This window comes from Hevea brasiliensis, chromosome 7 (genome assembly GCF_030052815.1).
Source record: "Hevea brasiliensis isolate MT/VB/25A 57/8 chromosome 7, ASM3005281v1, whole genome shotgun sequence".
Classification (NCBI taxonomy): domain Eukaryota; kingdom Viridiplantae; phylum Streptophyta; class Magnoliopsida; order Malpighiales; family Euphorbiaceae; genus Hevea; species Hevea brasiliensis.
Window position 1 is genome coordinate 18,823,626 of NC_079499.1, and position 72,089 is coordinate 18,895,714.

Below are 72,089 nucleotides of genomic sequence, written 5' to 3' on the forward strand. Positions count from 1 at the left end.
TTCTCATTTTTTTTTCTTATTCCCTTTCTTTGTTAGCCACAATTTTACCCTATTTGACCTTATTACAACCCTTAAAAGACTTAATGATTCTTTGAAAAATACTTGTTACATTAGTGAAATTAGATCTTTTATGCTTGCATATGGGTTTGGCGGTACAATCTTCCATACATTAGTCAGCATCTATTTGAGACACATTAGCTATCTATTTCTTTTAGGTTTATTTAGGCATAATTGACTCTTGTAGCTAGTTGGTATTTGTTGCATGAGTTGATTGGTTAACTCTTAGCTATTCTGTAATTATTTAGAGTGATTACTTCATTCTTTGTGCTTTGCTAGTGGGAATTTGGAATGTTGGTGGCTAGAGATAAGTTGGTAGTTTGGATTAGTAATTTTTGTGTTCTCAAAGACTGATTCCATTCCCTTCTAAGTGGGTTTTAATGAAATTTTGCTTGGGGACAAGCAAGAGTTTGAGTATGGGAAAATTTGATGCATGCATTTCATATCATTGTTTAGGTGTAATTTTGCAACTAATTTACCATTGTTTATAGCTTTTATAGTAGATATTAGCCTTTATTTAGTTAATTTTAAATTTTTACGCTTCTTAGTTTAATTTATAGAATTATTTATCTTGCAGGTTAAAATTTGGAGAATTTCGGTGATAATTTGATCATAGCAGCCATTTAGAAAAAATCAGAGCTAAAATGCAAAGTTTTAAAGAAAAAAAATTTTGAAGTTGAGTTTTAAAGAAACAGAAAGTTGCACAACTTATTACACAACTTGTGTAGGTTGTGTCGCAGGTTGTGTCGCAATCAGAAATGAAGTTTTTCTCAGGCCGAAAGTTACACAAGCAAGGACACAACCTCGTTTCGCCTGTATTGATGCACCTAATGAATTTTAGAATTATCCAGGAAGTTACATAAGTTGTAACACAAGGCACAACACAACCGATTTAGCTTGTGTCATTTTAATGAAAAATGCTGACGTGGCACTTCTTGTCCTGAAAGATATAAAATCATCTTTTTCTCTTTCTTACCCTAAGGGGAAAAGAGAGAGAATTTGCTAGAAAGAAAAGGAGAGAGAAGGGCATCCTTGGATCATTCTTGCAGCAGCTGAATAGGATGTGTCACACCTTATCCCTACATAAGGCATGATATGATCCTATAATATATCTAGTGAATTATCAAACTTCGCCTATCGATAACCCATTAAATATATTACAAGGGATTTTAAACACATTCAATTCATTTTTTTTTAAATTTAAAGTAATAATAGATAATTATTAAAAAGCTTTTAAATGAAGTTTATATCATAAACTGTAATTTTAATTAATTTGAAATTTCTAAAATTTTATAGAAATTTTGGCAGAGTATCTGCTAAAATTTGAGAAAATAGTTCTTCAAAACCTATTAAAAATACTTTCTATAAATATATTGTCCATAACTCCACTTAATCACCACAATTCAATCTCATCAATCTCAACCATGAGGAAAGTAATTCACTATTTTATAGAATTCAAAAAGAAACTTAATTATTGCATTTATAGGAATAACAAGGTTTATATTACAAAAATTTACATTAACCAAAATAAAATCTCAACTTTTTATACAACTGCTCAACATTCACATACCAATACATACAGATCATTTTACATCAAAAGAAAGTTTACAAAGGGTATAATCAATATACTCGGAAACAGATCCAAAATAATACTCCCACTACTGCCATAAGCAGCTCACTCTGCTGCTTTATCTATCTCCTTATCTGCGACAGCATAAACAAGCTATCACTGAGTATTATACTCAGTAGTGCATAATTTAAAAATTTAAAGCTCAATTCAAATCATAATTTACCAAACTTAATCAATTACAATGTCAAACACATATAAAATATTATAGTATTTCTAAGACGAAAGAATCCTTAACAAAAGCAAATTTTATTCCAATAATCATAAAACACAATTTTCTGAAAACCACACAGTTTAGAACATGACACAATTATCCAATTCATCCCAATAACCAAAGGCTAATGGAGAATACAAGGGTTAGCTAGCAAATATGAGTACTCATTCAATTCGTCCTCAACTGGCACACACCTGAAAACTTTAGCCAGAGAGGAAAAATAAGTCCAATTCATCTCACTAGGCAAGCTAATGAGGAATACAAAACACATAGTCATGACAACTGTGGTTTCAAACCATATTCGAATAATTTCCCATTCATCAAATATATTTCATTCAAAATAATTACTCCAAAAAGGTTTAGCAATACTTAATATCTCAATTTAAGATTCCCAAGGCAATAAGAGTCATAAATCATTCACACAACTTATTCAAATTAATTTCATTATGAAAAACAAAGAAATAGTATTAGTTGTGCATAAACCTCTTTATCTTCTTCTTACTTAGTTCAACTTCTCCTTGTCCTTTGAGGTTTCTTTCTCCACTAAAAATACACAATGAAGATGTCTTAATATTTAATTCAATTACCACTAATAGCTAATTAATTAAATGTCTAATGTATGCCTAAGTTACTTAAGCAATTTCAAAGAGTTTGGGTCATAGACAAATTTATGCCCTGACTTTGAAACCCAATTTCAACCTAGTTCTAGTCCTCATTTAATGATATGATCTTAACGAAAGTTATTCCTTTACATGTTAAGTTTTGTTTCCAATTTGAATTACTTAATTTGGAGATGTGTAGCTCTAGTCATGGTCAATGTACCATTTGGGTATCAAGTGGCTAATCTGACCAGGTGCAGAAATTTCCAGAATTGGAATTCCTAACTTGTCCTAGCAATTTCTCGAAGTTGCATTTAGTTTTGAGTTCTGGTCAAAACATCAAAGTTGTAGTTTTAGGTCTTATAGAAATTTTGGCTTTGGTTTCACTGTATTTTCAGTTTGTGGACCAAGTTATGGCATTTTTGCCAAAACTGGTCGGATGGCTATTTGTCCAGAATTTTAGGTTAGTTTTGGTTCTGGTCAGATTTGTTAACCTAACTTGTTCTAGCAAATTGGTTGGGTTAGAGTCAAAATTAGGCTCTATGTTCTTCATGAAAAATGTGCTCCTATGTCTAACCTTTCAAATGGTTCAAAAATCAGGTCATTCTGACCTTCTTACAGTGAGTTATGGTCATTTGAACATTTATTATTCATTTGATCATTTTTCTAGGTCCAGCATTAGGTCTCCCGAATTCAAGCAATTTTTAGGTCATGTTAGGTTTTGTTTTTAGGTAGGGTCTCTACATGAAAAATGTGGCTTTAGGTTTTAAGTTTCATCTCCAATTAGCCTCACACCAATTGCAGCTGCCTAGCTCTACTTATGGTTACATAATCACACTAGACTCAAGGTCCAGAATTTCTAGCACATCAAACACACTTCCCATCTCATTAATTCATTTCAATCACAACTTCAATTCACAATCAAAGCTCATCAATTGGTCAATATTTGACCTTAACAACATTAATTTACATCATAGCATAATTTCCCCAAATTGATTCAAAACCCTAAATGGTTATCTTCTCCATCTTTTACAATTTATGCAATTCATGAAAGCTTAACTCAACAATTATATACATATCCTTAATCAAGCTAGAATCCATGTTTAATCAAATTAAAACTCGTCAAAACCTTAGTACTCCATGGCTGGCCGAATTTCCCTCTTTCCCAAACAACAATATTTCTTTCATTTTTCATTTTATTTTCATTTATTTAACATTATTCCTATGAGTATGTGCTACTTTAGATGAAGAGAGAGAGACTTACCTCTATGAAGCTTCTTCCACTCTTCAAGTCTTTCAATTTTCCTTGAAATTCTTCTTCCTAATCTTCTTAACAATGCCAAATTAAAGGTTTTTGGTGAGGTAACTATAAAAATTAGGGGTTAATTTTAAGGTTTGAAGAGTTAAGTGTAAGCATTAATGGTGGAATTTGAGAGGAAGGGAAAGAGAGAGCAAGGTCTACAATTATGGATGGAAGAAAATGAGTATTTTTTTTATTTTTAATTTACCTATTATCTTATTTATTTCCATCCATAAATAATTTAATTTTGTAACACCCTCACTGTAGTAATTCCACACATTCTACTGTTCCGGTGATCGGTGTTGGTCTGGACAGCTAGAACGTCTGGAAAAAAAAAAAAAACTTAAACTAAAGTGAGGAACTATAATTAACTCAAATATTAATAAGAAAAATTTAGAAAAAAAAAATTTAGAAATAAAATACAACCAAGTTAAATGAGCCGGTGCCCTAGCGATGGGTAACCCAGTGGGAAGTTGCGGTTCTAGCAACTAGGAGCCCTAGACCCTGGAGAAAATTCATAAAATAATTTTTGAGACTCCAGAGAAGAGTCAATGAGGGTTCTATGGCATTAGAATGCCAAGAAAAGGTTTAGAAAAATTTTTCAATCGGTACAGACAATTTTAGTCTGTTAAGCCAAACGGAGGGCATTTTGGTGATTTCGTCTTCAGAGATAATTTTTGACCGACTTGTCCAGTTAAGTAAATAATTATTATGATAAAAAATATGAATAAATATTGCTAAAAATTGAATTGAAAATGAGTAGAAAAGAAAATGAAATAAAATATAAATTATGGCATCATTATTGTGTCATTAAAAGTCCTCCACCAATCATATTGTAACACACACCTTATAAACTAATTAAAAAGGGATAAAATGAGTTAAAATAAAAAACAACAATCTGCTGCCCTTCTTCTTCAACCAGCTGAAACTCTCTCCCTCTCTATTCTCCATGGATGCTTTTACTTCTCTCTAAAAGTTCCTTGTAAACACACCATAAAATCACTTGTTGATTTCACAAAAATTGCTCCTTGCAACTAGAACAAGCCTAAGCGACAAAAGAAAAGGAGAGAAAGATTTTTCTTCAAGCTTGGGTTGACACACACAAAGGTTAGTGCTTTAACTTATAGTTATTTCTGTGTTTTATGAAAGAAATTAGTAAATCCTACAACTAGGTGCCATAGGAAATTATAGATGAGTGAAAACGGAATCATGCATATATGCGTGAACAGTAAATTTTAAAAATTCATAACTGGAGTTAGGGATCTCAGATCAGGGTGATTTTTATGTCAAAAGAAACCTTAAGGAATGTTCTAAAACTTTGTAGTTTTATGGCAGACCTGATTCTAATGTTAGGTTAGGGTTTGAGGACAAAATATTTTATTGCTCAGATGTGGACTCTGTTCTACTGATTTCCTGCAACAGGATAGCCACCTTCAATAAATCATAACTAGAGCCACAAAACTCGAAATGATGTGATTCTTGAGTCCTTGAAATGCTTATTGAATGCTCTAAAACCTTGTAGTTATGACCAAGAGCTAATTGTGGCAGCTGCTGGTTGATATTTTTGCATTTCCTTACTACTATCCTGCATGTACTGGATTCTGGACAGGTTGCACCTTTTTAACTAGTTCTGCAATTTCCGATCTGATTTTGATGTGATTCCAATTGGAGATTGAGTTAAACATATGAAGGTTGATTTCTGGAAAATATGGTCTTGAAATCTTGTTTCTATAAATTATGGTGATTATTTTTGCACCCTATTTCTGCATGCTGATTGTGCACTGAGTGCACTATTCATTATAGTAACATATATATTGCATGAGCTAGAAATTTTAGAGGAAAAATGATTAAGCATGCTTTGATTTAATGAAGTTACATGTAGAAATTAATAAGGTGGAGGCCCATTTCTGGTCTAGAAATGAGTGACATGAGGAAATTGAGTGAATAGGCTGCCCTTGGTGACCTGCAGGACTGGGCATGAGTCCAGTAGGTTTGGGCAGCCATAACTTGAATTGTAGAGGTTCAATTGGTGCAAGGCCAATTGGACATGAAACTAGACACATAATGGCACAACTTTGGTGAAGAAACCATGCCCATAAAACCAAACCAAGTGGACCAAAAGCTTGCCCAAATCTGGGTGACCTGCAGTCTGTTTCTGCAGAATGACCAAATGAAGAGTGATTGTTCATTTGGCCATAACTCAATGTAGAAAGGTCCAATTGACCTGAAATTTTCATGAAGAAACCTATCCCAAATTATGACCAGAACCTATCCAACAAGGGAGTTGCAGTCACTGTTCACTGCACTGTAGATATGGTCAGTCCAGAAAAATTCCAATCCGGCCAGTAGTGGTTTTTGGACCATAACTTGAGCTAAAAAACTCCAAATGGAGTGATTCAAAAAAGGAAATTCAACTAGACAAAATAAGGAACAACTTTCATGTTAATCATTTTGCCAAATTCCCACTGCAAAATTGACCAATGGAACAGTAAACACAAGGCATGAAAACTGAAAATTCTGCCCAATTAACATTAAGCTTGGAAATGGTATTGGCAACCAGTACCAACAAATTTTGAATGCAAAATGTGGTATCTTTGAGAACTTAGGTTCAATAAATTTATTATGTAATAAAAAGTCAACAATTTGAGTGAATAGTAATATGAATAGTAATACAAAGACACAAAGTATAATAACTAAATTAGTAAAGGAAATTAAGGTATGAAATTTGGAATCCATGAAACATTCATGGATTACTTGAAATAGAAATAGTAATTCACCCAAATGATTTAATGAACATTTAAGTTATGTGAGTATATAGTTAAGATTTATTCCCATTACTAGTAGGTCTAATAAAACATAAATAATACCACTTGAATATGAAATGACATTAACTTAGATGGATTGTTGAGTATAAATGAGATGAGGTTCACATTAGGATTTATGTTTCCATTACAAATAAGATAATAACACCTTGTATGAGTTATGAATTCATATAAATATTGTAATGAATAAATGAATCACATGAAAATATAAATGGAACATTAGTTTTCTTTATAAGAGAAAAGGAAAAATGTTTTGAGTACAATGGTATATGAACACCATTGTTGTAAATTGTGATTAATATGAATGATGTAAGGAATGTATGAATATTATGATGAATGTATAAATTATGAAATTTATCCTGAAATAATAAAGTCATAAAACACAATATATTAATATTTAATGATATTATGTGCCCTTGTATTGCCTAAACATGTGTGTCAGATTGGATAGTTTGGCATGCCAATGGGGTATTGTTTTAGCAGTACTGCGAAAGGCTTTATGCCTGTATTCATGGCTTTGTGCCCGTATTCATGGCTTTATGCCCACATTCATGGCATTATGCCAACATTCATGGCTTTTATGCCCGATTATGTGTTATCATGACTTTTTAGCCATACTGACTGCATACGTGGTTGACGTTCCGCGTCCCATGGTATGACGGCCCGAGGCACCACGGTGTCCAGTGCCAACGATCCATTATCCAGTTTAGTCAGCCTGTTGTAGGTTACTTGGGCAGTGTAATTTATTGAAATAAATTAAGACTATTAGTAATTAAAAATATTGGAATTATGAAATGATCCAAACCACATAAAAATTGTTAAGTAAAATGATAAAAGAGTTGCAAAAATAGGTATAACTTAACTAAATATTTTAAATGTACCTTCTATTACCATATGAATATAAACTGAGTATTTTTATTAATTTTATATATTGTACATTATCACTGTGAATTTCGGAATTAAACGCTTCCAAAGAGGAACAAATTAGAACAAAAGATAATTAATATTAGACACATTGTATTAAATTAAATTGATTCTTAAATATTCAAATTATGATTCGTTCTTTCTTTATTTGTATATTTTATTTTCTTGTTCTATTATTGCACCACTAAGCAGCAATGCTTAGCGCGATGGATTTGTTTCCTCGCGCAGGTACTTTGACTAAGATTTTTGGAGTCCAGATCTGCAAAAGTGTCTGAAGTATTCAAGGTTGTCACCTCCTCAGCAATGCATGTAGATAGGGCCCATATAGAACATATTTTATATTTTGTATAAATTGCTTAGATATTGTATTGTAATGTATATTATGAACAGGTAATTAATAGGAATGCAATGTAAATTAATAAATTAGCTTTTCATATGTAATTAATTTATATATCATGTAAATTATGAAATTTTGCAATTATTTTGTAAATTAAGGAAATTTGAAAATTTTGCTTATGTAATTTGAGAATGTTTATATATGAATTGAGTATGAATAGAAATGTATAGAAATGATTATGAAATTGAAATGTATGGATGAGATTTGAAATATGAGAAAATTATGAGAATGATTGATGAGATAATTATGATTAGCATGGATAAGATTTTATTCTGAAAATATTGTTGAATTTCAAACAGGTGAATATTGAACTATGCCAAACGATAATAAAATAGGGGAAACTCCGCTGGTTTCTCCGTCGAAAAAAAAAATTGATATTAAATTAAACGAATTCAAAATTATTAAAAAAATAAAGTAAGATAAGTTAGAGTGCTCCGGCACTGATTGTAGCACGCCTTACTCGGCTACACTGTAGTCGGGTGAGGGGTGTTACAAATTTAATTATAATTTTAAATTAGGTCATGCTTACACCTTGATGATGTCATAAAGCACTTTAGAATTTGAATTTTTCTTTTCTTTTTCCTTTCTTCCACTATATCTCTTCACTTTTAATCTATTTTTCAATATTTTGATTTTACACATTTTAATAGATATTTAAGTCAAAAATCACCTCTAATGGTGAATTGACCAAAATGCCCATCGTCGGTTCAATCCATTTTTCTAATAGTGCTTGGTAACTCTTTGAATGTTGATTCAATTATTTGAACTTATTTTCTTTTTATTTCTGTGGTTTTCTCATTCCCAATAGTTTCGCAATTATTCCTTGGCCTAGGGTGTCATGGGGTTCTATATGAATTTATGGTAGCAACTGAGCTCACAGTTGCTTCCTGGGTCGGTCACTCATCGCAGGGACCTCGGCTCATTTAACCGATTAGGCTTTGTTTCTCTTATTTTCATTTCACCTTCATGTGATTTGTATTAATTTTTATTTATTCTGGATGACTTAGATATAGTTTTAAACATCCTGACTATCCGGACAGACACTAGTCATCGAAACAGTAGAATGTATAGACTACTTGGCATGGGGGTGTTATAGGATGTCTTCTCCAATGTTCCAACAGCAGATTCTTCACCATTTTCACTAATTCTTTCTTTTCCTTAGCTTAGATTTTCATTTCTTCTTCATTTCTCTACTTGGATTTGTCTTGAAACTATAATTTGTAAGTAGAACTTTGAGATTCTAGAGATGGGTATGTAAATATTGCCTTGTAATGTGGTTTTTGAATTGATTTAGCAATTTAAATGAGATTTGTTGCATTTTTTATTTATTACTTGTGAGCTTATGGTATTGCTTGATGAAAGACCCTCATTAAGTTAAGTCTTAACCTTTACAGATGGACTGAAAAGTGAATGTTTGGAATAGATAATTTTGTAATGAACTTGGTTTTCTTGGTGTTAGAAATAAGCTAAGAAGATTAAGAGGAGTTTAAAAATCAATTAGAGCATTAAATGAGTTTTTATCAGGTTTGAAATACCGTGAAAACAGAGTTTGATTTGATGAAAATCAACTTTAAAATGCTTGAGAAAGGTTTCAAAGAAATAAGAATTGATTTCCTTCAAAATTGCAAATATCATGTGTTTGGCTAAATTAGGAATAAACCACATACAAGCAGTATTGAAAAGCCCTATCTCTAGAATCACTTTAATTTTTATTGAAGTTAGATTTAAATCATCCTAAACCTGTAATTTGCAATTTCAATTTAAATTTTAGTCATCGAGTTTAATTAGTTTAATTAATTGTTTGATTTAGCTTAAATTTCTCAAATATCAATTTTATTTTTAAAATTTCATTCCAATATCTTTGACTTTTGGCATTTTAATTGGCTTATTTCTTTAATTCCAATCAAAGCACAATTTTCTGTGGGAACGATATTTTTAATTCTATACTATAGTGAACCTTGCACTTGTGAAAGCTATTTTACAACACATCACACGTCACTGATAATGGTAAGGATTGATCTGTCTGTGATATTTAAATTTGCCTTCAGTAACCTCAAGAACTATATCTATGTATCACGTGTCTCATACTGCACCATAGCCCATGCAATTGGAAACATGCTATTACTTGTATCCCATGTAATGCCTCGAATTTATAAACCATATTCAGTATATTTCAGTAAGAAACCAAATACTGAATATGTTATATAAATTGGATTAAATGAGGGGTTAAATTAAAAATTTGAAAAAGATACTTATGGACTTTATTGTAAAATTAATGAAGTTTGGGGGGGGGGGGGGGAAATTAAAATTTTTCAACTTAGCATCTAATTGAGTTTAATTAAGATCATTAAATATGATTAATTAAGTTAATTAATCACCAATTAAAAAGTGAAATTTTGGACCAATGGTAAAGAGACATATGTTAAGAGAGGAAAAATATCTATAGCACATAAAAACAAAATTGTCTTCTTCTTCCTGATACTTCAGCCGACCATCTCTCTCTCCTTTTCCTCCATTTTCTTTCATCCTAGCTCCAATACAAACCCTAAATCATGAACCTGAGATGCTATTTTATGATGGAATTGAAGGAATTGAAGAACAAGCTATGAAATCAAAGTGAAAGTGAATAGAGAATTCAAGATTGGTGAGCTGATTCAAGGGGGCAGAATTGCTAGGGTGGAACCAAGGCTAAACACTAAACTGGCTTTGTGGATTTTTTTGATGAAAAGTGGTTGCTATTGAGAGTAATTTGCTAGAACTAAGTTGAAGTAAGTACTTGTCTAAGCTTATTAGCAAAATTGTTACTTTATACATCCTTGAATGGTGGCTGCCAGGATTAGTGAATCCAGTGAGCAGTCTATACTAATTTGGCTATAAGTTGAGTTATAGAGCTCTAATTGAGATGTAGTTTGTACCAAAATTTTCTTAAGACATAGACCTACAATTTCTATGTTTTGACCGGAACCTAATTCTTAGAGCAAAGTGGTTGAAATTTTAGAGTAAACTGGAATTACAAAACTGAAATTCCTAAGATTCCAGCAAACCAGTCCTGTGACCTTTGTGTAGTAAATAGGGCATATCTCCCTCCGGGAAACTCCAATTGAGGTGATACAAGATGTTTTGAAAACTTAAGACATAGGCTTAAAATTTTGCTTTAGAGACCTGTACAAATTTTGGGTGTAAAGTACTTGAATGTTAAGCGCAATCCTGAACTGGAAATCTTGAAAACTGGAATTTCCAAGACAACGCAATCCTGAACAGTAGTTGATAATTTAGCTATAATTCATGATATAGGCCTCCAAATTAGGTGATTCTTAAACCATTGGAAACTTAAAACATGTAGGAGCATTTCTTATGAAGACTACTTTGATGGAATTTATCTATAAAATGGTTAAATTGGCCTATGAACAGGAACCGTAAATTCTGATTGTAGCCAGACCTAGTCAGGTAGAAACTGGACGGTATGTGGAAAAATAAGCATAACTTAAGATCTAGACCTTAAAATGGGGTGATTCTTAATTTAAATGAAAGGTAAGACACCATAAGAGCAAATTCTATCTTTAGGGTGCCCAAAGAATTGATAGAAAATAGGGTACCAAATAGGTATCCCTCCTGAAATGATAACTAAACTTTTTGAACACTTTGTAATAAAGGGTTATAAATGAATTTCTACATGTCTAAATGCTGATCAAATTGATTCCTAATAAAAGTTAAGATCTAAATTGACATGTTTTATGAAAGAAATTGATCTTGAAAATGCCTTTATCTAGGTTTAATTGTGATTGCAAAATGAGTTGAGAAATCTACCTTATTGGAGAGTGATGTGATTAATTCTAAATGCTATGGAATAAGATTCTACTACTTTGCCAAATGAAATGATAAGCTATATAATTATGTTCTTGTTGGGAATATGCAAATGATTATTTGATGATAAGAATTAATGTTATGAGAGTCACTACTTTGCTTAAATGAAATGACATGTTACATGGTTATGTCCTTATTCTGAATATGTAAACAATTATGTTATGATGAAAAATGATGTTAAAATGATGAATGACAATCCTTTATGGATGTAAGAAATTCCACCTAGCTTAAAAGTTGAAACAGGATAGTTTGGCATGCCAAATAGGGAAGTAAGTTAGTAGATCTGCAAAACGAATTGAACCTATATCTTTGATGATTTAAAGACGGCATCTGAAAAATTGTGTCACAATATATGTACTGATTCTAAAAAGGGCACATAAGACGACACCTGAGAGAAAGTGTTGCCGTGGTGAAAAAGACACGTAAGATAATATCCGAAAGAAGATGTTGCAGTAGTAAAGAGGAAATATAAAATGACATCTGAAAGAAGGTATCACATTAAAATCCAAGTATCCGGAATAAGGAAAGTCATACTAGAAAGGAATTAGGCTATTAAATGGAAATAATAAAATGACCAATAGTTATGTCAAAGGAGTTGCTCATTGGTTTGTAAATTTGGACCTTACTTTGGTTAATGAATAACTTGATTTTATATGCATATTTCATAAGCAAAATTAGTTGATTTCAATTAAATAGTTACAATGGGAGGCTTTATACATTTTTACAAAGTTGTTATAAATTGGTACTTGATACTAATTATTCTAATTAGTTGTTAAATGCCTATAGCATGTATAGTTACAGACGACTATTAATTAGCCGTCTTAAGCTAGACTTGCACCACTAAGCTATATACTTAGCACGATGGGTTTTTACCTCACGCAAGTACTGAAGTCGAGGGTTCATAAAGAGTAGATTATTAAAGTCTGCATCAGAGGAGCGACATTTTGTTAAGAGATTAATTAGGATTGGTTTTCTTTATTTGTAAATGATTCATTTTGTATAAGTTGTATAAGTAACTAATGACGAAAAGTTGTGTCTAATGAAATGACATGTTATGTAAAGTTTATATTTTGCTTAAATCACTTTTGGAACAATGTTTATGTGATGAGTATGGAATAATCATATATAAATTAAGATATAGATCTTATTATAAGTTGTGAAAATTACAGGTAACGCTCCCGATTCAGTTGTTATGCTGCTGAATCGAGGGTTATTACATCCCATCCTATTGCTGATATCAACTCTCCTTTATAGATTATCTTTAAAAAACAACCATATAGACTAATAATTGGTCGGCATTCACCTAGCCAGCCTTTCTTCAATGCATTAAAACAAATAAAAAACTGATTAAATCTCTTAGTATCTTATTCAGAAGCCAGTTGGACAATTGTGCCAAGGTTAGACAACCTCAAATCCTCTGCATTATCCCACAATTAGCCATATTCAAGTCTATAATTACTAGCCAACTCCCTAGCAATTAGTCTTGTTAACTTTCTTGCACATAGTCACACCAATATTAACCTTTAGATTTCCTTTAACCCTATTTTTAAGGTCTTTAAATGTCATTCCTATATGGTTTTAAATTGTGGTCTTGTAATAATTGACTAAAAATTTTGTTATCACAATCTTATTCTGCTAGACCCTGAAACATTTGTGTTGGGATTGTATGTTTTAATCTTAAAGTCCTAACTTCCTACATCCAAACTAGCCATTACAGTCCAAGGGCACCCCTTCATACACACTGCTCTCACCTTAGTTGGTTCATTCTTTGAAAAGTGTACTTTTACTCCCTTATTGACTGTCTACTTTATAATTGCATCCTTGAATTCAACATTCTTTGCAAAAACCATTCCTAAAACAAAGGATGGCCGATCACATTTTGGATCATACACCACTCTGTTAGAGGTTCTCCTTCGAATTTCCACCTCACCATCACCATTACACTTTTTTTCAACACTACCCTCATTGTGAAGGGCATAATAGTTAGTGTCATTCCTAGCAAGCTCATTTATTCTTTCGTCTTCATGGGTAACTTTTGTTTCATCATTGCCTACTTCCACTTGTTCTTCATCTGTTTCACTTTCTTCACCAACCTCATCATTGAAATCACTTCCATCATCAACATTATCTTCTAGCACTTTATGATTTATTTTGTCCCTAACACTTAGTAATTCTTCATTTAAAGGGTCTACTTCATAGTTTTCATGAATAATAAATCCATCGTTAATATCAACCTCATCTAAGTCAGGAGAATGGATAACATTATCGTCACTAATATTCTCATTGCTTTGTCCACCTCCTCTGTCTTCTAATTCTTCCCTTCTACCAATATGAATATCCTCAATAGGTGCCTTACTAGGGTTGTTAGGTTGAACCATTCAATTAACAGTGCTTGATTAGCCCCATCATTGAGTACCTCATGAATGCCATGTTCTAGATAAAATCTATAAAATCATTTTTCACCATATAGGCTTAAAATGTCAAAGATAACCTTATCATCATCAACTACTCTTAACCCTTCTTCCAAATCATACCCTAGCTTTGCCAAATAAATGGTTACTCTATCTTTGTAGGATAAATAATCTATCATTTTCTGAAGCCTCCTACAATGAAGTCTATTAGTGTCACTTACAGGAAACATCTCAAGTTTCCAATTTGTGTATCTCAGTTTTGGGTCCTTAATAAAATAGCCTCCATGGTACATTCTCACATTCAGAGGTACTGTCATTTTCACTACACATTGAAAGCACAAAATTTAAAATTAAACAAAAATAAAATGCAAATCAAATTTGTTAAAAAAAAAAAGAAAATCAAACAACAAATGTAAACAACATATGTTTGCAACACTAAAGTTCACCTAAATTCAATAATATAAAAAAATGATTTCAATCCAGTGCTTGTAATCATTAAAACCAAAATGGCACAACAGATAAACCATTCAATTAACAGTGCTTGATTAGCCCCATCATTGAGTACCTCATGAATGCCATGTTCTAGATAAAATCTATAAAATCATTTTTCACCATATAGGCTTAAAATGTCAAAGATAACCTTATCATCATCAACTACTCTTAACCCTTCTTCCAAATCATACCCTAGCTTTGCCAAATAAATGGTTACTCTATCTTTGTAGGATAAATAATCTATCATTTTCTGAAGCCTCCTACAATGAAGTCTATTAGTGTCACTTACAGGAAACATCTCAAGTTTCCAATTTGTGTATCTCAGTTTTGGGTCCTTAATAAAATAGCCTCCATGGTACATTCTCACATTCAGAGGTACTGTCATTTTCACTACACATTGAAAGCACAAAATTTAAAATTAAACAAAAATAAAATGCAAATCAAATTTGTTAAAAAAAAAAAGAAAATCAAACAACAAATGTAAACAACATATGTTTGCAACACTAAAGTTCACCTAAATTCAATAATATAAAAAAATGATTTCAATCCAGTGCTTGTAATCATTAAAACCAAAATGGCACAACAGATAATAACATGAATATAAAAGGCACATTTAAAAAGGAATAGCATATCGAGACATGAATAAAAGAATGTCTTCGAAAATAGCATGTCCCTTTCATATGATTGACAAATTAAAGCTTATAAATAATTGTGAATTTTACTAAAGGTCAATCAATATCTAAGTGTTCCCTTATACTTGTTGGAAAAGAATTCATAAATTATGTTATAGATAAGACAAGATTAAATTCAAACTACAAGTCAATTGGGTAATCACTAATCAATGAGAAATTAAAGATTGTTTACAATAAAGAACAGCTGGTGAAACATTGAGAGGATGGTGAATAACTTTGTTTTATTTATAATACACAACAAATTATTGTTTATATATGAAAGATTATACTATTTGCATGATTGTGTATATTAAAAATGATCGTTGAACTGATAAGTAAGGGGCCACAAAACATGGGTTAGTGCACAATACATGAAGAAGGTGAATTGATGTAGCATTGAAGCCCTCCCTTTGTTTTTATTTTTCAAGTTTCAATAGTTAATAAGAATTGAATTGCCAAGCACATTAAAAAGCAAGTGAGTGATGTTATGTGTAGATAAAAAAGCAATAACCAAATTGGATGTTGTTATATGTTATAGTTTTTTGCTATTTTTTTTATAACAAGTAATAATTTGATACAAAGTTAGAGAAAAATTCCTCCAAATTAGTTCAGAACATAAGCCTACACCATTTCTAAATAATGGACAAACCAATAGAAACATACAAGCTGAAATGGATGGTAAAGAACCATATAAAATTAAAAATTCACACCACAGACCAAAAACCCTAAACCAAACTTGTTCATATTAATATGAGACCATTGATACAATCAATTAGCTACTTGGGATTGGTCAATCTTAAGATGAAATCCCATAGTTTTTTATTTTTTTGGCCAATTATGCATCTTTAGCCTTAGAATTTAGTCTAGCTAGGTTACTGTCCATAAAATATTTGCTAGTTAGCCCTTAAACTTGTGAAGACAGTGCTACACAGCATGTAGTTGCTGCTCCATGCTGAATATTTTTATGCATATATTTAACAATAAGAGACACAGTGTCATTGACAATGCTGTGATAGCGTAATATATTTGTACTAATTGATTCAAGATGAAATAAATTAGCAGTTATATTTACTCCATCTATGCCCTAATTTTTTTAATAGATTCTCATTTTCAAAATCACAAATTTACACTTTTCTTGCCTGAATCTGCTATCTAGATCAGCTAAAAAAATTAAAAAAAAAAAATAGAGAAGGAAAGATTACCTTGTTTCAATGACATCAGCGATAGAGAGATTGAAAGACACGCCAAACACACCATCAGTCTATTCTAACAAAAAATCTTCAACCAAACTCCATTTGCAATATTCACTAGCTCAATCCATTGAAAGATATTCAATCAATTTCAAAAGGGAGATGCTAACAACGATGAGGAAAAGCAGAATTGATTTTTAACTGTGTATTGGGGATTTGGGATTTCAAAGAGTAAAGTAACTTGGGTTTTGCTTGTTTTTATTTGTTTTCTTCCTTATAATAAGAGCACATGTAAACTAACTCTCGCCTAATTATAGATCATGTATTTCTTTTTGAATCATGTATTTTTTGAATCATACCCTTCAATGAAACACGCGCATCATATATGACACAAAAGAGCTTAATTTAGTTATGCGTTGCCATCATATCCAAATTGGGGTGGATTTGACCTTTTTCCAAAAATTAAATTTCATTACCCAATACAAGGGTAAAAATTAATATTTATGTAAGATAACGCAATAAAAAATACAATTTTTCCTCGGACAATTCTGTAAATTTTGGCCAAAATTGACTGCTAGGCCATAAAAGAAAAGTGCTGAGCTTGTTTCCTCCATTGAGCAAATCCATCCATCCTGAATCACGTTTCCTCTTATTCAGTGATCCGGAAGCCGAATACTTTCCAACTCTTGCCAGTTGCGGTTTAGCAGTATCAGGACCCACCTGTCCTTGAGCTTGACCATTCTCTACATATCTCCATAACTATCAAGGTATTTTTCGCTTGCCAGGCTATGAAATCTTCTGCTTTTCTTTCCCTTTCTATTTTCTTCAACTCACAATCTACAGCTTCTTTTTAAAGTGCAGGAATCTTTTCTATTTGCGTTCTTATAGCGCCACCAAATGGGGATTGGTTTCTCCCGCTATTCTTAGTTATAGTTTCGCTTCGTTAATCACTTGAAAGATCCATTTTCTTTGATTTAATATTTGGGTTTTTGGAAAATGGTTGAACGGAAGCTCTTTAAAACGAAGTTATGTGTATTGTATCAAAAGGGTCGTTGTCATCGCCAGAATTGCTCCTTCGCCCATGGAAGTGTTGAGCTTCGACAATTTTTGGGTTCTTCTAACGGTAATTTAGCTCCTTTTTGCGTCCTTCAAATACCCTGGTTGATAATTTTTTATTTTTTATTTTATGGAAATACTGGATATATCCTCTGCCGCTACAATTGGCAATGAAAGCAGTTTTATATCTCTGCAATTCCTCGCTTGAGTTTTGTTTGGTTTGTTAATCTTTCTTCCTCAGTTGTTTTTATTTTCAATATATTTCCCATGATTTTGGAATTTTATGAGTTTTGAAGGTGAGAAATGATTGTCGCAATTAATGCGGGTTTGGACATGAATTAATTTATTTGATTTTGTGTATGCAATGGACTAACCATATATTTCCTTGTTAATTATTTGTAAAACATGTCTGCAATATAGTTCCACATTGAATGTTTTGGGGGTCTGTTCATTCAAATGAAGATCACTTCTTGCTACATTTTTCTGATCCAGAGGTGTCTTTAGGATCCATCTGCCTCCGTTAGTGCTGTTATTTTTGTTATTATCAGAGCATTTGATGCAACAAAGATATTGCTGTTTCTCTATTTTTTTAAATTAATTTTTTTATTATTTTTCTTTTTTCTGATTTTTTTTTTTTGCTAAGTCTATTTGTTAGTTTTCTTCTATCTGAAATTTTATTTGGATAGATACTTGCTTTTGCCAAATTATTTTGGACGAGTGAGTGAAATGTCCAGATACATGTGATCTATGAAATGTGTATGAGGAGATTCAGTGATTTATTGATGTAGTGACTGGAGATGCAATCCAAATGCCTTCTGGATATATGAGTTGCATTATATCTGCAGTGTGGCTTTCTAATTTATGAAAGAAGATATCGACTCACGGGGTTCATTCTTTTGATAATGCTGGTTTTGGTATATATCGTGGTGATCTTTATCCTTATCTATCTTACTATACCTGCCAAGCTCCAACTATTTGATGAAGGATCAGTAGTAGGTTTCATGGACTTCATGTTCTTTGGTGATATTGAGATCACTGGGAGGTTTGTTGAAATCCTCAAATGTTATCACTAATATATTCAACAATATATACTGATGGAGGCCATGTGTCCACATTGTTTACACTTCTTCTCCTTGAATGACATTGTGGAGGAATTTCTTAAAAGAAGGAATTACGCAGTTTTTATGCGAGTTATTTCCCGAAGAAACCAATTCTTTTTGCATATTATTTCTCAATATGGCTCCAGGGAGAAATCTTTAGTATTCAATTGTATTGCTTGTCTTACTGATCAACAAGAAGATGGAGTATATCAACTATTCTTATCCCATTCTACTTTGATATTCAAATGGTTCTTCCAGTGTTATATGGTGAAGTTTCTGTTTCTGTTCATTACATGAGGGGATAGTTTCATGGTCCCTTTGGAATTGGCAAGCAGGCACTATTACTGTTCATTGTTATGTTACTCTTGTTGTTCCATGTGATGGTAAGCTTAGCCTCATTGCCATTTATGGGTTCTATGCCTGCAGCTATAGGAAGATATATAGAAAGTTAATGACCAATCTGCTGTACTGGAAATTCTTTTCCTTCTTAATGCAGGTAAGCGGGACCATCGAGGTGGTGACTTGAGGGATAAGCTTGACAAGAGGCTTTCTCCACAGCGTAGAATTTCTCCAGGAAGAAATACAAGAAGCCGGCATACATTTCATGGTCAGAAATTGCATCCTTATATCTTAGCCACATATTTTACTCATGTAGTCACTTTCTCTGTTATCATTTCTTGTCTATGGATTAACTGAATTGTGCACTTGTCCTCCTTGGTTATATGTACTTTTCTTCTCTTTAAGTTTTGGATGCATTAACACAAACATTCAAGGACAGTTAGAATCCAATTTAAGGTCCAGTTTAATTTTATTCTGAACTTGTAATTATCCCTTATTTTTTACTCTCTCTTTCTCTGTATTTGACTATTTGTTTCAGGATCTAGCCCTTCCAGGTCCATTGAGAAAAACAGGTATGTTCAAATGAATATTTTGATGTTACCAATTTATTTGAGGTTCTTTTGGTATTTCCTTTCTCAACACATTTGCGTTGTGGTGATGCATGAATTTATTTGAGGTTCTTTTGGTATTTCTTTCCCAACACATTTGTGTTGTGGTGATGTATGATACTATCATCCATTCTTTTTGAACTGCAAAGGTGCATGTTCCTAACCCTGGCCGCGAACCAGTTTGGGCCCATAACCATCCTGGAACACCACCCCCCCCCCCCCCCCCCCTCTTCCGCGCTGAACTGTACCAGAACCAGCAGTCCTGGTCGATTCCTAACCAGAATTAAAAAAAAAAAAGAAATTAACATAATTAGAGGAAATTGGTCAAACTCTGAGGAAAATTTTTTGATTAATTATAATAGTAGCATAATTGATGGAAATTTTACTAAACTTTTCTTTTTTTAGAAAATTATTAAAAAAAATTCAAATAAAATATGCAGATTTCCCCTTAATTATTTCATTAAAAATTTTAAGTTAATTGTTTAATTTCTTCTACATTGTTAAAAAGATTTTCAAATCTATGTAAAATTTTTATTTCTATTTTTAAATAAAGGCGACTGAATTGGATCCAGGCGTGAACCAGCCTCCAGAGGACCAATCCCAGTTCTTTTTCATGAACCAGAATCATTGGTTCCTGGTCTGGTGGTTCATGAACCATGACCACGCCTTGGTGTTTCTAGATCTTAACTGAAAAACCTTGTGAGAGTTGTGTTCTGTGCAGTTGAATTGGAACCAGGCCTGAACCAACTTCCATAGGTCCAATCCAAGTTCTCCTCCCTCATGAACTAGAACCGTTGGTTTCTGGCGGTTCATGAACCATGACGAGGCCTAGGTGTTTCTAGATCTTCAGTGAAAGGCCTCGTGAGAGTTGTTTTTGTGAAATAGAAATTGAAAATATTTTAATTACTACGCCAATCCTTCCAAGTTCGTTAGAAGCTGACCAGTTCGATGCTGGAAAAGCTATATCTCTCTGACTATGGTAGAGACATTTTCTTATAGGCACATTAACATTTAAATTTTTAAAAGAAAAAAAAATTTAAAGGAAGCCCTTGGTGGGCTTGACAAGCAATGCCAACTATTTTATCAAAACTATCTGATGGCACAAACAGCCTGGCCTGGGAGCCTTCTCCATCATATTGGCTTGGGTGTGTGTTAACTAGTTAATGCTTCCATAGGATCAAATTTGTTATTAGGCTGTGTGGATGATAAAGAATACTTTTTTTTTGGTGGTTTTCTTGATCTGGACACTCAATTTTAGAGGTCAGCTTTGGAAACATGATGTGATTGGTTTAGTATGGCGAGCCAATTGTTTTCCGAATGTGAAAATAAGTTTGAGAATAAGAAAGTTTCAGGTGTTTTTTGAAGCAAATTTGGCAATTCAATAAGCATTTATTCTCTACATGTAAATATAAATCATTGATTTTTCTTTTTTTTTTTGTTTTTATCTCCATGTTGTACACACATTTGGGTACTAAAATAACGGTCCTTTTCTCTTACAGTGACAGAAAACGCAGGAAAAAACAGCATTTTGATGGTCAAAGTGATTTATCCAGAAGTCTGAAAAGTTCAGATGGGGCAGAAGATCGGGTTAAAAGAAGAAAAACCACATCAACTGATTCTATATTTTTTCTTAAGAAGCAGGTTAGAAGAGTTTTGTGTGCTTAATTCTTAATGTTTTACTTCTATTCTTCAGTTATTTTATTTGGAAAATGTGCAGCTAATAGAAGCACAGTCAGAGATTGACGTGCTTGATCAACAGAAATCTCAATTAAAGGTCAGTTGGTCTAATTAGTCATTATTTTTGTTATGACTCTGAGTGCACTTCTTTTTTCCATTTAGTTTGTTTGGTTTTATATTTTTTGACCTATCAATTAGTTATTTATGTTGGAATTACTAGGTTATATGATTCTATATCTTTATTTTTTGTCATGTCATCATCTGTTTCAAATGGTTTTGAGGTGTATATTATTTTGTTGTTTTATATCTAACTTTGGCATTAATTCTCTTGTTTTCATGTGGAGCCAATGCTTATATTTTGTTGTTTGATGCTTTTATTTTTGAAGACCTTAGTAGAAGAGAAAGTTGAAGAAGCCAATATTCTAACTTCCAGAGTTCTGGAGCTTGATTTTCAATTGTCGAAAGAAAAAGAGGAATATAGAAGGTAGTCATGAATGTGATAACATAATTTTCCCTTTTTTTGTCCATTGGTATGTAATCTGTTTAGTATTCTCTGCAGATGGGAGTTTTTCTTTATATATATATATATATAAACCCCTTCACTCTTTGTTGTTGAAATTTCTAGGAATGTTTCAAAAATCAAGAAGTTTGTCAAGACATATAAGCGGTATGTGCGGGTTCAAGAGGATTTGAAAAAGTAAGTTCTTGTTGTGATATTTCACTAGTTCCTACATATATTTTGTCTGTTTTGATAATTTTTGTCATTGTCAGTTTCTCTAATTTAGCAGCATGTTGGCGTTGAGTGTTTTTCATAATTCTGTTTATTCATGGAAATGCATAGGTCACAAGTTCGTCTTCAGAGGTTGGGAGATCACCTTGGCTCTGACACTACCATAAATGGTGGAAATGAAGAGGATTCAAGCATCAATATTGTCAGTGATGGAGAGGCTCCTGGTTATCATACTGTCTGCCCACCGAATGAGGTGCATAATAATCATTTCCCTGGCAAGAAAGGTCTGCTTGTTAAATGTGATACTGTTGAAGAATCAACAAAAGGTGATAATTTCTTCGATATGCTTCTGGAATTTTGGAACGTTCAGCATTTGATCAGTCCCTACATTTTGAGTTTTCTTTCTTTGTAATAAATTAAATCAAGGTTGAGAAGCCAACAATATGATTCCACAAGCACCCTACAAAAATCATAAATTGTAGATAAGTTTCATTGCTATTTGCGCTGCTGGGGTGTGCAGAATTTGATTTAAACTGAAAACATAAAACTGAACTGACAATTCTTATTTTGGGTTTTGTAGTTGATCAGTTCAGTTCTATTTTATAGTCTATAGAATAAATATTAGATTATATCAGTTTGGTTTGGTATTAACACTGAGAAAACTGAGGAAATCAAACCGAACTAAATTAAATATAAATTATGTAAAATTGTATCTTAGAAATGTGTGTGTGCATTTTTTTTCTTTTTTTTTTTTCCAATTAAACAAAGAGGGCCCGACACCCTAATTGTCTCTCCCCTTCTTACATCGGACTTACCTTCACCTTCCTTGCTCCTCACTTCCTCATCTCCTCATTCCTGTCTCCTTGTTACTCATAGACCAAACCCAACCGCAACACCATCCACCACAACCCCCACCCCCCCCCCCACAAACCAAAAAAACAAAAAAAAAAGGCCAGCCCTGCATTTGCTCCTTGCCTCTCTTTATCTTGGACAATTGCCCCTATGTCTCTAGTCTCTATCCTGCACTACCAACTTCTCACCCGGCTTCCATATGCCAGCCTCTCGTTAACTGAGACAACCATTGGTCATCTTCTTTCCCATGGCTCTCTTTGTCACATGAATGGACTCTTGACCACCCCTTGCATTTGCCTCTAACTTGTTGCTTCTCACCACTGTCTCCTTTGTCTCTCTCTATGTCTCTGGTATCTGCCACTCTCAGCCTCATCTCAAGTCTCTAAGACAATTAGTCTCTAAACTTTATTCTTAAAATTTTCTTCTCAATTTGTCCTTTATGCAAACTACTCTTTCGCATTTGCTTGTGTTTCAGTGTTTTGAGAAGTAATTTGCTTGTTTATTGCTGTTTTGTGTTGTAATTTTCTTGTGATTTACTAATTGTTTTTCTAATCTGGGTAGTTGTTCGGTATACGTTGTTTTTTTTTCAATGTTCAAGGATGAGAATATGAGCATTGAATATCAAACGAAGGATTATTATTATTACATTGGTGAAGACCAGCAATGTTCTTGCCATTTGTTAATTGTTTTAATGCTGAGAAACTGACAAACTGGATCGAATAGGTTTGATTTCCTCTCCTACTAATTTGATCATTTTGGTTTTGGTGGTTGTGAGACCAAACTTAACCAAATTGACTGGTGCACATCCCTAGTAGTTAAGCTAGCACTTAAGAGACTACCTTGGCCCAGAGTGAGATAGAACTTATATCACATCTGCATATTTATCAATATATTGGTGCCCCCTTCTTAACATAGAGTTGGAAGGCTATCTATGTAACTGAAGAAAGGTTGTAAAACTGCTTTTTCCATTTTGTGAGGAAATGCTTTTAGCCGCTGCGCAGCCCCCCCCCCCCCCCCCCCCCAAAACTGGGTTTCTTGTCTTCCAAATTTGGTTTCTTCTTGGAATAATTGAGCTTTATTTAATGATATAATCTTCCAATAACCTTCAATGTGAGAAGTTGCTATGTTTTAAGATGAGGTAATTAGTAACATGATTTGCCTCGTCTTTCAACTTGGTAAAGATCCTTGAGGTAGCATATGTGAAACCTCATGTTCATTAGTTGCATTCCAAAATTCCAAAATTTTCATGCTAGTGCATCTTTCCATGGTTATTTGTCATTTGAATTCTTAAGATATTTTGAAAAACATGTATGGTGAAGAAATCAATTAGAAATCAAGGAGAAACAAATTTAGTATGAATGCGTTATCAAAGTTTTTATATTATTATTAATAAATGAAATTATATATATTTAACAAAATTATTATTTATAATTTATTGTTAAAACCATTTAGTTAGTTCTCTCTCATACATGCAAAATACATTTATATATGATGACTAAAAAAATTTTTTGTGCTATGATTTTATAAGTTAATAGGCTAAAGTGAACAATTAGAGACAATTTTGTTATAGAAAAAAATTGTTCCAAATTCCTATATTCTTCATAGTTTATTTTTTTTGGTATATTTTCTTAATTTATAATGTTAGTTTATTAAGTAAAATGTATTTTATTATAAATAAAGTCACTTTAAATTATTCTAAAAGAATAATGTGTGTGGTGATTAAGATAAATTTAATTATTTAATAGTTAAAAACAATTAAAATAAGATAAAATTTTAAAATTAAATATTGAAAAAGAAAAAAAACTTAACATAGAACTTGAGAGGGTTCAACCAATCAAGAAAGGGGGAAAAACATATTATAAGTTTTATGGTATTGTTATTGGAATAGTAACTCAAAGTTGAGTTTTTGATATATGGGTTAGATTGTTTGTACAATTTTTAATATGTATTTTCTTGATATGTGAGATTAATTCAGTTATGTTTTAATTGTACTTTTTTTAATGACATTAGTGTAAAATATTTTAAATTTATATTTAACTGCAAAAGAAAATAAAAAAAAAAAGTAATTTGGCATTGGTAAAAAGAAAAAACTGTCATGCCTTTAGAATTAAAAAAAAAAAAAATTGTAATGGTCCAAAAATAGCATGACACCAATTCTGTTGCAAAGAAATACATACTCTTTGATACGAAGAAAATGATTTGTTTTGTAGTTATTGAGGGTAGAATGTCTTATCATAAAAAATAAGGGATAAAATAGTCTAAATGCTATTACTAGAACAATAAATCTTTGTTGTGTTTTAGTAAATAAAATAATGTAATTGTGCAAGAAGGGGAAAAAAAAAGCTTTAGTTTTGTTCTCTATTTCTTCTTCATTGGTATAGAGGGAAAAAAAATAGAAGATGCTTTAGGGCAGAAGAAGCTTTTTCTCAATGATAAAGTTTTGGATATTAAACATTTTGAATTTTGGTTTGGCAGAATGTAGTTGTGGAATGTTGAAATTAGGATCATAGGAAAGATAGGAGAAAATAATAAGAGAAGGATTTACATGGTTAAACATCTGAGAGCCTACATCCACAGATATAAAACCTTAAAAGGGTTACTTTTCATTCACTTATATGTTTACATAGTACATAAGACTTTATATTTATAATCAAAGATACAAGATATATATGACATCATATTAATATGCCATAAGTTACTCCTTTATATAAGCTTTAAATCAAGCCATTAATTTGTTAATCAGTTACATGATTTTCTCATAGTCATGTGCATAGTTACCTACGGGAACGGGAACATGATACTCTTTTTAGTTATATATTGGGTACTTTCGGAGTAGGTTTAATCGGTTAGCTCTTTCGGGACGTAGTACGTTTAAATAATATCTTGAGCTCGTTGAGTGAAAATTAATAATCTTTTTTATTGCTTACAATTTGTTACTTTGTATTTTTTTAATTTAATTTTAAAAATTCTAAAAGTTCAATATCTAATAGGTTTAATAATTACAATAGACAAAAAGAAAAATTTAATGATACATTTCATTCTTAAAAATATTAATATGATTAAACAGATTAATTTTAAAAAAGTAACATAGAAATTTTAAAAAAAATTAACATGCCACGGTGATAAAAGAATAATATTTAATGAGTATATATCTTTATTAACATTATAAATATTAAAGTGGCACTATAAATAACTACATAGTTATTTTTTTATATGTGCCAGCTATAATTTTTTTTTTTATTTTTTTTATTTTTATTGGGTAAAATGTGCTAGGTGTAGTTTAAATGTTTAATAATTAGATCAGTCATTTATAGACTTCTCTCTTTACATTTATTTTTCTTGGTTTTGACGTCTTCTTTTGCTGTTCATGTTGTTCTGGGCTTCTCCTCTCTGGATCTTGCCATCTTTAACTATAATTTTTTTATGATTTGCTATTCTTCATCTTCTTCTTGGCTTCTTCCTCCTCTTCTTCTTCTTAAATCCTCACAATCTTTTCCTGTAATTTTTGAGGATTTATGGTTCACTCATTTTGGCGACTCCGATCGCGCACCCTAGCGAATTGGGACACAAACATCTTGCAAATTAGGACGCACAAATCATATCGTGGAGCTCAGGAGGTTTTAGTGAGTCTGGTAACTATGGTCATGTGATTATTCAATATGAGACATATCCCACGAGTTAAGGGAAAATCTTATCAATTCCAACACTCTCCCCTTGATGAGATTTTTGCTAAAGTTATGGATCTATCATCAAGCTTGCTTCCTTTTCTTTTCTTCCTTTTTTTTTTTTTTTAAAAAGTTGGTTGCACCGTCTCCGGCAATGGGCTTCTAGCAATGACCTCATTGGCAGTTGGTGCTTTGGTCTAGGTGGGTGGTGAGACTTGAATGATATCTTGCTATGGTGGTCTAAATATGTGTACTTCTCGATCCATTTCTTTTCTAGAAACTTAGGAGAAAAATAGAAAAAAGAATTTTAGAGAAGGGACTAAATTCCTAGGCTCTGATCTATGCAGAAGGAGAATTTGAGAGAAAAATAGCTTTGGGACTCAAAACCTTAAGCTATGATGAAGAAAAAGAATATGAGAGAAAAATAGCTTTGGGACTCAAACCCTAGGCTTTGATACCATGTTGAAATTTAGAATGATAAAAAAGATGGGAGAAAATAATATCAGAAGGATCTACATGCATTGGCTACCGAGAGCTTATGTTCACAGACGCAATCTCAAAAGGGCTACATTTCATTCACTTTTGTGTTTACATAATACATAATATTTCATATTTATAATGGAAGATACAAGATATATATGGCATCCTATTAATAACCATAAATCTCTCCTTTACATAAACTTTAATCAAGCCATTGATTTTGCTAATCAATTACATGATTTTCTCTTAATCATGAGATTCTTTAATATGAGACATATCCCATGAATTAAGAAAAAATCTCATCAATTCCAACATGGAGGATAGACTTATAAGGAATAAATATAAATTCATTAGTAGGAAAGTAGAAATGACACTAGTTGAGGAAAAGTTGAGAAAAGGCAAATTGAGATAGTTTAGATATGTGCATCATAGACCAATAAATGCACAAGTATGGAAGGTTGAACACATTGAAGTTGTTGGTGAAAAGAAAGCAAGGGGTAGGTCTAAGATGTGGGAGGAAGTAGTAAGAAATGATCTAGCATTCTGAGATGTTTTTGAAGATGCAGCCCAAAACTAACTGGAAGGAAATGGATTCACATAGCTGAACTCAATTAGTGTGGGCTTAAGGCTATAGTTGAGTTGAGCGAGCAATGTTTCGATATACAAGCATTTTTGCACTCCTTTGACTTTTGGTCTTGCAAGTGATTTTTTTTACTTCATACAGTTTGGCAACTCCTAGCTGCCCTTTAATGTTATTTCTTTTTGCCTTGTCAGATAACTGTTTTTATTTTTTTTAAAAGGTCTTAGATTCAATACAAGGCATATTTGGGATCTTATCAGTCTTTTCTAGCTATAGTTGAGTTAAATGTTTATATTTGTTTAAGTTATATTGTGGCGGTTCAGTCTTTTCTTTGTTTTCTTTTCTGAAATAAGCTTACTGCATCTTCAAGGTCATATTAGTCACAAATCATAGACTTTTGAATTTCCAATCTTTGCCTATTCTTGAATCAAGCAATAAGGAGCTTTCCATCTTATTTAACATCTACTGCATGGTTAGCTCATTATACTTACTTGCGTGCTTAATTATTCTCAAATTTCCTTGGTATCGATTGTTCTCAACTGGGTTAAAGTATATAAAGTTTTTTAAGATCCTGGGTATTCGTAGAAAAATTTATCTTTGCAATAGCATATTCATCTTCTCCCTTTCCTTAGCCAAAGTACCTCTTCCTTTGTGAGAACATTGTGAAGCATTACAGAACCTGAAACAAGGGACAGATAGCAAGTGTGATTACAGTTTGAGAAATTCTAGATTTAAGTACTTAATGGGTGGATAACAGAGTTACATTTTAGGTATTGGAATACTGTGATGGTACTTATTTGAGTACTAAATAATAAATTGATCCCTAATTTTTTTAATTTGTGAAGATAATCATATAAATCCAAGTAGTGTCAAAAGAGAGCAAAACATATATTACAGAATGAGCGTACACAAAAAAAAAAAAAAAAAAAAAACCCTCAAAATTATATTCTACCTGCAATTTGTTTCATCAAAAAATAAGAAAAAAATGTAGTCATAATTATGGCTAATTGGCTATCGCACTCAATAAAACCCTTGACAAATACATATCAATGTTTCCTAAAAAAGAATACCTTCACTTGAAATCATACCTAAGTTTCCTGAGCCATCACACCTATGAAGGCAATTGTGTCATAGGTATTTCAAAATTTTCTGAAAATCTCTATCATTTACTAAATTAAAATTTGATAGATTATGTGTAATATTGATGTTCAACAATCCTAATCCTAATTAGACTTTGGACTCCCAATAGAAACTTAGAAACTTTATTATTTTGACTAGAAAAGGCCAAATACAATCACTTTGTGAAAAGTAATAAGAGGCTAAACTTGAAAAAGATCTATGGCTACTAAACTATTACTTGTTAATAGCATTGGCACTAACGAATGCTTGTAAGATACATAACTAATAGTTAAATAACATGAATGTGAAACTTATGAATGACTAGAAAGACTTCGTCAATGGGATCTTCCTTTTACTTTATTCTACTATTTTCTAAATCATGTAGATAATTGGTCATTACATTATGCTATGGTTTGGCATTGTGTCATTAGAGATTCACTTCAATGCTTGGTCATCACTTCTAAATTCTGCTTCATAATGGCCCTTGCCATTCCTTGGCTAACATCTTTGCAATTTTAGCAAATTTGACCCATGGTGGAGGATATCATATTGAGACTACAAGACTGGGGAAGCTTTCTCAATTGAATGCATGCAAGGAAGTTGAGATGGTGGAGAGTGGGAATGATGGTCATCAGCCTACAACAAATGGAAGCAAACAAAAGAGAGGACATAATGTTTCTGCAAGCATGCCCTCTGCAGATAAGGTTCTCTCTCTCTTTTTCTACCCCCTCCTTTTTTTTTTTTTCCTTTTTCTATGAGAGATCTTGTTTTGCTATCAAGTGGTGGTGCGGTTTTCATCAATTTGTGGTACAAATAGCAAGCTTTCTTTGTGTTTTGCATATATATTTTCATCATGAGTTCATGACATCAAGACCTTCACTGTTAAAAATATAAGATTACCTTGGTAAAGCAACAAGTGAGAACTGTTGCCAGGAGTATAGGAAGGCACAAGTTGTGGTTCACATTTTAAATGTCTTATAATATTATTAACACATCACAAAGTTTGTTTGGAAATGCAATGTGGTGTCAACAAATCTAGAGTTGGTTGTTCTAAAACTCTTGTAATATTGCAGCACCACTATGTCCTAATGTTTGGTAGGTTATAACTGCACCTTTTCTTCTTTGTTCACCCCCACCCACCAACACCCCCCCTCTGCGCGCGCGCACACGTGCTCTCCGCTCCTCCTTATAGGGGCAATTATTATGTTTGCTTAGTTGGACTTATGATGTAGAACAAGAAAACAATGTTGTTTGTTTCTTCACATCTTTGGAAATATTAGAATGGATAAAATAAATGAAAATAACAATTGAAAGGCTTTTTAATTCACTAGGAATTCGAGAGTTTGATCTTCTACTTGCCCTAAGATTCATCAAGATTGGCGTGCTCATTCTCATCACCTTTAGCTTCTCTCTCTAGAATAGGTTATACGAACGTATCCAACTCAACCTTATCTTCTTGTTTTTCAAGATCTGAAGGCTCAACAATCAAAGCTTTTGATTCAAGCTGCTCTTTATCTTCAATTTTAGGTTCAAGTTGCTTTGCTTATTTGTGTTTAAGTTCTTGCCTATCTTTAACAACTTTTGATGTTTCATCAAGCTAAGCTTTCAATTTAACAATGCTTCATATCGCAGATCAAACTCTGCTTTCATTTGAAACAGTTATTCTTTCTTCCATGCTTCTAGTTCTCTCCATAATTCATAAAATTTGTTTGATAACTTGATATTTATATAACATACTTTGTAATATAAGTCATGTTCACCACCATTTCTGTCTATCCAATGACATGCATATACTTGTTTTGGAGTCTTTCAATGTCAATCCACAACATAGTGTCAAAAAACGCAATTTCAAAGCTCTTACTAGCCTTAAATACTCATTTTTACCCAAAATGGATGTCAAAATCAAAATTGTGTTAAAATTAGGAAGGGTCCTACCAAAATTTTGTTGATGTGGCGTTGACTTGGCCTTGTTGTGGATGTGATATTGAAGTGGTGGCTAAGAGGCACTTGAGCCGGCCAATGACGTGGTGCTACTTGGGTGTAGAATCTTGTGAAATCAAGCACACGGTGGTAATGTGAAATCAAATGAAGTCTGGTTGATCTTTACCTAATTCATTGTGTTTAGGCTATTGGTGGATGTGGTTTCAATAGCAGTAGTGTTATTAAAGGCGCGCCTTAGGCTCAAGGCTCGCAAGGCTCCAACCCTAAGGCCTCTATAGGAGAAAGTTAGGTGATCTTTTAACAGGCGCTTGCCTTATGCACCTGGGCATGCGCCTTGTTCTAGGCTCAAGGCTCTAAAAAGAGTCACCTTATTTATTTCCATCTCTAACACCATTAGACTTGGAATTTGTTGATCTACTTGAATTTGGTGTTGAAGCATCAAAAAGTTGTCAAAATTAGGGTTGTCGATGATAAAGAGACACCAAAATCTTACCAAACCCCCATAACCAAGATTGCACATTGTCCGCATTTCCATTTTCAACATTTGTGCTCCTTTTATCCCCCACCTCATGCCTTGTTTTCAATCTTCTCTCATTATCTCTCTCTCATGTTGATTGCTTGTTGGACTCTTATCTGTTTCTGATTTATCTAAAATTGTCATGTTTTGTTTTAAACACTACCTAAAAATGCTGCTTGGGTCCTTTATTTCATGATTGTTTTGAGAGCGCTACCCCCCCCCCCCTCCCTTCAAAAAGACACTAACATGCTATTTAGATCATCTATATTTTGATTATTTGCTGCTGTTTCTAAAAAAAATGAACCACTAACATGTTATTTAGGTCTTCTGTTTCTATGTTATCTAAAATTGCTTCCTTCTCACCCCCTTTTTTTAACAACACTAACAATGCAATTTGAGTTTGTTTGTGGATATAAAAAAATCTGGAGTTTGTTTATGAATGTCCAAAATTTATATTTATTTTATTTTCTAACAAGTTCTTATAGTGTTATCTTAAAAAGGAAAAAAAATATTATGAATGGTGAAGTCTATATTCATTTTTGTATTTTTCTATGCTTATTAATACTTTATATATTGGTTATTTTGACAAGTTTGATTAAATAGGGTTATGTCTATGATTATTTGATTTTGACTTTAATTTTAATTTTTTAAGCCTCACCTCATCTAGGTGTGCATTTATTGCTATGCAAATTTTTTTGAAAATTTTGCAAAGTTCACGAAATGAATAAATATTCGCAAACATAACTAAAACAAAGATATGCAACTAAATAATGAACATAAATATATCAAATAAAGATATTAAATCCATCATTTTTATACATCATTAGTATTATCAATCAATTTAAAACCAAAATAACTAAGTAGATAGTATTAATCAATTTATACTCAAAATATTATTGGGGCCTAAAACTTTCTTTGATATTATTTTTTAATTATTTACATATTTACCTAAAAGTGATTCAAAAGATAGCTAAACATTAGAAAAAATAAACAATAACTCACCCTTTACTCCTTTACTTCAATACACCTTGTCTATTTGATAATCTATGCTCTTGAGCTCAAAATTTTGTAGAGAAATGAAGGATTTCACTTGAGGTGGTTGTGGAGAAAATTGAGAGAGTTGACCAAAAATAACTTAGTTGCTTAGAAAGAAAATGAAAAGGTGCTAAAATGAAAGAGCTAAGATAGTTTTCTGCTCAAAAAAAAGGTTGTCTCTACTTCATTTCATGTGAAAGAGGTAAACAAAAGCCAAAGATTCTCAGCTGGAAAGATAACAACTATAACAGCCTTTACGCTTGCAATTTCAAAAAACCTTTAGATAATGGTAGTAACGGTAATGATAAGTCAAAATATTTTTAAATAATGGCCATTACGTAATGTCATGGTTGTTATTTAAAACCATGCCTAGGACTCCTTTCTACTTTAATGCATCTTATGCCTTTAATAACTATAGACAGCAGAGAGATGCTTATTGGCTGCCAGTAGATTACATTTACTTCCAGTCGGGTCACAACTTGGGTCGAAAGGTGAGCCTATTGGATTTCTACTTTTGGGCAACATTAGGTGACTGAAAATGTATTGTAGAAGTCGCTTAGAGGTTTTTGGTGGTTTAGCATTGGTGGATGGTGGTTCAAGGTTCAGAAAGTTGTGGGCTTGTGGTGGCAGCAAGGAAGCTTGTTGCGAGAAAGAGCCCAGCAGAAAAGAAATGCGAGAGTCAAACTTGCAAGGGACTTGGAAATTTTCAAAGCTAAAAAAACAGAAGGTTGGAGTTTGGCTTGGATACCAAATTGATGTAGAACTAGTAGAATAATGTGGAAAGAATGAAACAAATCTATAAGGATGGAGAAACACGTTCTTAATTGGAAGAGAAACACTTGTTCACTTTATCAAGTCCAAAGCAATCACCAATTGTTATAATAAGATCTGCCAAATATGTAGAGACTTAGGCCTATATGTAGAGTATTTGTAATCCTAATTACATTAGGATATTACGAATCCCTAAATCAAATACAATTAAGATGCATTTAGTATAAGGTTTAAAAATTGAGTGTTATGTGTCTCTCCGGTAAGTTTTAACCCCTAAAGAGGCAAATTGTAAACCTAGCCCCCCAAGGTTAATAGTTAGCCTATAAATAGGGGATAAATATTAACTAGGTTAAAAATTAACTTAGCCTCTTTAAGCATCTGAACAATATTAATAAGAGAGGTTAAAAGTTACAAGGTAATAATTGTCCCTTGTTAACTTTATACCAAACACCTCATTAGGAATTACAAATCACACAAAATCCTAAAAGAAAACATAACTCTAGTTATATGTATATATATTCCTAAAATTAGTACTAAAATCCCTAGTATTTCCTGCATCAACCTGTTAATAAATAAAATATATGAGGAGCATCTAAAACTTCTATGTTCTGTCTGTGTGGACACGAGGAAGAAAGAGAGAGAGAGAGAGGATTGCTAGAGATTGCTTTCACTATTCATCATTGCATCTGTTGAATACATTAAGAAAGTATTCAGCTCTGTTGAAATCCATTAACTATTCAGCTGTTTGCATGATTGATTGATTGTTCAGCCAAAGGGCTCAGGCTTGGGCCTTTCAGCACCATCAACCAGCATGGCTGCTCATGCAATTGATGAATTAGTGGAGATTGAAGTGGAGGAGAACATTGAGGTGGTTGAAACTACTTCAGTGGAAATTGATAAAGGAGCCACTACTTATGGGGTCAGAAGGGTACCATTTCTCCTTCCTCCGCCTCCTCCATTCCCTCAGAGTAATTATTCGCAGGTTGGTTCAGTTATTGATCATAGTATTTGCATTGGTTCTTGCTTGCATTCTCAGTTCAGATTTGCACCAAAGTTGACTTGGATATGTAGATCTGTTCTAGTAACATTATCAAAATGCAATCTACCATTATCTGAAATTGAATTCTCTTGCTAGTATTACTTTTAAGATATGGCTAATTGCTGTGCATCTGTTTCCTTTTCTTGTACCTGATGTTGAGCTGTTTTTCCCTTGACTATCAGTACAAGGGCAAAGACGAGAATGTGGATGTGGAAGGGCTGGAGGAGGAGATGATAGATGTTGACATCGTTTGAATCCATAATACTTGCTGCAAAGGATTTTATCTTTCAATGTGGCTTTTCTATAACGCAAAGACTGGATCATGTGATAGTTTTGGGTTATAATCAGACTAGAATCCTACCGTTATTTTTTTTTCTATAAGGAGTTATTTTTATAAATTTGTTGCTTATCAAGGCCTGTACCTGAAGAGAGTTGGAAACTCCTATTGGGTGATCTTGACATGATTAGTAAAACATGGAGATGCACAAAGATTGGTAAGGCATTTAACAATATGCAATTAAGGCTGAGTAATTGAGGAATGATAAATTTAATATTTGGCCGAGTAATTAAGGGATGCACAAAGATATAATGGCTTAACAAAAATCCTCAATCCTAATGTTTTCATTACAAGACTAGTTGAGAATGTGCTCCTGTCACATGTTTGGTGGATTACACAATAGACTTCCACATACAAAGTGAATAATACAAAACTACATATCCAAATTTGCCAGTTACCTTAATCTCACTGCTAATGATTGAGATTACAACCTAGGAGGGATGAACTGGCGACATCTTGTTGGGTAGCTTAAATCAAGTCATTCGAAACCCCCAACAAAATTTTTCTAAATTAAAACATCCTTTGAAGTGAGTTTGCTGATACCTTTGTAAATGATTTCGTCAAGACTGTGAAGAGACTTGTGGAAGCTATAAATCAAAATGAGCTCAAGGCTATGTTTCTTCACTGATTCTCTTATTCTTCCTCAGTTTTCTTTCCCAAATTTCTGCTAATCCAGAACGACAATGAACTAAACTTGAACAACTACAAAGGAAAAGAGTTCCAAAGAAAACACAATAAAGAGGATTAAACAAAGAAACAATTAAAAGGGAAAAAATAAAAAATAAAAAGAGGACTTGAAAATTGGATTTGGGAAAGAGTTTGAAATTTCTTTCTGCCTACATTTCTCCATGGAACGGAGAATCAAGACCCTTATAGTTCAATCTGTTGTGAAATTATGACCATACACATCAAAATAAGGGAATAGAGGACGCAGATTTTACACGGATTTCTAGAAATGCATTTTTTTTTAAGCTAGAGCTCCAAGAGTCTCAAAGTACAATTATGCTCATTTCCCATCATTATAATATAACCACAACTAATTACAATTATAATTCATAGTCTAAATAGAAATCTAACTGTCATCGTGAAAAATCAGGTCTTAACGTCAACATGGTCATAGGATTTTACATGCTCATAATGCGTGAGCAGAAACACGTTTCTCACGGCCAGGCCGTGTGTCATCCTTACATTATACGATTAGGTTGTGCAACTTATTGTCTCAACTTGCTATGATGCCTTATGCTGCTGTACATATTGCAAGGGTATTGCCCCACACCCCTAACTACCTAATGATGGAAGCTAACAATAAATTTTCATGCACACGTCCCCTTTTTTCGAAATCTTGAGGTGTGTAGCAAATCTCCAAATATGAGCCAATCTAGTACAACACAGTCTCTCAAGTTTTAGGAAAACAAGTTTTTTTTTAAAAAAAAAATATTAAAACCCATGGATGGTCTTCTTGGCCTTAATTGGGTGATTGGAACTTGAATCGTCAATTTCACATGATAGTTGAAAAACTTGAAGGGAGTCAGGGATGCACACAGAGGCCTGAAACTTTGAAAATTTTTTAGAATGTAGTGATAATTTATCTTTTAAAAAAAAAAAAATCTTCTACTATTATTAAATTTTTTTAGTACTGGACCTAAAATTTTCAAAATTTTTAAGATTATAATGGTATACTTTAAAAAATTAATTTTGGACCCTCAAGTATTTTAAAAGTTTAAAGGTTTCTTAATAATTTTATAAAAAAAGCTCTCAAATTCTTTATTATCCTATTAAAACAATGATACTAATACTAAACTCATTTGTTAAAAAAAATATTGTTTCTTGGCTTCTTTTTTTTATTTTAACTCTTTTGTTAAAAAAAAATATTGTTTCTTGGCTTTTTTTTCAATAATTTTATTTTGTGATTTTTCTCTTAAAATAAATCTACAGTCAACTACTTCTATTTTTTTAAATTTAAATTACTAGGCAAGATTATCAAAAGGAAGTCTAATACAATTATTTCGTCATTTTTTTCATCAATTTAAAATTTTAGTAATTTTCTTCTCATTGTTATTATTGGAATCTCTCCCTTATTGAAATTTCTTTATATTTTCTTTCATAATATTATTAGAAGTTAGAACTATGTCATTATTTTATTTGATCTATAATTTTAATTGAATTTTCTTTCATGATTTTTTTGGAAAAACTAGATTTGAAGTAAATTGGGCAAACTTTTTTAATTTTAAGCCAACAAAATATTTTAAATTCAGTAATTCACAACAAACATTAATTTTATTTTTTTAATTAATGGTAATTTGCAAATTTTTTTCACTATATTCATTAAATGTTTAATTTTTATAATTATGGTATGATTTTATCATTCAACTATTACAAAATTATCATCATCAGTCAATCACTCATCTGTTCAATGAACATCTAAGAAAAAAAAAAAACAAATCATATATTTTAAATGGACACCCTTAGCATAAATTTCTACATCTGTCTCTAGGGAGAGTGACAACTTTTTGGAAACTTTCTCCTATGAATAATGTAACACCCCCGTTTGCATAGCCTGGTAGATTTCACTGTTTCGGTGACCAGTGTCGGTCCGGACAATTAAGGGGATTAAAACCACACTTAAGACAACTAGAGAAGCTATAAACACAAATAATTAGTAATGTCCAATTAGTTAAGTATAAACAAGAAAAATAGAACAGAAGAAGTTAAACGAGCCGAGAGTCACAGCGATGGGTGATCTTCTCGGGAACAACTGCGAAGTCATTTTAAAGTCAAATTTCGAACCGTAAAAAGTGACGTTGCGGTCCTTAGGACCCTTATGAACACAGTGGAAAAGAGAAAATCACGAAAAATAACTGTTAAGCCAGTCAAATAATTAGGTCAGGGAGTCGAAAAAAATATAGAATTAATTGCAAACCGGGATGAACCGGCGAGGGGCAATTTGGTCAATTGACCAGAGCGACTCGACCTAATCATTAAATAAAATCGGAGAAAAGAAAACTTCGGAATCGAGAATTAAATTAAAGAACTAATAGAAAAAAAAAAAAAGAAGAGAAAATGAAAAAGGTGTAGGGAGATGACATCATGCATGATGCCATAAAGAATATAATTAATAAATTTACTTAAATTGATTTTTAGTCTTCTTAAGACATAAAAGAAAATAAAAAAAAAATAAAACACAAAAGTCTTCTTCAAAAACGTCACTCTCCCTCTCCCACACCGAAACCTCCATTAAAGCTCAATTTTGAGCTTGCATATTATAAGATTTCACCTTAGAAAAGTAAGCCACCATAGTTAAAGCTTGTCTAGGCAACTTGAGAAGAAGATTAGTCATCAAAGAAAGAAGAAAAGAAGAAAGAAAATTGGAGAAAAGGGGAGTTAGAAGTTGCTACACAAAGGTTAGTGATTTAAGTTGCAAATAAGTTTATTACTTGTGTTTATAACTTAGTTAACTTAGAAATATGCTTAAAATGAAATAAAAATATGTGTGAGGGACTAAACTGAATTTTGGCCAGCAGGTGATGGGAGTATAATTGCATGGTTTGATGGATTTAATTAGGTATATAAACCTTAATTAGTTGAATGACTAAGGTTAAAGGCATAGAATCAAGTAAATGCAAGAGTTTGTGTAGTTAGGGTTTTGGACATTAGGGTTTAGAGACCAAAAATATGAAAAACTTGTAAATGGTGTCTTTAACCTAATGTGAAGTGAAAAATGGTCATTTGTCACCAAATGAGGTGTGTTAGAAGTGTTGGAATTAAAAGCCAATTCGGATTGGATAAGGTCATGTGCTGACAGCATGACCAAAATTTCCTTTGAGGGACCAAAAATGAAATTTTACAAGTCCAATGGATATGGGACCAATTGGGGATGAAAATAGGCACTAAATGACACAATTTTCATTTGGGAATCCTGCCCAAAAAGTGACTAAAACCTAGTGAACAAAGTGACCGAAGTCTGAAAATCGCAGGCTGCCTCTGCACAAACTGACCAAATGAATAGTATTTGTTCATTTGGTCATAACTCGAGCTAGGCAGGTCAAAATAACCTGAAATTTTACCAGTGGTTAGATGAGATATAGATCTAAAACTTTCATGAAGAACACAAACCCAAATTATGCCATTAACCAAATCAAATTACTGAGCAAAGTTGGGTCACTAAATCTGCAGACTGCAGATTTGCCATTTGAACAGTAAAGTTTCAATGGCTATAACTCTTTCTAGAAAACTCCGATTTAGGCGATTCTTGAACCGATGGAAACTTAAGACATGGTAGAACATTTCATATGAAGAAAATTAGACCAAATTATGGACTTAACTTGATCAAATTGCTGAACGAAGTTGGAGCAATAAATCTGCAGAACCAAATTCTGCAGCATGAACAGTAAACGTAATTTGCTTATAACTTGAGCTAAAAAATTCCAATTGGGGTGATTCAAAAAGGAGAATAAACTTAAGACAATAAGGAACATTTTCTATGAAGAAAGTTTTGCCAAATTACAAAAGTAAACTGACCAATGAAACAGTATAATTAAGGACACAAAAACTGAAAATTTGGCAGTTTTGCCTAAAAGACTTAAGTTTTGAGAAAATGACCAAAACCAATAAGTTTGGTGACCAAAATGTGGTATGTGGGTAAAGTTGGAATTCCCATACCTATTAAGCCTTAGAAAGTCAATAATTTGACTTGAATAGTGCAGTGAATAGTAACCCGAAACACAAAATTTCAAGAACGTCAAATTTAGCACGTTAGAGCTAGGTAAAAGTGAAGTTAAATTTATTTTTGGATTTATGCTAAGTTATGGTACTGAAACACTGTAAAATTGTGTATTTCAGTTGAAAAGAATACCGAGAAAGAACCCGAGGAACCGAGTCAAGGCCAAGAGGCGACTCGCTTGAGGTTTGTGCACAACGTATACTTTTTATAATTATCTTCTGCATACTGTTTTGAACAATGTGAAATATTCAATAATGGCATTCTTATGATGTTTGATTTAAATTGTGAAAGTTATTGTGTGTATTTGAAATGATAATGTTTAGCAAATTGTTAAGATAAGTTTTGAAACCACAATGTCATGACCATATATTTGAACACCTCACTAGCACGATTAGTGGGGGTAATTAGTTTCGAATTTTGATTCCTTCTCTGGAGAAGTGTTGAGGTGTGCCAGTAGAAGAGGATGTGAATGGATATCCATATATTTGAGCTAGCTAGCCTTGTAATGTGATTTCTCTTTAGCCTCTGGCTATTGAGATTCTATTTGTTTCGAATGGCATGATCTAACTGTGAGTTTTATGAAATGTGTTTTGATACTTCGAAATGAACTTGGTTTGCATTAAAATCTCATAATTCATATTTTGTGTTTAATGCTCATGTTTAGTCAAATTTTTGAATAAATGTGATTTTATTTTTGCATAAAGATTATTTTAGTATGTTGTGCACCACTGAGTCCTAGTACTCAGCGATAGCTTCTATTGCTGTCGCAGATACAAAGACTAGAGGAGCAGCAGACTGAGCTGCTAAAGATTGAGGATCGTTCAGCTTGAAGTCTTCAGGTATAATTTACACCCCAATTGTAAAATATTTCTTTTGATGTATGTATTGCATATAAATGTATGGACATATAAATGGGTCTTGAGCAGCTTGTACAAAATTTGTATGAAGTTTGTAATAAAATTTAGTTTGTATTTCTTTTTATGTAAATTTTGAAAGAATGAATATAAATTGTTTTGTCTCTAATGAAATATGAGTACAACTATTTTATTTAATTTGAATGAAATGTATTGCTAGTATTCTAAGGATTATAGAATTTTGAACTTGAGAAATTGATTGAAATGATTGTGGATTTGTTGAAATTAATTGAGTTTGATTGTGAAATTGAAATAGTGATTGAGAAAAAATTTTAGAAGTGCTTTTCACAGGTATTGAAGAATTGTTTTCTCAAAATACAAACAGAACTCTGTCAAAATTTTTATAAAATTTGCAGAAAAATAAAATTGGCCAAAATTTCCAACTAGCTTTCAACTTAATTACATGTTTTATATACTTATTAGTAAATGCTCACCACTTGTTAAAAGTAAGAAAATTGTTTTAAAATCCCTTGTAGGGTACTTAATGAATTATCGGTAGGTGAAGTTCGGTAGTTCATTAGGTAGTCTACGGGAACATGTCATGTCTTACAGAGGGGTAAGGTGTGACAAATAATGCTTCTTCTCCTTGAATTGCAAAGGTTATCTAAAACTGTGAATTTTGTTGAGAGATTGCTTTTGGCAAGATAAATTTTATTTTATCTTTCTAATTATCTCAAAGCTTGTCTCTAAACATAGAGCTCAAAAAATTAAATCCTAAGAACTTAGAAAATAGAGAACCAAAAATACTGAGAACTACATTTTTGTTATTTTCCTGTATATTAATTCTTGAATTTTATGCTTGAGGATTGAGATATTTAAGAAATTTACATTTTAATTCCAATAGATTTTGAGAAAGAGTCTGATAATGACAGCGGGCTCTCAACTTGATTTCTTGGGTTTTATCTTCACACTTCAGGCACTTTTAAGACTCAAAATCATTTACTGGTGCAAAAATGGGGTGTGTACACAATTTACGAATAGAATCATGCATGGGAGCTTTTCATACTACCAATTATATATCCCCACCCTGCGCTTCTCCAGTGATATCATCCCAATCAACTACAGAACAAAGTAAGGTCTATGATTGTGGTGGAGTTGCTGGTGTATTTGCAGGTTGGGTGTAGTTGATCTCTAGACCCATCCTGCTTTGGCTTCAAAATAATAATAATAATAATAATAATGCAACACTGCCTGAATGGAAAATTATAAAAGAAAAATTACAAGAATATTTTGGACCAATGAGTTGGAGAGAAGATGGAAAATATGGGAAAAAATAGGCCACTCTGTCTGTAATAATCCAATATGATTCCAACGTTGTACAACGCTTGTTCGTTGATTTCCTTTCTATTTTCTGACAACTAATCAACTAGCTTTTCTGTCTCTCAATTTTGGGGTTATCAGCAATCAAGTGTGCAAGTCCACTCCATGCTTTTTGGAACTGTTTGACTAAACCCCACAGGCACATTGACATCGCTGCAACAGCAACCACTGAGCTATACAAAATAATCCCATTTGATTGCACAACATACCATGATATACCATAGCATAGAAACAAACGTATCACAAGTGGCAGAACAATTAAAGGTCGCCTTGGGAGCAAACTGTAAATGATTTCTATTGAAAAAAAAAATGTGGTTGTATTCAACGCAGAGAATAAAGACCACACTAATGGAAATAGATAGAACATAACAGGCGATCCCATAAGATGTATAGCACCATTGTTTGCATCGCCAGTGTTGGTGTCATCAAACTTCGAAGGTAGTAGAGAAGGATCACCCTGCCAAACTCCTCCTGGGGGGCTGAGCACTGCTTGGTAGGTCGCGGTTGCTGTCAGTACAGCAACCCCAAGAACTGCATTGCGATTTTCATCTGACATTGATGCTTTTTCCCTGTACCTAGATAGTGCCCATTTCTCAAGAGTTGACATTTTTTTGGTTAAGGTATCTGAAAGGGTAGCAGTGCAAGGAATTGCTGAAGCTCTTGTAGCTCCTGCACGAGATAGTATTTTCCTTAATTTTCTTCCACTATCTTGTGTTTGGAATTCGCATTCATCTAAGATGTCCATCGGTGTGTTGCTTTGATATTCTTAAGATTTAAATTAACTCTGCTGATTAACAACCTCACCACCTGCATTAAAAATATTTTAACATTTAATAAATAGGTAGCTATTAAATGCATGATGAACTTTGCTAGGTATAGTGATTCACTGAGATGAATAGTTAATTTGTATTTGGTTTTGTTATAACAATTGCACAAATTTAAGGAACAAACAATCATAATTAATTAACCGGGGTTGAAAACTTGCCTCAATTTGATTTTTGGAGGTTGCAATGTGCAACACTGTATTGCCTTCATCATCACTTGAATTAAGGATCACATCTTGGCCACTGAGTTGAAGCCATCCACACAGGACTTTAAAGGCTTCCCACATGTTCTTAGCAGCAACATGAAGGGCAGTTTCAAATTGTCAAATCATGAATACACTCAGGACAGGCTTTCAAAAATTCTGTCAAAAGATCAATTTTTTTCTTTTTCTGCTACATAATGCAAAGGAGTTTGACCTGCTCTTCCTTTGACGCGCGATAGATCTCTGTCCATGTCTATGAGCCCACGGACAGTTTGGAAATGCTTATTTTGCAGAGCCAGGAGAATGGGGCTAAACCCATCTTGGTTAGGCTTCCCAGCTAGTGATGGCATTAACCTCATTACTTCTAAGGCAAATGGGGTTTTCCCTTTGGATGCAGCTATATGCAATGGAGTATCAAGGAAAGAGGCTTGCTCCATGTGCTCTAGAAGACAGCGATCCTCTGATAATATTGAATACAAAGCATTGATATCTCCCTGTTCAGCTGCCATCTTCCACCTCTGGTCTGTTCTGATGAGTTGAAAATGAAATAAACGCTGACAAATTCAGCAGAACTTCTATCCAAAATCTATTAAATTGTAAGTCCAATCTGACAACAAAAAGCAAAAGTGAAATCCATTATAAGGCTGCCCACTGGTTATATCCCTGCTATCAGGTGGGTACCTTAAAAATGCTGAGGTATCATAAGCAGGAAGAGAAGAAGCTCGAACTGTACCAACACTGGTTCCTAACATCAGCTCGGCTTTCATCTTCTGCAATGTCCAAAGCTGTCTGACCCTCAACATGCGTTGCATTTACATCAATTCTGCTCCTCAGTAACAATCCCACAAGTTGCATAGACAAGAAACACATCATTTACTTAGGGCCAGTTTGATATCCATTTCTTTTCTTTATTTTTTGGTTTTCTTGTCCTCAGTGGTACTGCAGTTGTCTCCAGAGCTATGGAACACAAGTTCGAGTTTAGTCAAAGTTGCATATAAAAAAAAAAAAAAAGAAGAAGAAAAAGAAAATTATGTCTATGAAATATATTTATTTTTGTTTTTATTGTTTTAAAACAGAAAAAACAGATTGTTGCAATATAGGAAAATCATAAAAAAAAAAAGGTAATTTTCCTAGTTCTATCAACTTGGTTTCCAAAAAATAATTTTCAAAATTAGCTAACCGAAAAAAAAATTAAAAAAAAAATAGTTGATACAAAACAGTTCCTTAGGTCGTCACTATTAATTGTCAACTTCTTTTTTCCTGATTTACTGCTTTGAAAAGCTGCTTGCCTGGGGTTGATTTCTAGGTGTTGCAATATGTAACACAGTGTTGCCTTCCACATCCTTCCAGTTGAGAATCCTTTTCTCCCAGTATCGAGCCTGTTCATGGCAGTCCCATTGAAGTCTGCCAACCAGGAACTCAAAAGCCTCAAACATATTGTTTTTCAAAGCAATATGAAGGGCAGTCTCGTTTTGAATCGTCACATCTTCAATTGATCATGGGCAAGCTGAAAGAAACCTATCCAAGATATGAAGATTTGCCTTCTTGTCTACATAATGAAGAGGAGTTATGCCTTCCCTTCCTTCAACACGGACAAGGTCACTATCCATGTCTACTAGCCAGAGAACTAATTGATAATGTTCCTTTTGCACTGCAAAGTGGATTGGGGTGAAGCCTTCTTGGTTGGACTTCCTAGCAAATGATGGCTTTAATCTCATGATCTCCATGGCATGCTGGATGTGTCCCACAGATGCAGCTGCATGTAATGGAGTTTCTGCAAATGGGATCTCCTCGATCAGATCCAAAATGTGTGGATTTTCTTGAATTGCTGCATACAGGTGATCTATTTTTCCTTCTTCAGAAGAATTCATAAGCATGTCCATTTTAACAGATAATTAAACATAATTTTGGCATCATTAGGGTGTAAAGCTTAGGACAGAGCTAGAGAAATAGAGGACTAATAGCCTAATGGGACTCAAGGGCTTACTCTACTCGATATTTACTATGTGAGGTATAAGGTTATTGAAAAGTGACAAAACAAAACGAAATTTGAAGGACATAACAAGGTAATGGGCCGGCCAGTAAGCTTTGGTTTAATCCCACAGAAGCTACAATAATTCGAGCTCAAATTTTTAATTAAAATCTAATAAAAACACGATAATAATCTCTAAAATTATATCAATATTCGAAGTATAAAATTAGTCCACTAACTAAAATTATAGTTAGAATTACACTTCTGTTAAAAACTTAAGCTATTGTATGATAATAAGCGCACAATTCTATACATAGAAAGAGAATAGAGTGAGCAAAATTATTATTATTGATTGGACTCTTAAAATGGGTTAAGAAATGAATTGATGATCATATGTTATATATATATATATATATATATATATATATATATATATATATATATATATATATATATATATATATTTTAAAAAAATGCAAATAAATTGAATGTCGGAAACTGAAAGAGATGGGCGCATAACTGTTATCACAAACTAGATGAAGTAGGCTAAGCTTGCTTAATAATTACATAAGTCTGTTTTACGAAAATAATTTTCTTTGTTATGCCTCAAATCCAAACTGTCGGGTAATAGTTTGAATAAATTGCAAACAACATGATTTTAATTTATATAAGATATTTGTTGTTTTTTTTATTATATTTATTATGATTAATTAACTAATATAATAAAATATTTGAGTAAATTTTGAGCTTTAACATTATAATTAGGATCATAATAATAATGAGAGTCAAATACTTAACTAATTAATCTAAATTATTCTTAATCGTAGGATCATTAATATTAGGGCATTAATAATCTAGATATATCAAGGCAGAGTCAAAAAATTTAATCGGTAGAGTAAAAAAAAAAAATTTACTCAATTTAAATAAATTATCTAAAAAAAATATAAAAATACATGTAAATTTTCGATATAATAATAATAATGGAACAGATAAAAAAATACATAATTTTATAAAATAATGAATTCTCATAATAATATTATATTAACAACCATCATCAATAAATTTTTCTTTAAACATTACATAATTATTTCATTAATAATAATATCAAATATATTTTTCTTCAATGCATGTAATCAAAGAATCATATATTTCATTCGATTTTAGAATCAAGTTTTCACAATATTCATTTTAGAAAATATACTTTTAACAATGTAACATCTCAAATTTTTAAATAATTATTTGTGTTGATACTGATGAATTCATTAATATAATTGTTTAGGTGATCAGAATTAGACTTCTTCTTCCGCCCAGCCACCGCAGTGATATCTAGTGGATTTGTGAGTAGATATTGATTTTATTTATAATTTTAATATTATTATACATACAAGGCATGTTCATGCATTCACTTATAATTATATGTATATAGCTATTATAGGCACCCTTTGTGTTGTATTATTATTTAATGAAATTTATGTGAGTGTCGCCTTAGGGTAATTTGGAGCTCTGTGTGTGTGTGTCGACGTGTGTGAGGTGTGGTAATGGATATAGGTAGGACAGGCAAATTGGCTTGAGCTAGTCTCGCTTGGGGCCCGGTCCTTTTTATGATAAGTCAGGGTGAGTACGGCTTTGAGTTGATCTCGCTGACCCCGCATTTGGATTATTAAGAGAAAGTTTGGCTCGAGTTGATCTCGCTAGCAGAGGTTGGAATTTAGAGAGCTGTGTAGGGTATTAGCTCCGATATATATATATATATATATATATATATATATATATATATATATATATATATATATATATTTGATTGATATGACACACGGGTGTGTGAGCACTCCAAATTATTCTTTGTGCGAATATTGTTTGAACTTGATTGAATATGTTGATATATGCTGCATTTCATCCTTAGAGATGCATTAACCCTAGATAGTTATAGAAATTGTATTTAAATCAATATCTTACTCTATGAGTCGAATGCTCACTCCTATTCACCTTTTTTTTTGGGCTATAGGAGGATCCCTTTTTTAATATAACCTGTATTCTTTCTCGCAGATTTAGTCAAAGAAGTTCTATTGTATTCTTCTTTTTCTTTATTTTCATTCTAGAACTCCGCATGTATCAGTAGTGTAATATTTATTTGGATTTAAAATAACTAAACCTTGGGGTTGTAATAATATATATTTGACTGTGTATGGGTATCTGAGATGGACTGTTTTATGGATGATGGAGCTGAGCTCCCGTTTGATTAATTTGTGAATGATTGAGGATGGTAAGGGTGAGCTGATTTTTCCCATTTGATATATTTTGTATTTACAGGTCAAGTGAGCTAAAAACTCCTCCTTGGATAGTCTAGGTTATGGCCGAACTCTGTCTAATTAGTTTCTTGAATTAGGGCTTAGAGTATGGGCTTTATGATTGGGCTAGAACAGTTATGCTTACAACAGGCTTTAGGGGCCTTATGCTGACCCAAGTTCTGATGCCGGTCTAGCCTATAATTTGGGTCATAACAAAGTTGGTATCTGAGCTTAGGCTTTAGATTCATGGGAAAGTGAGTACTTAGAGTTGTCACATGCGGAGTATAGGATCCTATTTCTTCCTCTTTTATAATTCCTTATTTCTAGATTTTGTATTATTCCTTGGGTAGTGCAAGAGTGCTTCAGTTTAGTGCTTCAATTTTTGTGGAGTACATGGTGATGTGGGTTAAAGTTAGCAAACGTGTTGAGGTTTGCCTTAGGAATACATACTCCAAAAAAAATTTTGTGTTTCTATCATAGTAGGGCTAAATGGTGTGCCTATCTAATGCAAGGCATGAGTACATAAAGGCGAGTTATGACAGTGTAGCTGCCCTAAATAAGGGTGAAGGTATCACTACTGGCAGTCATCAGTGGATAGCCTAATCAAAGAAAGTTATGGTATCAGTGGGTTTGAGAGAGATAAAAGGTTGGAAAACATGGTATGTTAAGATGTGTTGTAGTAACTATGCAATATTCTCGATATTTGTGCTATAAGCTACAGATTACAGTATCGACATGGGATTATTGTATAGAGCTGCGTGCTTCCACATGGTGTTCCATGATGATGGTGTTTGCAGACGGCCTCTATTTTGATATAGTTATGCCAGAACAGAGTTTTATTTCTGCATGAGAGTTTGAAACTTCTAGTTAGGGGTTTAAAACTCTTAAGCTAGAATATCGAAGGTCACAGTTTGGTGGTAACTAGAGTCAGTGACTCAGTTACCCTAGCATGAACTAGAGTTATATCAGTTGCCATAAGATTAGAGGTTCCAGTATAGTCACAAAGTAAAGGTAGCATTCACAGAGTGGGACCATTTGGTCTCAGGTATGGGATCTTAGTTTTGTCATTACAGTGTACTTTTGCCTAAAGTTTGATAAAAATAGTACTCTTTATGTGACGGTGAAATGTAAAGTGTGGCTCTACTTCCTAAAGTAAATCAAAGGTTATAAATAATGTTATAGCCTGTGAAAAGATGTTTTAGAAAAGTTTGTAGTATGATAAGAGAGCTGATAGCCTTATATAGTTGTGGCAATGTAATAGATATGGTGCATTTTTTACTATCAGTTGTGTTACAGAGTATGCTAATGTCCTTTAAGAGAGACAGCAGATTGCTACCTATGTTGGTGACTTACTGAATGGCATCCCAGGTGGGACTATAATATGTGATAGAGAGTTGTTGGCTCAGGTGTCTTAGAGGGGCACAAGTTTCACTGTAGGAAACATAAAGGATTAAATTATAATGGACATAAAGTCTTTGAATTTAATGATGGGTTTGGGTATCCAGTATCTTAAGTTTTAGCGAATTGAGTGGAAATGGGAAAATAGTATCCTTGTGGATCTCCTCCTCAAGGTAGTAGAGGGGAGCCTGTAGTTTGATAGACAGAAACAAAAATTGCACAGTGAATGTGCAACTGCTAATCTTTGAGTTCCTTCTCAACTTCTTACTGCTCAAGACAAGAGTATACTCTAAGCAGAGGAAAGGGTAAGGGCAGTAGGTCAGCAAAGATAAATCATAGGATATTAATAGATAGAAGAAGTTTAGAAAGGAAGGTTAACACAGTCGATCCAAATGTAGCAGGAGAGATAACCTGAATGCCAGTAGAAGTGGGCAATAGGTCAGCAAAGATAAATAATAAGATATTAGTAGATAGAAGAAGTGTAGAAAGGAAGGTTAAAACAGTCTGTCCAAATGTAGTAGGAGAGATAACCTGAATGCCAGTAGAAGTACTAACTAGAGTGGTCAAAAGACTAATTCTGAGTAACATCGAGGTATAGATGACTTGATAGAGACAATGAAAAGATACAAGTTTTTGATGTGATAGTCATGTCAAGAAAAAGAATAGAGCTAAAAAGTAAAATGGTCAAAGTTCATATTTGGATAAGATAAAAAAGAGTTGGATAAAAAACAAAGTAAAGGTTCAAATTATGATAAGATTAGGAAGAGTAGAGTTAAGATATAGAGGAGGTAAAATGCGGTTCTAGGAAAAGTAAACGAGGTAAGCAGAAAAGTAAGGATAGAGAGCTTAGAAAAGGACAACATTAGGGAAAACCTTTGTCAAGGTATGGAACCCAAAATTGCAGAACTCAAAGTAGGTCATAATTGATGCAGTGTTAGGAGCTTGAACCTAGAGCTTAAAGTTGTAGGATTTGGATTAAACTTCATCTGTTTTCTGTCCCCAAGGTAGAATAAGGCGGCAATGGGATAAAAAAACCTTTAGATTGTTGACCGTATGAGGATAGTTAAGTAAACTATGCAACCAAAGCAGGTAATACTTATAGGGTGTGCAGTGGTAGCTTGAACTGTCCCTATAGGCATAGAAGCAAAGTTAGTAGGTAGTAAGTTGAATAAAAGTCAACCTAATAGATTCAATTATGCTTGATGAGAAAAGAATAAGGGATAATGACACATAGGCTTTATGTTAGACTATTGAGATAATGAGAAGGTAGTTAAAGATTTGTCATGAATATTAGGTGAATGTCTTTAGTGTGATCAACAGGTCACTTTGCAGTAAAGTAATAGTGACAGAACAATAGTAGGGGTAGAACGGGAAGTGATGGGTATAAGTGGTTATAAGTCACTAGAAAGTTTAAGGATCAAAATAATGATTATAGGTAAAGGTGGAGCTAGTACTGGAAGAATCTATTAGTGAGAGATGTCTTTCAGAATACAACAAAAGACAGGGGCACAATACGAATGATAGTATGTATGATTGAAGTTAGCTCTGGAAAAATCTGTTAATAAGAGGTATCTTCCAAAATACAGTAGAAGGCAAGGGACAAGATAAAGATAGTATATCAGGATTAAACAGTGTTACCACAGAGGGTTGGTGAGGCTGATATCTTATAGGTAGAGCATAACTTTTGCAAGGAGATGATAAAATTTGAAGAAAAAAAACCAAGAGACATAAGTTAAATATTATTATACAAAATCATATGTAGTTGACTATAGGAGGATATTTCTCCTTATCTTCAAGTTTAGCTCGTGGTTTTGGCTCTAGAGAGTTATTTAAGGAATGGAGACTAGTTCAAGGTGACCCAGATATTTGAGAGTTTAGTAGGCACCAGTTCATACACAATCTTTTGATATAAGAATAACGGTAAGTGCATACCTAATATCAAGGATGGATGGACAATTAGGGTAATGACAGGAGTTAGATCAAGTTAGTTACCAAGGCTTATAGCCCTTCTAAACTATAAGCTGGAGGCAGTGCTATCTGTGGATGAGATTTGATGGATAGAACTTTTGCTAATGGGTAGATTCGAGGCTGAAGTCTGGAAAGCTGTAGGCAATAGATGTGGCTTCATCAAGAAGAATGAATACATAAAGTATCTTGTCTGGGATTGTGGTACAACACACATTTTTCACTACCATGACAGTTTAGGTGGAACTTATAGGTTCAAGGATATCTATCTAACCATAAAGAGCAATTTCTTACAAAGGATAGTAGGGGACGATAATATTTTGATGGTCATGTTAGGAAGGAGGGACAGGAAGAATCATCCATGGTGAATGGCCTATGTTCCATAAAATGAGTAGTAGGTTAGTATTATAGTATGATACTATATGGTAGATGTGCTGGTGAAAACCAATCGCAGACTTAAGATTAAGAAATAATAAAAAGATGTATTTTTATATTCCTAGAGTGGAAGAGTTTAGCTTTGATGGTGACAGGAGTGTGGCTCCATACAACTTAGTGTCAGCCATTAGCACCAAAAAGATGTTGAGGCGTGGATGTCAAGGGTATTTAGCACTAGTGAGGGACACATCCATTGAAGGTACTGATGCAGAGAATGTACCTGTTGTCAAAGAATTTGTAAATGCGTTTCCTGAGGAGCTTTTAAATTGCCACCTTATAGAGAGATAGAGTTCTGCATAGATATTGTGCCAGGTACAAGTCACATTTCTATGCCGCCTTACAGGATGGCACCAGCAAAGCTAAAGGAATTGAAGGAGCAACTACAAGAGCTACTAGACAAGGGTTTTATCCAGCCAAGCACTTCACCTTGGGGTGCTCCTATTTTGTTTGTGAGGAAGAAGGATGAAACTTTGAGATTGTGTATTGATTATAGATAGTTGAACAAAGTAACTGTTAAGAACAAATATCCACTTCCTCGGATTGATTACCTATTTGATCAACTACAAGGAGCAAGGTACTTTTCAAAAATAGACTTACGGTCAGGTTATCACCAATTGAGGATTAGAAGTGAGGATGTGCCAAAGACAGTGTTCAGGACTAGGTATGCTCATTATGAGTTCCTGGTGATGTCTTTTGGACTCACCAGCAGCCTTTATAGACTTATTGAACATGGTGTTTAGGCCATTCCTGGATCGTTTTGTCATTGTATTCATAGATAACATTTTGGTGCATTCTCGATCCAAACAAGAGCATGTGTGACATCTAAGGATGGTGTTACATATATTGAAGAAGCATCAACTGTACGCAAAATTTTCAAAGTGTGAGTTTTGGCTGGAGAGCATCTCATTGTTGAGACATGTGGTCTCTAGTGAAGGTATTCAGATGGACCCCAAGAAAATTAAAGCAGTAACTTATTAGCTTAGGCCTACTACAGTCATCGAGGTGTAAAGTTTTCTAAGCCTAGCAGGTTACTATAGGCGTTTTGTGTAGAAATTCTCTAGAATAGCAGCTCCTCTAACACAGTTAACTCAAAAGAATGTCTCGTTCTTCTAGTTGGATAAATGTGAGGAAAGCTTCTAGAAGCTTAAGGACTGTTTAACTACAGCTCCTGTGTTGACTTTGCCGGTGAGTGAAGAAGGGTATAAGTGTACTGTGATGCTTCTAGAGTTGGATTGGGGTGTGTCTTGATGCAGCATGATAAAGTAGTGGCTTATGCTTCAAGGCAGTTAAAGAAGCATGAGCAGAACTACCCCACTCATGATATGAAAATGGCGGCTATAGTCTTTGCACTAAAAATCTAGAAGCATTACCTATATAGTGAAATGTGTGAAATATACACCGACCATAAAAGCTTAAAGTATATTTTTCAACAGAGAGATTTAAATTTGAGGCAGAGGAGATGGATGGAATTCTAGGTAGCCGGTTACATAAGACAGGCAAGAGTTGGTACAATGACCTCATGACAAAAAGTAGACTAAAAGTGTCACGATCCAACCTATGAGTCAGACCGGCACTAGGACCTGGGCCAGACTAAAGCCTCCGAGACCCGTAATAAGCCTAATTATTCCTTAACCTAATACGAAGGTCCATTTTAAGCTCAATTTCAAGAATTCAACCGGACAGAGTCCGGCCATAACATAGACCATACAAAGGGGGAGTTTTGACTCGCCCGACCTGTAAGTACAATATATAATCATTTGGGGAGCTCAGCTCACCCTCCACATACTCATAATATCATAAAATCCAATGGGAGCTCAGCTCCCTCATCCAATCCAGTCATGCATGCATTTAATAGTTTTATAGACCAACGTGGCAATTATAATACAGACCCAAATTAAATAAATTACTTCTAACACATGCGGAGTTCTAGAATTTGGCTAAATTGTACAAAATATATTAGATATTACTAATTGACCTGCGAAGAAGAGGAGCAAGTTAGTCGCAATAAGTAATCCTCCTGTAGCCTAGAAAAATAAGATGAACAGGAGTGAGCGGTCGATCAGAGAGTAAAATATCAATTTTAACTATAATTTCTATAGCTACATAGAGCTAATGCATCCTAAGGAATGGAATGCAACACTATCAAAATTTTCATACACACACATCATAACAGCAAAAAGGTAATTTAGAGCACTCACACACCCAATAATGTTCAAACAGTATATATATGGGAGCTGATCCCCTATACAGCTCTCTTAATCCAACCTCTGCCAGCAAGTGTCTCTCAAGCCGGACTTTCACTTGATAAACCAATTGCGGGGGCCAGCGAAATCATCTCAAGTCGTGCCTACCTCGACTTATCCATAAAGGACCGAGTCCCAGCGAGCGTCTCTCAAGCCGCGTCTACCCGTTCTATACATATCCAATACCACACACCACACGCACGCCAACGCGCGCACACTGCTCTAAATTACCATAAACAACATCCATGGCACTTCATCAATTAAGAATGCAATATAAAAATGTGTCTAGTATTTAACTACATAGATACATATTTATAAGTGATGCATGGGCATGTCTAAACATATAATAATATTGAAATTATAATTAAAATCAATATTGTACTCACAAACTTAAACCGAGGTCACTGCTGTGGCTGGGCGGAGGAGGAAGGTTGTCCCGGCTCACCTGACAATTTCATTGCAATTATTTAATATATTTAACTCAATACAAGTTTAGAAAGGATCAAAGACACCCTAAGTCATACTGAAAATTTGGCAGAGTCTCCCCTATACCTAGGACCTACCCAACCTGCAAAAAGGTTCAAAATGCACTTCTATATCCACAAGTCACACATCCACAACTCAATCACATCACATGGCTCCTCCTGGGCCCATACAAACAGTCAATAATTACAATTTGAAAAATTACAATTTAGTTCCTATAACTAACCCTTTTGCAAAAACTGCCCAATTGAGCTCTAAAAATTCAAAAACTTTGCCCTGCGGTCCTTAGCAATATTACTAAGCTAATACAAAATGAATTATAATTTTCTAACTACCCACAAATATTTTATGGATTTTTAATCTAAACCTGAAACTAAATAATTAAGGAACTTAGGGTTTGGGCTTACCTACGCCAATTCGGATATTGGAAACGTATCCGGGACATCTGAAAATAGTGGGGTAGCCTATAATCTTAACCTGGTTCTGAAGTAATTCTGGCAGCTTATCTGCTCGGCCCAAAATTATAGATCCAGGCTACAACCAAATTGCTATGAAATGAAAATACCTACGCAAAGCCCACAACACTAGGGGTTAGACTAAAATATTTATATTTATATATAAAATAATTATTTAAAAATTAGGGGTGTTACATTCTCCCCCCCTTACAGAAAATTCGTCCTCAAATTTTACACAAGACAGAATAAAGAATTACAAGATTACACAGTGGATAAGTATGAGTAATTGTTGCGCATGTCCTACTCTAACTCTCAAGTACACTCTTCTACCAATTGGCTCCTCCACACAACCTTAACTATAGGGATCTATTTTGACCTTAGCTACCTCATCTGAAAGTCCACTATGGCTACTGGCTGCTTCTCAAAGTTTAGGTTTTCCTTCAACTCTATTGTATTGGATTGTAACACGTGGGAAGGATCAGGTATGTACTTCTTAAGCATGGAAATGTGGAACACTGGGTGGACGTGAGAAAAGCTTGGTGGTAACTCCAATCGATAGGCCTCTACTCCAACTCTATTAGTAATCTCAAAAGGCCCTATGTATCGGGATACAAGCTTGCCCTTTTTCCCAAATCTCATAACTCCCGTCATTGGAGAGACCTTTAGGAATACATAATCGCCCACTGCAAACTCTAAATCTTTTTGCCTAGGATCTATATAGCTCTTTTGTCTGTTGTAGTGTCCTAGCTATCATCATCTTTTCATAGCGAAACTCGTACCTCAAACCACTCCTCAATCTTTTTCTGACATCTTCAGTACTCACTATACCTCCACTGCACTTGACTTGATATCTCATAACTTCAATCAGCTTTGGTGCTTACCTCTCCTTCATTGTGTCCTAACGTATCTCTTAGTGACTTCAGTCCCCATTCCTCTATTTCAACAATCTCTACTTCCCAAAGACACAACTTATGTTCCTTATCCTATAGTATCCTATGAGATGCTTTCCTGTAGCACCTATGATAGGTATCTTGTTCGACATCTTTACTTGTCCTATGGCCCCATTGGTCAACACCTATGCACCTTCTCATTCCGATGATACTTCAAATTCCCAATTTACTTGTGTTATTACTAAGGTTTTCAAATCCACCCCTGTCCATCTTATGTAACTAGTTATGTAGAGCTCTATCCAAGTGTTGAGCGTTCATATTCTATCTATTAATGGTAGAAAGTGGGCTGGACCTCTTCTCTAACCTAACAAAAGTCTACGTATTCCTAAGCCATTCAGTCAAAACAACTTATCATATCCTAATCCTTTTTTGAAAAGAGAGTTACTTGCCTTCTGCTTGAAATTTCTTACTATCTGACATGCTTCCTGACACATTGGTACTTAATTGAGGCTCCATTATTCCTTTATCTTACCATTTCACCATAATTTGTTTTAAACATCCCTTAGTGTGTCCCTAGCGTACTTATTCCTTCTTATCCTTATCCTATCATTTAAATCTTATCCACTTTTTTTTCCTGTTTCTGCTATTGTTAATACATTTTCAACCTACTATACTTATTCTTTAACCTTTGTCCTCTCTCACTATAACTTTTCCTCCAAGGATGTCCATTCCATCATCAACTTTAATCTACTTTTTATTTCTTAGTCCTATCTTGATTACTAGTTCCATGACTTCCGAAATTCTAACCTTATGATTGGCTCCTACCAGCATATCCTTCACATTATGTAACACCTGTGACTAATCATAAAAAATTCTTATTGTATCTTCTTTTCCAACTTGACCATCAGAAGCTATCATTCCCTACCACCCTTTGTAAGAAATCGCTCATAATGGTTAGATAGGAGCCCTTGAAACTATAAGTTCCACCCGAACTAATATGGCCATGGGAAATGTGTGCTATGCCAAAATTCCAGACAAGATACTTCACATGTCCATTCTCCTTAATATAATCACATATACTACCCACAGCTCTCCAAACTTTAGCCTCCAATTTACCCATCAGCAACAATTTCATCCACTGTAACTCATCCACAAATAGTACTTCCTCCAGCTTATAGTTCAGAAGGGTTGCAAGCCCTGATAACTAACTCGATTTAACTCTTGTCACTACTATAATCATCCTTTTATGCTTAACATTAGGTACACACTTAACATCATTTCCTTTTAAGGAGAATGTGTACAGACTGGTGCCTACTAAATTCTTAAATACTGGGTCGCTTCCACACAATTTTCTTTATTTAATATTTTTCTTGAAATTTCATCATCTCCTTTTTATAAGATATCAACTGCGACCATCCTTCTGTTGTACCACCAATTGGCTGACATATCATCTTAAGATTTACTATCTCTACTTATACTCTATTTTTACCCTTCTTGCCTACCCTTGCTCCTTGGCATTCCTATATTTTACTGTATTCAAGAAGATATCTCTCGTTAATCGATTCTTCCAAAATTTGATTCCAATCATACTTATTGCCATAACTCTTATCCTAGTACTTCTCAGTCACTTGTAACTGTCACTCATACATATCTCTTCTGGCTCTATCTCCTCCGATAGTTCTATCACTTATTTACATTCATGTTTCCTTATAAAGTGACCCTATTGGTCATACTAAAAATGCTTACCTAACTCTTAGTCGCAGACCCTATTACTGCTATCTCACCATCTCTATTCATAACCTAAGTCTATGTGCCATTTCTATTATCCCTTTTTGCTTGCCTATTTGAACCACTAGGTTTACTTTTATTTAACTTAATACTTATTAATTCAGTCCTTTGCCTAATAGGGTAATTCAAGGCACCATTGCACATTCCATAACTTTTGTTTGCTCTTATTGCATTCCTCATATTGTTAGAAGTCTAAATGGACTTATCCCATTGCTACCTACTCCATCTTGGAAACAGGAATGGATAAAGTCTAATCCATATTCTGCAACTCTGAACCCCATGTTTTGGCTCCTGATATAACGGTTGGGCTCTAACCATTGGAGGAATTATCCGCTTTGGCCATAAGCCTCACAGTTTTGTCCCATAGATGGAATGGAGAACTTCCTAGGAGGTCACCCATTCTAGGATTTCTCTCAAGCGAGCACGCTTAACCCTGGAGTTCTTCCAACTCTCTAGGCCATTCCACCAAAAGGCACCTCTAGTGATTAATTCCCCTATTTTATATATAATTACTTTTTGAACCCAAGACCATCTCCTTGCTTTGCCGATGTGGGATTTGCCTAAGGGACCTTTAACTTCCTAGGAGGTCACCCATCCTAGGATTTCTCTCAAGCGAGCACGCTTAACCCTGGAGTTCTTCCAACTCTCCAGGCCATTCCACCAAAAGGCGCCTCTAGTGATTAGTTCCCCCATTTTATATATCATTACTTTTTGAACCCAAGACCATCTTCGTGCTTTGCCGATGTGGAATTTGCCTAAAGACATTGTAACACCCCTATTGGTATAGCCTGGTATATTTTACTGTTCTGGTGACCAGTATTGGTCCGGACAATTAAGAGGACTAGAACTATGTTTAAGACACCTAGAAAAGCCCTGAATGAAAAAAATTAGTAATTGCCAAATAGTTAAGTATAAAGAAGAAAAACAAAGCATAAGAATTTAAATGAGCCAGGAGTCACAGTGATGGGTGACCTCCCTGGGAAATGACTGCGAGGTCATTCATAACCCAAATTCTGAACTGTAAAATGTGACGCCGCGGTCCTTAGGACTATTACGAACACAGTGGAAAAGAGAAAATCATGAAAAAGAGTTGTTAAGCAGGTCAAATAATTAGGTTAGAAATCCGGAAGAAATATCGAATAACTCACAAACCGGATTGAACCAGTGAAAGGCGATTAGGTCAATTCACCCCTAAAGCTGATTCCTAACCTAACTGTCCAATAAAATTGGAGAAAAGAAAATTTCGGGATCAAGAATTAAATTAAAGAACTAATAGAAAAATAAATGAAAAAGAAAAGGAAATAAAAGAAAAAGTTTATTTGCATCATGCATGAGATAAGCATGATGCAATAAACCTAATATTTAAAAATTGAAATTTAGGATAAATCCTAATAATTAAAAGACAAAAATAAAAAGAAAAAATTTCATTCTTCTTCTTCATTTTCAACAGCCCCATCTCTCTCTTCCCTTTGCTTTCTCTCACAAGCCTCCATGGAAACACAACTCCAAGCTTGAGTGAACCCAAAAATCAGCCATAATACTTATAGGTTTCTTAATTAAATCTTGTCTTTGGACCTTGCTAAGCAACTTAGGAACAAAAAGAAGAGGAAAGAAGTGGAATTTGGGAAGAGGGAAAAGCTCTAATTGAGGTATGTAATTGAATTTGGAAATCTTAGTTTAATTATTGTGTTTGTATCTTAATTAAACTAGAAATCAACTTAAAATCAAACAAAAACAATTGTTGAGGGACCAAACATGAAATTCATCCAGCTAGGGTTAGGGTTTGATATGAATGAGTTTGAGGTGTTTGAATAGTTATTTAAGGTGAATTAGGTGTGTAGATCATGAATGTACACTTTGAAATGCATTAGATTGAACTTTATGTGTAGCTAGGGTTTTGAGCATGTGAAAAATTGAAGAAAAATTTGATAATTGGCCAAATGATGATATTGACCTTATTTAAGTTGAGAAATGGTCAATTGTGACCATTTGTAGTGTGTATGAATTATTTGAACCAAGTTTCAATTCAGATTGGTGAAGATCAATCTGCAGGCAGCTTGACTTAGGTCCCTTTTAGGAACCAAAACTGAAAATTTATCAACACAATTGGTGTGAGGCCAATTGGGAATGAAATTAGACACAAAAATGACCATTTTTCATTTAGGAATCATGCCCAGAAAATGACCATAACTTAGTAAACAATTAGGCTAAATCCGGATTATGGCACACTGCCCTGTACAAAAATGACCAAATAAACAGTAGTTACATAAATGACCATAACTTGGTCTAGGAAGGTCCAAATGACCTAAATTTTATACCGATAGAAAACTGAGACATAGCCCTACAACTTTCATGAAGAAAACAAACCCAAATTTTGACCATAACCTATCCAAAAAGTCACCTGTACAAAAACTGCCAACATCCAGAAAATGCCCTGAATTCTGGATAACACCAAATCCGGCCAGCCATGTTCAAATGGCCATAACTAGGGCTACAAAACTCTAAATGGAGTGATTCAAAAAGGGAATTAAATCTAAGATAATAAGGAACAACTTTGATGGAGGACATTTAGCCAAATGTCCACAGTAACCAGACCAATAGAATAGTATAAAATAGGAGACCAAAACTGAAAAATTGTAATTTCTCTTAGGAGACTTAGAAATTGAATTGACAATCAATGCCAACAAAATTGACACCCAAAATGTGGTATGTGGGTACAATTAGAACTAATAAACCTATTAAGTATAGAAAAGTCAACGTTTTGACATGAATAGTGCCACAAAACACAAAAATATAAAAGACTCAAAATTTGTAAACCGTAATAGGAAGGATAGATTTGTAAAGAAATTGTTGGAATTTAAGTATTAGAAATGGATACTGAAGCACTTTAAATTTATATATTTCAGTTGGAAAGAGATCTTTGAAGGAGAAACAAAAGTTTGAGTAAATTGAGTCGACAAAAGAGGTTTGTGCACAATAAACTTTAATATATCATTTTCTAATTGAAAACTTATTTAGCTATGCATTGTGAATTAGTTGTACTAATTATGGGTTTCGAGAAATGCTGTGTTGCCATTTTATGAATGGAAATTTGAATTGGAAATTGATTTGTGTTTTGCGTGAAATGTTTGAATAACATAATTTAAATTGTTTTTGATTCACACTTTGCATGGCAATATCACTATGTTTCTCCTCCATTTATGGGGTGAGTATAATTATATTCCTCCCTCTCTGGCTTTCTAGCCTGAGGTGAGTTTGGATGAGTACTCATTAGCTAGCTAGCCACCTCCCTCATTGATTTCGATTAGTGGGGTGAGTTTGCCTTGTCGTGGTGTACAACACGGCATGTTTGAAAATTTTGTGTTATGGCCTAAGTTGTGTTATTGATTGACAACACTTTGTTTATTAAATTGTTTGATCAAATTTGTGTTATATTAAGCTTTGAAAATTGTGAAATATTTAAATTGTGATTTGTGATAAATGTGACTTGAAAATTGAAATGTGATTGTGAAATATTTGAACTATGAATTAATAACAAATGCTTTATATTTTGCATTTTATATTTTATTGTGCATCACTGAGTATTTTTATACTCAGCGATAGCTTTCTTTGCTGTCGCAGATAGAAATAAAGAAAAAGGCAGCAGAGTGAGCTGCTGATTGTTGGGACTATACTGAAGCTTTTGTACGGGTATTTAGTTATACCCTTATATATTAGATTTGATTATGCATGTAAATATATGTGTGTAAATTATTTGAGCAGATGTATAAAACTTTTAAAATGTTATTTTGGGTGGGCAATGGAAGTGCAAATTATTGTGATATTCAAACTTATTTTTGAGTCTTGTAATGAATGTAAATTAATTTTTCTTTAGTGGAATATGAATGAAGTTTTTTAATATTATTTCTGAAGATAATTGAATTGAGAATTGTTTTGAATTATAGAGTTGGGAGAAATGATGTTGATTTGTGTTGTGGTTGTAGTTGATTTTGATGAAATAAATTATTAGAAGTGTTTTTACAGGTGTTTGAAGAACTATTTTTCCCAAATATAGACGGCACTCTGCCGAAAATTTTTCAAAATTTGCATAAAAATAAAAATTTACAAAAAATTTTAACTAGTCTTAAACTTCAAGTAAAAGTTTTTAATTCCTACCAAAAGTGCTCACCACTTTCAAAAAGTATATTAAATGGGTTACCGGTAGGCGAAATACGGTAATTCGTTGGATGTACTATGGGATCATATTACATCTTACTGAGGGGTAGGGTGTGACATGTTTTAGTGGTATCAGAGCAAATTTTTGAAATACGTTTTAATTTGTAAATTTGTGTCTTTTCTTTGATAAGTACAACTGCTCAATGTCCTTATTTGTTACATACAATGCATGACATCATAAATATGAACTAACGGAGGGAAATCTCCTTGTGTTATTTATTCAGGAGATATCCTACCCCTGAACTGAAATGGAAGAAGGGGATCGCTCTGTTGAGCAGTCGATAGAAGCTGAGGCCCAAGGGGAAGCCCCAGCTCTGCAAAATGTTAGTGGGTCAGTGGCACCAGTCCCACAAATGTCGTAGTTTTCTGCATAGTTCGTCTAGCAGATGGCTGCAATGTTTCAACAAATGGCTGGGGGTATGCCTCCTCAAGCTCCACCCCAGACTTCTGTGGTGCAACCTCAGGCTCCAATTAGACAGTATGACAAGTTGTTAAAGTATGGGGCGACAGAATTCAAAGGTACAGTAGACCCTTTAGAGGCAGAACAGTGGTTATAGAGGATGGACCGAGTGTTTAAGAAGCTGCACTGCCCAGATGAGCTAAAATTTGAGTATTCAGTATCGTTGCTGCAAGGGGATGTGTATGATTGGTGGAAGATCATCTCCCACAGCTTGGCAGAACCATCAGTATTGACCTGGGACGACTTCATTAGAGAGTTCCGACAGAAATATGTCCCAGATGCATATGTGACTCAAAAATTGCAAGAATTTCTGAGTTTGAAGCAAGGCAACCGATCAGTGGCAGAGTATGAGAGGGAGTTCTCCCGCTTAAGCCACTATGCTGGGAGTCTCCTGTCTACCAGCAAAGAAAGGTACAAGAAATTTGAGACCGGTTTGAAGCCCAGTTTGAGGATGCAAGTAGTGGGATTCAGACATAATAACTTCTCTGAGCTCATCTCTCAAGCACTTGAGTTAAAAAGGATTGAATTAGAAGCAACACTAGCGAAAGAGAAATCAGAGAAGACTGAGAAATCAGAGAAAGATAAAGGGGAAAAATTAGTAGAACAAAGTCCTAGTGGTACATCTAGAAAGAAGAAAAAATTTGGGGGACCAAGCAGAGATAGATGCGAAAGGTTTGGAAGGGGCAGATTCTCTAGACAGAAACCCCCTAGATCCGGTCAGCAATCGACCAGGGGTTCATATCCTCCCCGGCCCTGTGAGACATGTGGCAAGATTCATGGGGGAGAATGTTATTGGGCAACAGGAGCTTGCTTTAACTGTGGAGGCAAGGGCCATCTTGCTAAGGACTGCACCAGTGCCCCTAGATTTGGTCCATCTCCTACTACTGCTGAGGGATCTATTCAAAGTCCTGCTACTAGAGGTTCACAATCCGTTAGCAGAGGAAGAGGTAGAGGTAGAAGCAATGCTTCTGGCAGTCAGGGTACTATTAGCCAGTCAGCACAATGGAGTGCTCCAGCTAGGGTTTACACGATGAGACAACAGGAAGAGGCTGAGACTTCCGATGTTGGAGCCGGTACATTCTTTATCTCTGATCAACATGTATTTATACTGTTTGATTCGAGTTCAACCCATTCGTATGTTAGTGCTAGCATAGTTAGTTCTCTTGCTGTTCTATGTGTCAAGATGGATTTTGAAGTGCTAGTAACTAGTTCGTTAGGACAAGAGGTCTGGGTCAACTGAATATATAGAGACTGTCCTTTGGTGATCCAAGGACATATTTTTCTGTCAAATTTAATTGAAATGCCCTTTAGAGATTATGATATCATCTTGGGCATGGATTGGTAAGCCAGGCATCACGCCATGATTGACTGTAGACTGAAGACAGTCACTTTTGGTCTCCCTCTGTACAGTGATGTGGTAATACATGGGGAGAGGCAGTTACTGCCATCAAATGTCATTTCGGCTGCACTAGCCAGAAGGATGATCAGAAAGGAGTGTGAAACATACTTGGCACATGTGATAGACACCCAAGTGGGAAGTCTAGCATTGAGGGACATCCCTGCAGTATGTGACTTTCCGGATGTGTTCCCTGATGAGTTTGCCAGGATTACCTCCAGAAAGAGAGGTGCAGTTTGAAATTGATATTATGCCCGGTGTGGATCCAATCTCTATAACACCATATAGAATGGCACCAGCAGAATTGAAAGAGTTGAAAGTGTAGTTGCAAGAGCTGCTTGATAAGGGCTTTATCCGCCCTAGTGTGTCACCTTGGGGAGCGCCAGTGTTGTTTGTTAAGAAGAAGGATGGCACTCTCCGTTTATGTATTGACTACCGGCAGTTGAATAAGGTGACAATAAAGAACATATACCCATTGCCCCACATTGATGACTTGTTTGATCAGTTGAGGGGTGCAGTTGTGTTCTCCAAAATTGACCTGAGATCAGGTTATTATCAGCTGAAAGTACAAAAGCAGAGTATTCCTAAAACTGCCTTTAGAACCCGTTATGGCCATTATCAGTTCTTGGTCATGCCATTCGGGTTAAATAATGCTCCGACTGCTTTTATGAATCTGATGAACACTATCTTCAGACCATACCTCGACTAGTTTGTTGTGGTATTCATAAATGATATATTGGTCAATTCGAGGAGTGCAGAAGAGCATGATAGACATCTGCGGATTGTACTGTAGACTTTGAGGGAGAAACAGCTATACGCCAAATTGTCGAAGTGTGAATTTGGGTTGAAGGAAATATCCTTCTTGGGGCACGTAGTATCGGTAGAGGGCATCAAGGTAGATCCAAGTAAGGATAAAGCTGTCCTTAATTGGAGACTACCCAGAAATATCACGGAGAATCACAGTTTTCTGGGTTTAACTGGATACTACCACCGATTTGTGAAGGGATTCTCCATGTTGGCATCTCCATTGACTAAGCTACTTCAAAAAGATGTAAAATTTCAGTGGACGGATAAATGCCAACAGAGTTTTGATGAGTTAAAGAAATGTTTGATTGAAACTCCAATCCTTACTTTACCTACCTCGGGTAAAGAATATACTGTTTACAGTGACGCTTCTCACAATGGGTTAGGCTGTGTACTGATGCAAGAGCAGAATGTCATTGCCTATGCATCACGCTAGCTGAAACCGCATGAGAGGAATTATATCCAACACATAACTTAGAGCTTGCAGCTATTGTGTTCGCTCTTAAGATCTGGAGACACTATTTGTATGGGGAGAAGTGCTACATCTACACAGATCATAAGAGTTTAAAGTATTTGGGCACTCATAAGGAGTTGAATTTGAGACAGAGGAGATGGTTAGAGTTGATAAAAGACTATGATTGTCTGATAGACTATCAACCAGGGAAAGCTAATGTGGTGGCTGACGCTTTAAGTCGTAAGACTGTGGCAAGTCTATGGGTTTCTCCTTTGTCTATGGTACATGAGTTGAGAGTATTGCATGCCAGCTTAGAAATTAATGATGAGGGGCAAACAGCAGTTGCATGGCATGTACAGCTAGTGTTGATTGATCATATCAGAATGGCTACTCAGAATGATCAAAAGTATCAGAAGCTGTTAGAAGAAGTCAGACAAGGCAAGAAACCAGAATTCTCAGTAAGAGATGACGGTCTATTGCTACACTAGGGCAGAATGTGTGTTCCTAATGACGTTGATTTGAAACAGATCATTTTGAAGAAAGCACATGAGTCTCCTTTTGCTATGCACCTTGGTGGCACAAAAATGTATAGAGGGCTGAAAGAACACTACTGGTGGATGGGTATGAAAAGAAATGTAGCAGAATTTGTTTCCAAATGCCTAACTTATCAGCAAGTAAAGGCAGAGCATCAAGTACTAGTTGGTTTGTTACATCCACTACCAGTACCGGAATGGAAATGGGAGAGAATAACTATGGATTTTGTGATGGGACTTCCAAGGACACAGAAGGGTCATGATGCAGTATGGGTTATAGTAGATAGATTGACCAAGTCTGCTCATTTTCTGCCAGTCCAGATGGACTACAGTTTAGAAAGATTGACCAAGTTGTACATTAATGAGATAGTAAGACTGCATGGAGTGCCAGTATCCATCGTATCAGATAGAGATCCTAGGTTCACTTCTAGATTCTGGGGTAGTCTTCAGAGAGCCCTAGGAACTAGATTGAACTTCAGCACGACATTCCACCCACAGACAGATGGCCAATCTAAGAGAGTAATTCAGATCTTGGAGGACATGCTACGGGCTTGTGTGATTGAGTTTGAGGGCAGTTGGGACACACACTTGCCTTTGATTGAGTTTGCTTACAGCAACAGTTACCAATCAAGCATTGGAATGCCTCCATATGAAGCTTTGTATGGCAGAAAATGTAGAACCCCATTGTGTTGGGATGAGGTAGGTGAAAGAAAGTTAATTGGGCCAGAAATTGTTCAGCAAACTGAAGAGAAAATCAGATTGGTTAGAGATCGACTCAAAGCTGCATCAGACCGTCAGAAGTCCTATATTGATCTGAAGAGAAGGGATATTGAGTATGCAGTGGGTGAGAAAGTATTCCTCAAGGTTTCCTCTTGGAAGAGAATTATGAGATTCGGCAGAAAGGCAAAACTAAGTCCTCGTTTCATTGGGCCATATGAGGTTCTGGAGAGAGTGGGTCCTTTGGCATACCGTTTGGCACTACCTCCAGAGTTGGAGAAGATACATAATATCTTCCATGTGTCTATGTTGAGGAGGTATAGATCTGACCCATCTCATATACTACCAGTATAAGAGATTGAGATAAATTGAGACCTCACATATGAGGAAGAACCCATAAAGATTTTGGCTTATGAGGTGAAGCAGCTACGGAACAAGCAGATACCGTTAGTGAAAGTGCTGTGAAACCATCATTCAGGCTAGGAGGCTACTTGGGAACGAGAGGAGGACATGAGGAGACAACACCCACAGCTGTTCAGAAACTGATACCAGGTAAAATTTCGAGACGAAATTTATTTTAAGGGAGGGGGGGGGGGGAATTGTAACCCCCCTATTGGTATAGCCTAGTATATTTTACTGTTCCGGTGACCGGTATCGGTCCAGACAATTAAGAGGACTAGAACTATGTTTAAGACACCTAGAAAGCCATGAATGAAAATAATTAGTAATTGCTAAATAGTTAAGTATAAAGAAGAAAAATAAAGCACAAGAATTTAAATGAGCCAGAAGTCACAGCGATGGATGACCTCCCTGGGAAATGACTGCGAGGTTAATCGTAACCCGAATTCTGAACCATAAAATATGACACCGCGGTCCTTAGGACCATTGCGAACACAGTGAAAAAGAGAAAATCATGAAAAAGAGTTGTTAAACAGGTCAAATAATTAGGTCAGGAATCCAAAAGAAATATCGAATAACTCGCAAACCAGATTGAACCAGCGATGGGCGATTAGGTCAATTTACCCCTAGAGCTGATTTCTGACCTAACTGTCCAATAAAATTGGAGAAAAGAAAATTTCGAGATTAAGAATTAAATTAAAGAACTAATGAAAAAATAAATGAAAAAGAAAAAGAAAGAAAAGAAAAAGTTTATTTGCATCATGCATGAGATAAGCATGATGCAATAAACCTAATATTTTAAAATTGAAATTTAGGATAAATCATAATAATTAAAATATAAAAATAAAAAGAAAAAAATTACATTCTTCTTCTTCATTTTCAACAGCCCCATCTCTCTCTTCCCTTTGCTTTCTCTCACAAGCCTCCATGGAAACACAACTCCAAGCTCGAGTGAAGCCAAAAATCAGCCATAAAACTTGTAGGTTTCTTAATTAAATCTTATCTTTGGACCTTGCTAAGCAACTTAGGAACAAAAAGAAGAGGAAAGAAGTGGAATTTGGGAAGAGGGAAAAGCTCTAATTGAGGTATGTAATTGAATTTGGAAATCTTAGTTTAATTGTTGTGTTTGTATCTTAATTAAACTAAAAATCAACTTAAAATCAAACAAAAACAATTGTTGAGGGACCAAACATGAAATTCATCCAGCTAGGGTTAGGGTTTGATATGAATGAGTTTGAGGGGTTTGATATGAATGTACACTTTGAAATGTGTAGCTAGGGTTTTGAGCATGTGAAAAATTGAAGAAAAATTTGAGAATTGGTCAAATGATGATATTGACCTTATTTGAGTTGAGAAATGGTCAATTGTGACCATTTGTAGTGTGTATGAATTATTAGAACCAAGTTTCAATTCAGATTGGTGAAGGTCAATCTGTAGGCAGCTTGACTTAGGTCCCTTTTAGGAATCAAAACTGAAAATTTACTTACCCAATTGGTGTGAGGCCAATTGGGAATGAAATTAGACACAAAATTGACCATTTTTCATTCAGGAATCATGCCCAGAAAATGACCATAACTTAGTGAACAATTAGGCTAAATCCGGATTAGGGCACACTGCCCTGTACAAAAATAACCAAATAAACAGTAGTTACGTAAATGACCATAACTTGGTCTAGGAAGGTCCAAATGACCTGAATTTTATACCGATAGAAAACTAGGACATAGCCCTACAACTTTTATGGAGAAAACAAACCCAAATTTTGACCATAACCTGTCCAATAAGTCACCTGTACAAAAACTGCCAACATCTAGAAAATGCCTTGAATTCTGGGTAACACCAAATCTGGCCAGCCATGTTCAAATGGCCATAACTAGGGCTACAAAACTCCAAATGGAGTGATTCAAAAAGGGAATTAAAGCTAAGATAATAAGGAACAACTATGATGGAGGACACTTAGCCAAATTCCCGCAGTAACCAGACCAATGGAACAGTAGAAAATAGGAGACCAAAACTGAAAAATTGTAATTTCTCTTAGGAGACTTAGAAATTGAATTGACAATCAATGCCAACAAAATTGACATCCAAAATGTGGTATATGGGTACAATTAGAACTAATAAACCTATTAAGTATAGAAAAGTCAATGTTTTGACATGAATAGTGCCACAAAACACAAAAATGTGAAAGACCTAAAATTTATAAACCGTAATAGGAAGGATAGGTTTGTAAAGAAATTGTTGGAATTTAAGTATTAGAAATGGATACTGAAGCACTTTAAATTTATGTGTTTCAGTTGGAAAGAGATCTTTGAAGGAGAAACGAAAGTTTGAGTAAATTGAGTCGACAAAAGAGGTTTGTGCACAATAAACTTTAATTTATCGTTTTCTAATTGAAAACTTATTTAGCTATGCATTGTGAATTAGTTGTACTAATTATGGATTTCGAGAAATGTTGTGTTGCCATTTTATGAATGGAAATTTGAATTGGGAATTGATTTGTGTTTTGCGTGAAATGTTTGAATAACTTGATTTAAATTATTTTTTATTCACACTTGGCATGGCAATATCACTATGTTCCTCCTCCATTTATGGGGTGAGTATAATTATATTCCTCTCTCTCTGACTTCCTAGCTTGAGGTGAGTTTGGATGAGTACTCATTAGCTAGCTAGCCACCTCCCTCATTGATTTCGATTAGTGGGGTGAGTTTGCCTTGTCATGGTGTACAACACGGCATGTTTAGAAATTTTGTTTCATGGCCTAAGTTGTGTTATTGATTGGCAACACTTTGTTTATTAAATTGTTTGATCAAATTTGTGTTATATTAAGCTTTGAAAATTGTGAAATATTTAAATTGTGATTTGTGATAAATGTGATTTGAAAATTGAAATGTTATTGTAAAATATTTGAACTGTGAATTAATAACAAATGTTTTATATTTTGCATTTTATATTTTATTGTGCACCACTGAATATTTTTATACTCAGCGATAGCTTTCTTTGCTGTCGCAGATAGAAATAAGGAAAAAGGCAGCAAAGTGAGCTGCTGATTGTTGGGACTATACTGAGGCTTTTGTACGGGTATTTAGTTATACCCTTGTCTATTAGATTTGATTATGCATATAAATATATGTGTGTAAATTATTTGAGCAGATGTATAAAACTTTTGAAATGTTATTTTGGGTGGGTAATGGAAGTGCAAATTATTGTAATATTCAAACTTATTTTTGAGTCTTGTAACGAATGTAAATTAATTTTTCTTTAGTGGAATATGAATGAAGTTATTTAATATTATTTCTGAAGACAATTGAATTGAGAATTGTTTTGAATTATGGAGTTGGGAGAAATGATGTTGATTTGTGTTGTGGTTGTAGTTGAATTTTGATGAAATAAATTATTGGAAGTGTTTTTACAGGTGTTTGAAGAACTATTTTTCCCAAATATAGACGGCACTTTGCCGAAAATTTTCCAAAATTTGCATAAAAATAAAAATGTACAAAAAATTTTAACTAATCTTAAACTTTAAGTAAAAGTTTTTAATTCCTACCAAAAGTGCTCACCACTTTCAAAAAGTAAGAAAATTATTTTAAAATCCCTTGTAGTATATTAAATAGGTTACCGGTAGGCGAAATATGATAATTCATTAGATGTACTACGGGATCATGTTACATCTTACTGAGGGGTAAGGTGTGATAGCATTTCTTGGAGTACGTATCCTCGTGGCAGACCTCAACATGTCTGCTAACTCTATTTTACATCTCTACGTACTTCATGAAAACCAAGACACTAACTGAAACACTCTTATATTACCAGAGGTATAACACAGAAGTTAGAAACAAGGAGTTACAGAAGAAGATGAAATAGGATTCTATACTCTGCATGTGAACCCCTAACCAGACTCTTCTTAAGCCTTAAACATGTATTTCCCATGAATCTGGAGCCTAAGCTTTGATACCACATTTGTCACGACCCAACCTATGAGCTAAATTTCCAGCATGAATTAGGCTATCTGTTGTCTCTTTAGAGTTTCATTTTGACTTAATACTAATAAATTTATAATATAATTATTTTGGTGATCAAGGTCAGCTATTTTCTTCCATCCAGCAACCACAATAGTCCTCGATATACTGTGAGTAAAATATTAATTTTAATTATAAATATGTATCTATGTGGTTAAACACTAGGCACGTTTTATATTGCATTCATAATTGATGAAGTGCCATGGATGTTATTTGTGGTAATTTGGAGCAGTGTGCATGCGTTGACGTGCATGTGGTATGGTATTGAATATGGACAGGACGGGTAGACATGGCTTGAGAGACACTCACTGGGACTCGGTCCTTTATGGATAAGTCAGGGTAGACACGGCTTGAGAGACACTCGCTGGGACCCCGCATTTGGTTTATTAAGCGAACGTCCGATTTGAAAGACACTCGCTGGTAGATGTTAGATTAAGAGAGCTGTATAGGGGATCAACTCCCATATATGTACTGTTTGAACAGTGTTGGGTGGGTGAGTGCTCCAAATTGCCTTTTTACTGTTATGATGTGATTTGTATGAAATTTTTGATGATGTTGCATTCTAATCCTTAGGATGCATTAGCTTTAGATAGCTATAGAAATTGTAGTTAAAATTGATATTTTACTCTCTGAGTCGAACACTCACTCCTGTTCACCCTATTTTTCCAGGCTACAATAGGAGACCTTTTTCAGAATAACCTGCTTCTTTTCTTGCAAGTGATCAAAAATTACTTAATTTTATTATTATTCTCTAAATTTGTAATTTAGAACTCTGCATGTGTTAGCAGTAGTATAAACCCTGTTAGGAATTATGTTAATTTAAATTCTTGAGGTTAATAAATAAAGATTTATATGATACTTAAATAATTTGTAAATGATGTAACCGGGCTGAGCTGGGCTCCCCTAATTTGAGTTTCTGATAATTATTGGGTTAAGTTGGCCCGAAATAAAATTATAATATTTTAATTAAATTATTTTTATATGCATGTTGGGCCTAAATTATGGGCCTGGTCATAGGTTTGGGAACAGTAAGGCTTACTACCGGCCTTGGGGGCTTTATGCCCGGTCCGGCCCATAGGTTGAGTCATGACAAAAAGCTCATAATATCACGGAACTAAGAAGTACATGTGCTTTTATCATGGAGAAAAGTATTGCTAATACTTCAATGGCCAAATAGGATTAGCAATGATTTTTGATAAGGTGCATGCAAAGGAAGTTATTTCAAAATGGCACTTCATGAGACATTATATGGCAGAAAGTGTAGATCCCCTCTGTATTGGATAGAAATTGGAGAGGCAAGAGTATATGATTTAGATCTGGTGCATTACACTTCAGAGATAGTTCCTTTGATCAGGGAATGTTTAAAGCCAACTTTCAACAGGCAAAAGAATTATGTAGATCCAAGGCGGATGTAACACCCCTCACCCGACTATAGTGTAGCCGAGCAAGGCGTGCTACAATCGGTGCCGGAGCACCCTATCTTATCTTACTTTATTCCTTTCATATTTTGATCTCGTTATATTTTAATATTAATTATTTTTCGACGGAGAAACCAGCGGAGTTTCCCCTATTTTATTACCAGTTGACGTATTTTACTATTTACCTGTTTGAAAGTTTCAATAATATATTACAAATAAAATCTCATCAATTATTTTCATAACTATCTCATAATTCACATCTCATTCATATATCTCAATTTCATATTCATTTCCATGCATTATCTATATATTTCAAATCTGTCTTCGAATCCATACAATCTCATTCATGCTCAAATCACATAAGTAAAATTTTCAAATTCCTTTAATTTACATAATTTCATAATTTACATAATATATAAATTAAGTACATATGAAAAAGCTAATTTATTAAATTACATTACATTTCTATTAATTACCTGCTCATAATCTACATTATAATACAATATCTAGCATTTCATACTAAATACAAAATATGATCTATATGGGCCCTATCTACATGCATTGCTGAGGAGGTGATAACCTTGAATACTTCCGACACTTCTGCAGATCTGGACTCCGAAAATCTTAGACAAAGTACCTGCGCGAGGAAACAAATCCATCGCGCTAAGCATTGCTGCTTAGTGGTGCAATAATATAACAAGAAAATAAAATATACAAATAAAGAAAGAAAGGAGCATAATTTGAATATTTAAGAATCAATTTAATTTAATACAATGTGTCTAATATTAATTATCTTTTGTTCTAATTTGTTTCACTTTGGAAGCGTTTAATTCCTAAATTCACAGAGATAATGTACAATATACAGAATTAATAAAAATACTCAGTTTATATTCATATGGCAATAGAAGGTACATTTAAAACATTTAGTTAAGTTATACCTATTTTTGCAACTCTTTTATCATTTTACTTAACAATTTTTATGTGGTTTGGACCATTTCATAATTCTAACTAATTCTTTTGAAGTCTTATTAACTCATTTATTTCATTTCTAATATTTTTAATTACTAATAGTCTTAATTTATTTCAATAAATTACACTGCCCAAGTAACCTACGACAGGCTGACTAAACTGGATAATGGGTCGTTGGCACTAGACACCGCGGTGCCTCGGGCCGTCATACCATGGGACGCAGAACGTCAACCATGTATGTAGTCAGTATGGCTAAAAAGCCATGATATCACATAATCGGGCATAAAAGCCATGAATACGGGCATAAAGCCATGAATACAGGCATAAAGCCATGAATACAGGCATAAAGCCTTTCACAGTACTGCTAAAACAATACCCTATTGGCATGCCAATCTATCC

The 72,089-nt window shown here is 34.1% G+C and overlaps 3 protein-coding genes across 5 annotated transcripts; 1 reads left to right on the forward strand and 2 right to left on the reverse strand.

The window, feature by feature from the left end:
* Nucleotides 1–17,176: 17,176 nt before the first annotated feature.
* On the forward strand, nt 17,177–34,579 carry LOC110657616 (zinc finger CCCH domain-containing protein 13). 3 transcript variants are annotated; one of them, XM_058150043.1, is made up of 12 exons: nt 17,177–17,335; nt 17,430–17,691; nt 19,221–19,331; nt 19,602–19,635; nt 21,171–21,312; nt 21,389–21,445; nt 21,735–21,832; nt 21,974–22,045; nt 22,190–22,404; nt 29,294–29,478; nt 33,808–34,020; nt 34,260–34,579. In XM_058150043.1, exons 2-12 carry the CDS (start codon nt 17,565–17,567, stop codon nt 34,329–34,331), a joined length of 1,326 nt encoding a protein of 441 aa, XP_058006026.1. In that variant the 5' UTR covers nt 17,177–17,335; nt 17,430–17,564; the 3' UTR covers nt 34,332–34,579. The 3 variants fall into 3 exon arrangements, with proteins under 3 accessions (XP_058006026.1, XP_058006027.1, XP_021670585.2); XM_021814893.2 differs by having other exon boundaries at nt 17,181–17,335; nt 17,425–17,691; XM_058150044.1 differs by lacking the exon at nt 33,808–34,020.
* Nucleotides 34,580–41,414: 6,835 nt separating this feature from the next.
* On the reverse strand, nt 41,415–42,113 carry LOC110657649 (uncharacterized). The gene has a single exon (XM_058149381.1). The coding sequence runs from the start codon at nt 42,111–42,113 to the stop codon at nt 41,415–41,417; it is 699 nt and encodes a 232-aa protein (XP_058005364.1).
* An 857-nt stretch (nt 42,114–42,970) lies between these two features.
* On the reverse strand, nt 42,971–44,278 carry LOC110657648 (ankyrin repeat-containing protein BDA1-like). The gene is made up of 3 exons (XM_058149383.1): nt 43,914–44,278; nt 43,685–43,799; nt 42,971–43,165 (listed from the first exon to the last, which is right to left on the reverse strand). Exons 1-3 carry the CDS (start codon nt 44,276–44,278, stop codon nt 42,971–42,973), a joined length of 675 nt encoding a protein of 224 aa, XP_058005366.1.
* Between the last annotated feature and the right edge of the window lie 27,811 nt (nt 44,279–72,089).

What these genes read in the sequence shown, in the direction of transcription:
- LOC110657616 (XM_058150043.1), top strand. Translation starts at nt 17,565, where the DNA reads ATGGTTGAACGGAAGCTCTTTAAAACGAAGTTATGTGTATTGTATCAA. An exon ending in TATTTTTTCTTAAGAAGCAG is followed by an intron (nt 21,313 to 21,388) that starts GTTAGAAGAGTT and finishes GAAAATGTGCAG; the next exon opens with CTAATAGAAGCACAGTCAGA. An exon ending in GCATGCCCTCTGCAGATAAG is followed by an intron (nt 29,479 to 33,807) that starts GTTCTCTCTCTC and finishes TTGATTGTTCAG; the next exon opens with CCAAAGGGCTCAGGCTTGGG.
- LOC110657649 (XM_058149381.1), bottom strand. Translation starts at nt 42,113, where the DNA reads ATGGACATCTTAGATGAATGCGAATTCCAAACACAAGATAGTGGAAGA.
- LOC110657648 (XM_058149383.1), bottom strand. Translation starts at nt 44,278, where the DNA reads ATGGACATGCTTATGAATTCTTCTGAAGAAGGAAAAATAGATCACCTG. An exon ending in AATCTTCATATCTTGGATAG is followed by an intron (nt 43,800 to 43,913) that starts GTTTCTTTCAGC and finishes CCTGGTTGGCAG; the next exon opens with ACTTCAATGGGACTGCCATG. An exon ending in CACCTAGAAATCAACCCCAG is followed by an intron (nt 43,166 to 43,684) that starts GCAAGCAGCTTT and finishes TGGACATTGCAG; the next exon opens with AAGATGAAAGCCGAGCTGAT.